Source organism: Molossus molossus, unplaced genomic scaffold (genome assembly GCF_014108415.1).
Source record: "Molossus molossus isolate mMolMol1 unplaced genomic scaffold, mMolMol1.p scaffold_m16_p_10, whole genome shotgun sequence".
Taxonomy (NCBI): Eukaryota; Metazoa; Chordata; class Mammalia; order Chiroptera; family Molossidae; genus Molossus; species Molossus molossus.
The window spans coordinates 25,670,320-25,741,873 of record NW_023425345.1 but is presented as its reverse complement, the minus strand read 5'-3'; the positions used below and the strand labels follow the sequence as shown (position 1 = coordinate 25,741,873).

General features: G+C 44.5%; 2 protein-coding genes across 7 annotated transcripts; one reads left to right on the top strand and one right to left on the bottom strand.

Moving 5' to 3' along the window:
- The first annotated feature begins 14,129 nt into the window (after positions 1-14,129).
- Positions 14,130-29,290, top strand: GSG1 (germ cell associated 1). Its single transcript, XM_036252191.1, has 6 exons — positions 14,130-14,186; positions 23,807-24,125; positions 25,295-25,342; positions 26,091-26,243; positions 26,828-26,939; positions 28,884-29,290. The coding sequence occupies exons 1-6, from the start codon at positions 14,139-14,141 to the stop codon at positions 29,224-29,226; spliced, it is 1,023 nt and encodes a 340-aa protein (XP_036108084.1). The 5' UTR covers positions 14,130-14,138; the 3' UTR covers positions 29,227-29,290.
- Positions 29,291-32,276: 2,986 nt separating this feature from the next.
- On the bottom strand, positions 32,277-63,032 carry FAM234B (family with sequence similarity 234 member B). 6 transcript variants are annotated; one of them, XM_036251308.1, is made up of 13 exons: positions 62,979-63,032; positions 53,520-53,918; positions 50,186-50,284; positions 46,980-47,168; positions 45,850-45,980; positions 42,115-42,262; positions 41,613-41,754; positions 40,464-40,607; positions 40,212-40,293; positions 37,560-37,715; positions 35,063-35,180; positions 33,432-33,652; positions 32,278-32,849 (listed from the first exon to the last, which is right to left on the bottom strand). In XM_036251308.1, the coding sequence occupies exons 1-13, from the start codon at positions 63,013-63,015 to the stop codon at positions 32,844-32,846; spliced, it is 1,872 nt and encodes a 623-aa protein (XP_036107201.1). In that variant the 5' UTR covers positions 63,016-63,032; the 3' UTR covers positions 32,278-32,843. The 6 variants fall into 6 exon arrangements, with proteins under 6 accessions (XP_036107202.1, XP_036107205.1, XP_036107206.1 ...); XM_036251309.1 differs by lacking the exon at positions 40,464-40,607 and having other exon boundaries at positions 32,277-32,849; positions 62,979-63,023; XM_036251312.1 differs by lacking the exon at positions 46,980-47,168 and having other exon boundaries at positions 32,277-32,849; positions 62,979-63,023.
- Positions 63,033-71,554: the final 8,522 nt, after the last annotated feature.

Genomic DNA, 71,554 nt, shown 5'->3' with positions numbered 1-71,554 from the left:
TCTAGTCCAAAGTACATATCACCACCATGCTTTTTAACTTGGATTTTCCAAATAGGCTTTCAGGTAACACTACAACCTGTGACATCAGGTATGTAATGTGTTTGATTTATTATAAGCTTTCACTGCATGTTAATTTACTTCTCTCTTTACTTCTCCTTAAACAAAAAAAAGAAAGAAAGAAAAGAAATCAAGGATAAAAATGTACCACCAAACCCAAAAAGCAGTGACAGTGAGAGACTCCAGCCAGTCCATCAGTGCTGTCTCCATCCCAGCCAGTCATGTCTGGAGCAGAGGCCAAGAGGAAAACTCAGGTGTCTGCTGCCACTGGAGATGGGAACACATCTTCAAAAGCCTGTGTTGTGAAGAGATCCACCCAGATTAATAGGTCCTGATCTTACAGGTCCGAGTTATCTCCAGGCAAATGAATACCCTATTGAGAGTATTCACATGGGCCATCAGGAAAGGGAATTGTGCCACCTCTTTCTTTCACTAGGGCCTGAAGGATTTGCAATGTGATTGAATCCTGGAGAGCTAGACCAGAGGGCCAGCCTTTACCATTCACAGTTGTGCACATGACATCCTCCAAATCACCCAGTGTGTGTCACTCTGGTGTCAACAGCCAGGCCAACCATGCTGCCCAGAACTGGGACCAGAGCAGTCCTCAGGCACATCGTTGATTGATGAACATTGCAGAGTTAATTAAAAATCAGAAACAATGGAACTGAACTCCAAACCAATATTGTTGTTGGTGTTTACACCTAAGGTGAAACTCTAACCTTGGGCAAGTCAAAATACTCTCTCTATAAATTAAGTACAATTATACCTGACAGCAGATAACTCATATGTCAAGTATAAATAGCTTTGAGATCTTAAGATGAAAGGCCCAGTTGTTTTTGCCGCTCGTGAGGTTATTTTGCAGGGGTCTTCCTCTTCCCCCTGTGCCTGAGCTGGAGGGGGTGCTCAGGTCTCTGGTTTGCCAGAGAGGAAGGAAAGAAAGGATGGAAAGGAGATTCTGGGTTAAGCTCTGAATTTAAGTCACTGAAATTTAAAGATTACTTGGGATAAACTAACCTCTTAAAAGCAAAACTTCAGATAACCAGCAATTTTATGAGATGCAGGATCCAAACAACTTGTTGTACCTGCCATACAAATGTTAATGTTTTAATGAGTGTTTTTGCTTCTTTTATTCAAGGGCCTTAGAATCCTTTAGGATGAAAGGCCCCAGGAGCCTGAAAGGGATTAATGACAGGCTATAGGTGTTATTATCCTCCCACAGAGACACCTGCAATCAAGAGGGTAGAAGGTGAGTTTTCAGCCTGAAGCATTCAGGTGACATGCAGTTTTTGCTGCTTCAGAAAACCTCCCCAGGAGTGACCACAGCACCAAGAAAAAGGGCAGGGAGAGTAATAACACTTGTAACAATAATAGCATGGGCGAGACTTACCACGTCGCCAGATGCTGTTTTCAGATCTTTTAATTTGATCTTGACATGATTTTACATTTTCCAGATGAGGAATCTGAGGCACAGGAAGATTCATTTGCTCAAATGTAAACATCTTGCACCTGAAACTAATATAATATTGAATGTGAACTGTAATTGAAAAATAAAATGTTAAAAAATTTTAAACATCTCATAAGTGGTACGAGACAGGATCTGAATCCAAGTAGTTTGATTCTGGAAACTCAATTCTTGACAGAAAGAGAGACAAAGCTATTTAATCCTGTTCATTTCATAAAAGATTTGACCAAATCAGGTGGGACTAGAGTCCCATCTTTCTGCCCTGTTCCTCCCTCTGTACCTCTGGTTCTATCATGGATGAGCACCAATCTATCCACTGTGACCAGGAAAGTATGTAGAAGAAGGCTCAAAAAAATAAGGTGGCACTTGTTGAGCATCTGTTCCTCAAGTCTGTCTAAGAAGCTCCTGTCAGGTCAGGTTGAGACAACTAATAGCTAGAGGCCGAGAAAGAACTGTGTTTAGTGTGTGTTCAAATGCAAAGTGGAGCTCATTCAGAAGAGCCAGGAGACTACACCAAATAAGAAAATGCTGAAGGAACTAAAGATATCTAGAATGGAGAAGAAACGGCGCAGAAGACAGGAGAACTAGCCTTAAATCTGAGTGATCAGTTCTCATGGGCCGAACGACGAGGTTCTGCCTGATGACCCCAAGGAAGAGAGTCCACACAAAGGCAAAGAAGCTAATTCCAGCTGATGCTCAGAGCTGTCCATAGACGAATGGACTGCCTAGTCTTAGGAAAGGTATTTAAGCTCAAACTTGAAGACCACTGGCATCCTTGTTAATAACACATCCTTGCCCTGGCTGGTTTGGCTCAGCAGTTAGAGCGTCAGCCTGCGGTCCAGAGAGACCCGGGTTCGGTTCCCACTAAGGGCACGTACCTCAATTGCAGTTTGTCCCCGGTCCTGGTTGGGTCGTGCAGGTGGCAACTACTCAATGTGTCCCTTTCACGTCGATGTTTCTCTCTCTCACTCTCTCCCTCCCACTGTATCTGAACAAAATATCGAAAACTGTCCTCGGGTGAGGATAAAAAAATAAATAAAAATAATAACACATCCTTTCACTCTCAAAAGAGTCCTAGTTTGGATCTAAATTACTGGTCACCAGAAAGAGGTAACACAGCCCCTGAGCTCCTGGATAACCTGTGTAGGTTTGAAAACATTTCCAAGCATGTCATTTTTACATTGGCATATACAAGATTTTTCAAGATAATAATCCTATTGACTTGTCACTACAAGAATTATACTTTTCGCCCTGGCCAGTTTGGCTCAGCGGTTAGAGCGTCGGCCTGCGGTCCTGAGAGACCCGGGTTCGGTTCCCGCTAAGGGCATGTACCTCGGTTGCAGTTTGTCCCTGGCCCTGGTCGGTTGTGCGGGTGGCAGCCACTCGATGTGTTCCTTTCACATCGATGTTTCTCTCTCTCTCTCTGTTCCTCTCTCTCCCTCCCACTCTACCTGAACAAAAAATGGAAAAATGTCCTCGGGTGAGGATTAAAAAAAAAAAAAAAAAGAATTATACTTTTCATCTACTTTCCCATCATTTCCATTGTGGTAGTGAGCCTGTTTCTTCCCAGGCTTGCTCCATTTTCCTCCATGTGTGAGCTCCGCGCCAGCGGAGGAAACAAGCCCAGGAATGTTGTGCTGAATGGAAAAGGCAGGAAAGCGCTATTTGACTTGGAATTCCATGGCATGGAGCAGACAGGGTGGAGAAGTGCCTGAGCTCTCTGAAACAGGGTGTTCTTTGGGCCTAGGGAACTTGGTGAAAGCATCTAAGTTGAAAACAAATGGGAGGGAAGGGCAGAAGGGACAAGCAAGACCAGATCTGGTGTCCCCATGTACCAGGGGAAACCAAGTGTGCAGGGATGCAGCTGTCTTTTCTAGTGCAACACTGCTTTGTTTGACTCTGCACTTTTTATTTTTTAAAGACAGGACATCACAAGACTAGGGGCTAAAATAGTCTCTCTCTCTCTCTCTCTCTCTCTCTCTCTCTCTCTCTCTGTCTCTCTCTCTCTCTCTCTCTGCTACTCTCATTGGGTTCTTAGCCACCTTGTCCTCCAAATGGCTAACTTGATTCTCTGCTTCATCCAGCCTGCTATTGATTCCTTCTAGTGTATTCTTCATTTCTGACTGGTCTTTTTTATGGTTTCTATGTCCTTTTTTTTTTTTATGTTTCTTATCTCTTTGTTCAAGTTCTCACTAAGTTCATCCATTCTTCCCCCAAGTCCCTTGAGCATCCTTATAACCATTGTTTTGAACTCTGTCTGATAGATTGCTTGCCTCCATTTCCTGTAGTTCTTCTTCTGGAGATTTCTACTGTTCTTGCATTTGGGCCATGCTTCTTTGTCTCCCCATTTGGCTGCCTCCCTGTATTTGTTCTCATGTATTAGGTAGGTTTGCTATGCCCTCTGATCTTGGTAGGGTGGAACTTATATAGTAGGTGTTTTCTGGGGCTCAGTGGTACAGTCTCCCTGATCACTTGAGCTAGGTGCTCCCAGAATGTTCTTTGTGTGGTTATGTAAGACCTCCTGTCGTAGTTGAGTCTTGATTATAAAAAAAAAAATCATTTTTAATTACAGTTTGTGGAGAGACTTATAAGAGACCTCAGTAAAAGAAAGTCATACAGGAAGATGAAGTGAATAGGTCTTTGGACAGTCTGGGTGCCAGGTTGAGGCTGCCTCAGTCAGAGGACTAGAACAGACACTCTAATTTCCTTCCAGTTTATGATAATTATTATAAAGAAAAATGTCAGCCCCGTGCACCGTGAGAGAACAGGGAGCACCTGGTTGAGAGTCCCCTCATCCCCTGCTTGGCTCCAGGACTTTAAGTCACCTCCACATGTGTCCCCATGAAACATTTAGGAGAGATGTTTCCAAGGCCCCTTTCCAGATCAAGAAATGAAATGGAGAGAGTAGCAGGAAGAGAATTTGCCCATGAGTGTCTTCAAGTGTTGTTCCAGGGACCCCTACCACTGTCCTACTCTCTGTCTTATAATCACCAATGCAAGGGGCAAAAGCAACCTCAGATGGCCCCTCTCTTCTGGAAATCTCCTCCAAAAATGGGTGGTAATGGTGACAGTGTCCCTGCTTCTGAGTGACCCAAGGAAGCACAGACAGGAGACCTACGTGGCATAAGCAACTGAATTTGTCATTAGCCAGGTCAGGCTTCAAACCTCATGGACCAGGTGTACAAGTGGGTCACCCAGCACCATGAATTAAAGCAAAGAATCTGGAGGAGAAAATTGGCAAAATGTGGAATGGGGAGGTGTCAGGGTAAAAGACCCTTAAAGCACCAGGAAGCCAAACAGTTGGGGACTGGTTACCTTCCCACAGGGAAGTTCTGTTCTGAGGTCCCCAACAGCGCCCCAAACACAGCCAGTTGCCACCTAAATGCCTGCCAGTGGCCACAGAGGGCTCTGTACCAAGCAGTGACTAGTCAGTACAAATACCAGTGTTGGAATGGTGAGAATATATTCAGGCACATCTCCTTCTGCTTCTGGAGTCAGGTATGTGTCTTTTGGAGCAATTGACAGTATACAGCCTGTGAGCTGGAGAACCAGGGCCACTGAGGAGGCACATCCCCTAAAGTACCCTGTATAGCAATGCCTCCTGGAAGCCTCCAGAGAAGTATATGATGCTCTGAATGTGGCTGATTGTCATCTCTGGGCAAGAAGCCACCAATAAAGACCCAGGCCCTTAGGTGGGTGACATCATAATAGTACCTGTGTAGGCTGATGTCTGTGTGCCAAGCTTTATAGTGCACATAGCTTTTATATATGCTCTTTTATCAGATGCTTATGACAGCCCCGCAAAGTAGATAAAACTGATATTATCAACCCCATTTTAAAAATAAGAAAACTGAGGCTTACAGTGACCTAATGATACAGTCATGCTCCCACAGCTAGAGAGTGTCAGGGCATAGGCTCTGGTGTCTGAATTAATGAAAGGCAGTACTTCAAAAAAGAAAGGAAGAAGGGACAACCAATCGACCTCACTTTGCTACAGAATCTTTCATTAATGGCACTGGCGGGTGTCAACCCCAGGGAAAGAAGTGTGTACACTTTCCTGTGTAAGAGGCTCCGAGTCCCTGGGAAATCATGAGCCTCTCCCCTGTTCACTCCCGACTCTGCACAACTCTCCAGAATCACACTGGGTGGAAAAGTTAATAACAAGTCCTGCTCACTCCTGCACCAATTAGTACTTAATGTACTGAACACCCACGCAGTCCTCACCGAGCCCTGCAGGGCTCTTTGGCCACAGAGAAAATGCTGTCTTTATTCTCAAGGAATTTACAGTCTGAAGAGGAAGTAGGAAAAGATGCATATCAAGTTACACACGAGATGAAATGCTTCACAAAATGCCAGGATTAAAAGGAGTACATGAAATCTAATTATAAGTGGACAATGTCCCTACTGGGGGGGAAAAAATCATTAGGGTTTGGTCATACTTCTCTGTCAAAAATAATTGCTTGAATAAGAATATTTTCCTTGCTCACTGTCCTTAGTAAATAAAAACATATTTGCATATTTTCAAAGGCATGCTTAGATTTTGCAAGCCTTGCATTTACTACAACTACAACTAATATACTGCACAATTCCTTAGAGCCTTTTAATTCCTTTGTATGTCAATTATAACTATTAATTAAAATAGCTTCCATTAATGAACTGCTTATTCTGGGCCTGCACTATAAATGCTTTATATTTGTTATCTTATTTAATTCCCTCTAAGATCCTATGAAGTAGCTACTATTATCTTTACTCTTCAGATATAGAAACTGGGGACTAGAGAGATTTTTTTTTCAATTGCAGTTGATTCAATATTATATTAGTTTCAGGTATACAGCATAATGGTTAGACATTTATATAACTTACAAAGTGATCCCACCGATGAGTTAGTATCCACCTGACACTATACATAGTTATTACAATACTATTGACTATATTCCCTATGCTGTACTTTATGATTTCACCTTTATGTGGAATCTAAAGAATAAAATAAATGAACACACAAAGCAGAAACAAACTCACAGATACAGAGAACAAACTGATGGTTACCAGATAGGAAACAGGCTAGGGAACTGGGTGAAAAAGGTGAAGGGATTAAGAAGTACAAACTGGCGCCAGCCAGTGTGGGTCAGTGGATTGAGCATCATCCCATGGACTGAGAGGTCCCAGTTCAATTCCCAGTCAGGGCACATGCCTGGGGTTGCAGGCTTTATCCCCAGTAAGAGGCGTGCAGAAGGCAGCCAGTTGATATTTCTCTCTCACATCGATGTTTCTATCTCCCTCCCTTCCCTTCTCTCTGAAAAATAGAAGTAAAAACTGGCAATTACAAAATAGTCATGAGAACTAGAGAGATTTTGAATAAAATTGCTCAAAGTCCTTTAGCTTGTAAGTAGAAAAAGTAGATTTTTACCAAGATCTGCCTAAATCCAAAGCTCTTTAAAAGTTTATATTTCCTCATTTTGAATTTATGACATCCTCATGAAGTAGGAAAGGCTTTATTAATCCCATTTTAAAGGCGAGGAAACAGATTTATCCAAAGTTTCAGTGACTTACTGAGGAGTTTGGGCACTAACCCTACAACTCCATTCTACTTTCAATCCACCTCATCATCTTTCTATGGTACCAGAAACTACTCACATCAAAAGGGAATGTTATAATTAGCCTTGAGAATGAAGTATAAACAGAAGTGCAGTCCATACATTTTTAAAAGTTTATCTTTATTGTTGAAAGTATTACAGATGTCCCTCCTTTCTTCCCCCACTAACCTCCTCCTCCTGACTCCTGCCGCGCTTCCCCTGCCTTCGCCACACTGTTGTCTGTGTCCATTGATTATACATATATGCATATCAGTTCTTTGGTTTATCTCTTCCCCCCTCTTCACCCCTCTTCCCTCTAAGATTTGTCTGTCTGTTCCCTACTTCCATGTCTCTGGCTCTATTTTGTTCATCATCTTAGTTTGTTTATTATATTCCACAAATAAGTGAGATCATGTGATACTTGTCTTTCTCTGACTGGCTTATTTCATTTAGCATAATACTCTCCAGATCCCTCCATGTTGTCTGCAACATACTTAATGGGCCAAAACTAAAAGTATTTCCCTTTAGAACAGGAAAAAAAGAGGGATATCTGCTTTTGTTACTCTTATTCAACATAGTACTAGAAGTCTTAGCCACAGCAATCAGACAAGAAGAAAACATAAAAGGCATCCAAGTTGGAAAGGAGAAGGGAAACTGTCATTTTTCACAGATGACATGATACTGTACACAAAAAATCCTAGAGACTCCACCAAAGATCTACTAGATTTAATAGATGAATTTGACAAAGTAGTAGGATACAAAATTGAAATCCAGGAATCGATGGCATTTTTATACACCAATAATGAGCACCCAGAAAGAAAAACTAAAAAATAATCCCATTTACCATTGCAACAAAAAAATTAAGACACTTAGGAATAAACTTAACCAAGAAGGTAAAAGACCTGTTCTCAGAAAACTACAGGACATTGAAAAAATAAATAGAGGAAGACATTAAAAAAAAAAAAGGAAGCATATATCATGTTCATAAATTGGAAGAACCAACATCATTAATATGTCCACACTACCCAAAGCAACATATAGATGCAGTGTAATTTCTATTAAAATGCCAATGGCATACTTCACAGAGCTAGAACAAAAACTCCAAAAGTTTATATAGAACCAAAAAGACCCCAAATAGCCATAGCAGTCTTGAAAAAAAAAACAAAAAAAAACAAATAGGAGGGATCACAATACCAGATATCAGGTTATACTACAAAGCCATTGTGATCAAAACAGCCTGATACTGGCACAAGAACAGGCATATAGATTAATGGAACAGAACAGAGAATCCAGAAATTGACCCAAGACAGTTTGCTCAATTAATATTTGACAAAGGAGGCAAGAGCACACAATGGAGTAAAGATAGTCTCTTCAATAAAGGGTATTGGGAAAATTGAACAGGTACATGCAAAAAAATGAAACTAGTCCACCAACTTATACCATACACAAGAATAAACTCAAAATGGATAAAAGACTTAAATATAAGCCGTGAAACCATAAAAATCCTAGAAGAAAATGTAGGCAGCAAAATCTCAGGCATCACACAAAACAGAACTTTCACCAATACATCACCCAGGGCAAGAGAAACAGAGAAAAAAATTAATAAATGAACTACATCAAACTAAAAAGCTTCTGCACAGCATAAGAAACCAGCATCAAAATGAAAAGGGAATCCACTGTATGGGAGAATATATTTGCCAAGGATACATCAGGTAAGGGGTTAATTTCTAAAATATATAAAATCCATGCGTTTTTAAATTGCTCTTTGCTACATGGATAGCATTGCATCCAAATATTAAAAATCTGCCCTGGCTGGTTTGGCTCAGCGGTTGGAGCATCGGCCTGTGGTACAGAGAGACCCGGGTTCGGTTCCCGCTAAGGGCACGTACCTCGGTTGCAGTTTATCCCCGGCCCTGGTTGGTCGTGCAGGTGGCAGCCACTCGATGTGTCCCCTCACATCGATGTTTCTCTCTCTCTCTTCCTCTCTCTCCCTCCCGCTCTATCTGAACAAAAAATGGAAAAATGTCCTCGGGTGAGGATAAACAAAAACAAAAAAAAAACAAATATTAAAAATCTACCCTTTACCCAATAGAGAATGCAGACATTTTAGAGTCTTCAAAGCCAAGCTAGAAATGACCTGCATTTAAGAAAACTCCTGTCCTGGACTCTCTCAAAGCCACCTCATGCCAGTGATGGTTGGAACCTTGAGCAGGCTCCCTTGAGCACTTACCCACTTAAAACTAGCAGTTATGGCCCTGGCCAGTTTGGCTCAGCGGTTAGAGCGTCGGCCTGCGGTCCGGAGAGACCCGGGTTCGGTTTTCGCTAAGGGCACGTACTTCGGTTGCAGTTTGTCCCCGGCCCTGGTTGGTCATGCGGGTGGCAGCCACTCGATGTGTCCCTTCACGTCGATGTTTCTCACTCTCTCTCCCTTCCTCTCTCTCCCTCCCACTGTATCTGTACAAAAAATGGAAAAATATCCTCGGGTGAGGATTTAAAAAAATAAAAAATAAAAATAAAAAAAAAATAAAACTAGCAGTTATGTTGGAATCGCTAATGATTCAGCAAACACCAAACTCTATTGGAATCCCTCTCCGAAAGCCCTGTCCAGTCTCAAGTCGCTTCCTTGGAGATTCACCTTTTCTGAACTTCTGCCATATTTGTTAATCACCCTACTAAATTGGGCAGAATATGTGTCTAGACCCTGGTACCTGCTTGCACAGAACTCTGAGAATTGCAGTTCTGTTCTAAATGGTCAGAAAGTCACATCATGGTCTATATATTCACATCTCAGGTTCCTCCTGGGTAAAATATTAATAAGCTTACTTGACAGCATTATGGAGATTAAATGAGACAACAAACCATAAAGCCCATAGCATAGTACACTAGGAGTAGTCAATATTAGCTAGCTAATATTATATTATATAATTACTAATAATATAGTATTATTATATTATTCTTATTACTACTGATGAGAGTTTAAGTATATTGAATTTAATTAACAACAGTATGACTCGCCATACATGCAACTGGATATTTAAAAAAAAAAAACAAAAAAAAACCCGGTGTTGGATCCTTTCTCAGCCAAACAGTGATTTAAGAAGAAAAAGACAAGAGGTAGAATTATCCATAGAGTCAATTGGGGTCATGTTGTGTCTATGATGTCTGAATGGATCAGAGAAAGAAGGTAAGGTTGGAACCGCCAACCTTTATGGGTTAAAGGAAGGAAAGGCTTGCATGAAGAGGTGGTGTTTTTGAGACCTTTGTCTCTTTACTGACAGAATCCTTACATATTCCATTTTTCTATGTTATAGATTAAAAGCAATAGACTCAGAGAAGACATGCCTTTCAGTAGACAAACCTAGAAAAATATACCTGAATTTACATATACACATACAAATATAACACATATACATATATTTGCATATAGATACACACAATATACATGAATGTATATATTTATGTGTACATGTGTATGCATATATATATGCATGTGTATATATGTATACATATGTGTACAGACATATATAAAATCATGAGTTCACACTGATACTTCTAATTCCAATCTACCCCCACATGAGTTTCCTTATTGCCCTCCCCCATCCATATGCTGATGTCCCTCTCCCATGTGAGAATTCTAGCTCCCAACAGCATGAACACGTTTCCTCATTTGCCCAATGCCACAATACATCTAAAATAGTTTTAAAATTGCTTAACACACCCACCACAAGATGAATAAGGTGTATATGCTAAAATAAATTCAGGAGTTGGTTTCATTTCTCCCCCACTCAACCTCACCCAAGACAGAAGGTAAATAGTCAAACACTATCCATAAATTACTTGGATTTGTTCTTGCTTTTTCTTTTTTCTCTTCAGTGTGGTTGTAGTGTTTATTTGAAATACAACTGGGTTCATTTGTTTCCGTTTGTTTCCAGTTTTAGGTTTTTCTTTCCCTTCCCATCTTGCTTTAATTTTATTTTTGAAAATGTAGAATATTAATGCTGCCAAAAGTCAAAACAATACAAAAAACATTGTTCTCAGGGAAGAGGCACTCCCTCCTGAATCACTTTCATTCCCTCCCTCCAGTAAATAATCAACTTCATTGTTTTCTAGCCTGTCTTTCTTGTGTTTCTTTTGATAACAAAAGATATAGATATATGTATTATTTTCCCTGCTTTCTTACACAAAAGATGGAATACTGTATATTCTATTTTGCACTTTTCGTTTTATTAGTTAATATTTCCTGGAAATCATTCCATATCAGTTTAGAGAAATCTCCCTCGTTTTGTTTTGGGAGTTTGTTTTATACAACTGCATAGTATTCCATTGTGTGTACACACCCCTATTTTATTCAACCAATCACCTATACTTGGACATTTAGGTAGTTTCCAAATATTTTACAACTACAAATAATACTACAATGTGAACTTTGCGCATATATATTTTCATATTGTTGAAAGTGCATCTTCAGGGTAAATTCCCAGAAGTAGGATTTTTGCAGCCAAGAGATAAATGCACATGTAGTTTTGTTAAATATGGCCAAACTCTCCTCCATAGGAATGATACTCTTATTGTAGAAATGTGTGGGTGGGCTTTCTCCATTGCTAGTGGGAGTGAGGTCCTTACGATAGCTCAAGAAAAAGAACTTTCTGAGACTCTCACGGGACCATGAGTGGTTTTTATTTTCATGCAATTACAACCCTCAGTTTCCAAAGTCCCATTTCCCTTAATCCAACCCTGAAAGATGTGCAGCTGGGGATTCAGCAGAGCTAGAAGCAAAGCCAGTGTTCAAAGTTTCCATTCCATGGTGGAGCTGGGTCCATTGTAGCATTAGACTAGTTATAGTCCATTAGTCCATTGCGTGTGGAGTCCATATGGCCATGACATGGGCAAATGCAGGACCATGAGAGCCCCTCAAGCCAAGAGCCAAGTGCAACATGCCAAGAGGCAAGAGCACAAACAAGAGAGCAAACTCCTTTGTTTAGGAGTTTAAATATCTCCAATTTTCTCATGCTTGCAGTGGTCATGACTACTCTGGTCAATGACCTGTTTCCAGGTGTGACTGACAGGCAAGTACCTTCCTACATCACCCAGACTTTACTGAGCATGCATCTAATATTTGGCCTTCCCTTTGCTTCTTTCCAGTTGTTAATAACTGGGTTCGTTAAAACAGTATCAATAGCATTTTGGAGTCCCATAAGCAATGAATGAAAGTGCCTGTTTCCCCACAGCCTCATCAACAGAATACACTGTCAAGCTTTTTAAGATTGCCCATCTGATGAATAAGAAATGACATCTCATTGTAGTTTTAATTTGCATTAATCTTACTATAAATGAAGATGAACATTTTTCGTATATTTAAAGCCATTTATATGTCTCCCCCTTATTTTTATGAATTGCCTGTGCCAGAATTTTGTACTATACCTTACTCTACGTTAGGGCTAGTCCTCCCTCAGAGCTCTTTCCTTCCAGTGTTTCCCTAGCCAGTCTTGTGCATTTGTTTTTCCACACAAACTTTAACATCGACTTGTCTTGCTCTTTTAGAACACTCACTGGTTATTGTATTAGGGTTACATTACACTTATAAATTAACAGGGAGAACTGACCTCTTGATCAAGTTGAATAAGACATGTTATTCTTTTTGTTTGAATTATTAAACATTGATGTTCTCTCTTAGACACTTAGGTATCTTTGCCCATTAAATAAAATAAATATTTTTTTAGCAGTTATGACGTCCTCAACACTATATTAAACACTATAGATAAAGTAAAAAAGTAGGTTCTGTCCTCAAGCAGCTTAGAATTTCATGAGAGAAGCAGACTAACACACCTAAAGCAATGCAAGCAACTCAAGACCCCCGTAAAGAAGCTATCCATTGTACAGCCAGACTACACATGCTATGTAAGCTCAGAGGACAGGGAGAGAAATGAAGGCTGGATAACAAGGGAAGACATTGGGCTGGATTGAGATTGAAATCATGTGCCCCAAAAGTTGTGTAGGATTTAGGTGGGGTGGCAGCATAGAGAAAGGAATCCCAGTGATGGGCACCCAGGTAAAAGCTCAGATGTGGACTGAGTGGATATGTCTCACAGAACAGAAGGCCCCCAGCCCAACTCTTAGTTGCACTAGTGGGGAAGCCACCATCCCTCTCTTCCAACCTCTGAGTTGTCTCAAATCCTCATTATATACTTATTAAAATTAGTGAACATCTACTAGGCTTCCAGATATGAGTCCTTTAGAATGGTCATTTCTGTACGTCATTACCTTTTCAGGGAATGGTCTAGAGTTGTGCTATCCAATATAGCAGCTACTAGGCACATGTGGCTGTTGAGCCCTTTTAATTTCTCATTTGATTTCATGTCATTTAAATTTTTTAAGTGGAAGCAGTGTAAAATATTTTTCTGTTGAACCTGACTTCATTGTTTTGGGGAGGACTGCATTTCACGTTACCATGGCATTGCCACTGCATATCACTATTGTATTGCAGTGTGCGTGTCCATTGTATTTTTTAATGTGGCTACCAGAAAAAAATTAAATTAGAGAGAGAGAGCACTCTATTTGACAGCACTGGTCTAGAGCCTTACAACTCAGTGTGGTCTGGTCAGCATCATGTGGGAGTCATCCCAAACCTTCAGAATCTGCTAGCTTACAAAGACATCCCCCCCCCCCCATTACCCCAGTCAGGTGATTCTTATGCACGGTCATAGAAGTACTGAGTTGGATGACTCAGAAGACATCCAGGCCTCTGGTAAGTACCTTAGAGTGGCTCCTATCCTTCTGGAGGTTGGGGGAGGGGGGGAGGAAGAAGCAGGGAGATCCCTGCCTGCCACTGTGATGTCACAGAGCAACCCTCATGTGTCAGCCAGCCCCACCCTGACTGGTTTCCTAGCTGAAGGACAGTCTTTCCATCCTCTCCAGCACCTCACACCACCTCTGCAGGCAAGGGGTGGGGGCTGATTCATCTTCTTCACACTAGATACTCATTCCACACAACCAGTTAAAACAGAAAAGAAGAGAAACTGAAACATCTTTGAGAACTTCAAAAGTGAATGAGCAATCCCTGTCAACTGACTCAAAATGTTTGTCTCACCCAGAAGGTAGGTACCTTTATTTTTGAAATCTCATGACTATCTCACGTGTAGTGCCCTTAATGTTAGATTCGTAATGCAGGTTATACAAATTCATCAATTTATTTCACAAGCTTATGGTAAGAAGCTTGAGAACGTACTGCAAGATTACACAAAATGGAATAAAAACACATCACTCAAGCCCAGTTTTTATTGATAAACCTAGAGCTGTCCACACCTTGGCCTTTTACTTTTTCATCTTCTTCCATTAAATCTGCCATTTCTTCTTCCTTTGTCTCTTCATCTTACTTTTCCTCTTTGCTCCCAGGGCTTCTTAGAGCCCCTAGCTTTTCCTTTTTCCCTTCATCTGTATGATTCCTGTTGCCAAAATCTGGCCCCCTGATAAAAGACTCAGTGGTGGTGGAAAAAAAAAAAAAAAAACAATGTGTAGCACTCTAATGAACTGAAAGGGTAGATATTATAAGTTCTCTTTCAGAGAACAGTGAGGAAGCTCCATGGTCCTGCTAGAAGCCAGCTCTGGCCTGAAATCTCTGGAACTAAGAAAGAGAGCATAACCTTAGACTCTTTTGGCCTCTGAAAATCTGAATCTGTAGAGGTCACTCTAGACTCTGGAAGACCCTCACAGCCAGCAAAGATGTCTTGGCTTGTTTAGGGTAGGACCCACATCTGGAAGTGACTTGCCTCCCATTTGAAAAAGTTGAGAACTGCCAGCCTTCAGCTCAAAGGGTTCCTAAGAAGGAAAAAGTTTTCATTATCATATATCTTGTTTTTCTCAAGAGAGAAAAATGAAGCTTACTGGTGGCCAGAGAAATACATACGCACACAGAGTAATGTAGTATGTATGCTCTTCATTGGTTGGAAGTTAAGGATCTCAGAGGAAAGGATAAGACAGGACCTAACAAAGGGACACTTTGGGGACTGCAGAGCAGAACTAGCGATTCTGAGAGCCATCGGAGAATGGCTCCCTGGCACAGAAGCAGCCCACAGTGAATAGATCGTCCATAGAAGAACCCTCAGAAATGGATAGGAATATGATAGAAAAAGCAAGCCAGAGTAAATTTTATTTACTATTGGTTTATGAGGAGAGACAGAGGGAATATGGGACAGTCTGCTAATCAGTCTTTATGTGAAGTATAAAGTACACTTAATCCATTGCTTCATTCATTCTGTGTGAGTTTCACAAGCCGGCCTGCGAAGTGAACAATTTGATAAGGGGAAGCCTGCTCATGAGTCAGGTGGTTTTGAATACTGACTCCACCTTTTACTAGCGCTGTGGCCTTGAGCAAGCCAAATGCTCTGAATTTGATTCCTTGTGTCTGGAGTGGTTGTGAGGATTCAATCAGATGCTTGTGAAACGTCTAGCAAGGTGTCTGGTGCACAGAGTGGTTCCTTCCCCAACTTGTTCTCCTAATTTACTTCTGAGGAAACAGTCCCTTCGCGAGAAAGGAGTGACTAGAACTCAGATCCGCTTAGGGATTCGTGGCCCCAAAGTTTCCCTGTTGTTAGATTCGCGAAGTGAGGCAAAGACAGCCTTGTTTTAGAACAGGAGCCAGGTAGGCGCAGGGAATGCCTGATGCTGGGTCCCACAGCCACCCGGCACCTCCCGACCCTGGGCCTGGGGCCTGGGCGTGAGGAATGCACGGGACGCCCCAGTCTCAGGCTCCCGCCGGCCGGCCTCCCAGGGCAGCGCTGGGGCCGCCCGCCCTCCGCCGTCAGGCCGCGGGGCCGCTCCAGCTCGGCGCCCACGTGGCGGGCCCTCAGCCACGCCCGGTCGCGTCCTTGGGCCCCGAGGACCGCCCTCCCTCCCTGCCTCGCAGGTTCTTCCTCTGGGAGGGGCCCCGCGACGGGTTCTCCGCAGACGGGGAGGAAGACGGACCGGCTCCCCGCCCCACCCGGGGACGTCCAGCCCGGCCGCTAGGGCGGGGCCTAGCCAAACAGTTCAAAACACTCTCTCGGCGCGTCGCTGTGGCAACGCGCACCCGTTGCTAGGCGACCCGGCAGCCGTAGTAAACCGAGTGCTGGTGTTACTCATCCAGGGAGGGGGCGGAGAGGGAGCCAGCGGGGACTCGGCTGGACTCCGGCACCCCGACTGCCGGGGGAGAAGGGGGGAGCAGGAAAGGAAGGGAGGAGGGCGGCGCACGGGGAATGGAAATGGGGCGGCCCAGCCGTGCCAGCCGGCAGCCGCACCCTAATCACCCTTCCAGAGGCCGCTTGAGTTAGGCCCGCAGCCCTGCCCCTCCCTGCGGTCCCCAAGAGCCCAGAGCCCACAGCCCCAGCGGGCCCCGAGGGCGCCCTGACCGTGCGAGAGCGATTGCCCCACAGGATGTGCACATGTGGCTGACCCTCTGATTCACTCCAGATGCTGGGGGCGCTGAAGAAAGGCCGCTTCCTCTCCTGGAAATGACTGCTAGAGCTCGAGGCCTCAAACAATTACATTAAAAGGCGGAAAGGGAAAGGCGACGCAGAGGAGAGGCCCCCAAATGCCTTTCTTTGGTCCTTTCCACGGAACATAAGTAGAAGGATTCCCAGAGCTTGAGACCCATGTGAGGAAGAAAGGAGTCGTTTTTATTCTGTGAGCATTTGAGGCCATGTGGACATGAAACATGGTTACAGTTTAAGTTAACCTGAAGCTGGGAGATCCCAGAGCTAAGTGTCCAACAGTGACGTTAATATTTTGGACATTCAGCATGGGCATTTTGGTGGCATTACTCTTCCCTTCCAGTGTCAAAACGTCTTGTGTGGTGTGAAGAAGACCGTCTGTTCATCAGTGAATAGTCCAATATGCAGCATTGAAGTAAAAACATAATTATAGCTGCAAAATCTCAGATGGGTCAAGATACATCATCCATAAGGGCTCTAATCCGTAGGGAATCACTGAGCTTGGGAAAGGACAAAATATTTCCAAACTGTCACTGGCTTTGAGCAATGTGTTTGTACCCTGGTCTCTGTGAACTAAAGATAATACTCGCTCATGAGATCATTGCTGTTATCTGGGCTTTGCTCATCAAAAAGCAGGAATGTTTCCACAGGTGGGAGGAAATGTATTGGCCGAGGATCTGTTTGATGACACCACGCATGAGTCTGTGTAGAAAGACAGAGGGTGTGTCGGTGGATCTGTGGACCCTCTTTTTAGCTTCTCACTGCTGTTATGTGTATGTGAATCAGGAGGATTCTTCTGTAGCAATAGGAGCTGTTAGGCCACTTTTCTTTATTCACATCTTATCTTCATCTAATAGGTTCCCTAATTGTACTCATGAGCCTCTTCCATTACAAACTTCATTCATTTGTGGATTTTAGATAGGGCTAGGTTCTGAGGATCAGCAATGAATAAAATCTAGCTGCTACTATATCTAGCTAAAGTCAAGTGAGCATAACAGACAAGTAAATCATGTGATGAGCTACATGAGAGAGGCCCACAACTAAACACACCGGAACAGAAAACAGGGGCATGTAGATCAGAGCCAGTGAGAACCCCATACATTTACACTCCACTCTGGCCTTTTATCTACTGAGTCACAAGGAGGAGTTAGTTAATGGGCATGGGTCAGAAATCTGACTCCAGGGAGAAAGACAGAGAACTACAACCCCGGAGGGCAAGTGAGCCTTCCTTGGTAGAAGATGCCAGTCCATGGATACATGAAAATGCCCCCTTGGGATCCCTTAGCCCCAGGCTTTGACATTAGGGAAGTGGTGTGGATACAATCTTCTCTGGCTCAGTAGTCTTACCCATTGTTTTAATCACGCCTTATCTACAGCATATTCACAAACAATAAATTGAATTCCTGTTTATAAAGTATGTGTGGGTGTCCCAAGACCCTTGTTTCTCTTTATAGAGGCGTATGAAAGATGGTTTTGTACAGTGCAGGGAACAGTGACTGAGAAGCTTAGCAAATATAGCTTGGTCCCAACCTTTGGCTTTGTGATGTCATCAATGCTGAGTTGCATATCTATCCCTGGGGGGAATCATCCTGAGATGGTAACAGTTCAACATACAGAAGTTAAATAGTGTTCTGAGATGTGGAATCTTTGTGTCTGTGCTGAATCATGAGCTTCTGAGCTGAACCTAATTGTATTTATGTTGCATTGACGAGGAATTACTTCTTCTGTTCTGAGAGAGGAAGGAGAAGAAAAAAATATTAACATGCCTAAATTACAATGAAAGGAAGTGAGTGGGATGCTAGGCTCTGAGTTTTGTGGCCAGGCAGAGAAACTCATGTTTTGTCAGAAAGAGGAAATTAGACGTTGTGGCCCAAGATCCTTGGGGTACGTGGTGGGAGGATGGGGGTCTCAAGATTGGTCACAGTTAGTAGCCTGCCAGCGAGCCAAGCACACACACAAAATGCACAGCCTCCTAAGGGGGTAGATACAGGCTTTGGGGAAGCCTAAAATAATGCAATTTTAAGGCCCTCTTTAAGAAATATAATACAAAATGACAAGTACAAATTAGGGAATAGGGTCTTGGAAGGGGCCCGCGTAAGTGAGGGACAATGAAGCTAAAGTTTCCTTTTATTGTAAATCCACTTCTAGGCCTGCTCCTGTTAAGATTCTGCCACTCCCAACCCCCTTCCCTGGAAAAGGCAAATTTCAGTCCATTAAGACACAAGGGGGTGCGGTTTATGAGCAGAGGCAATAAAAACCAAAGACATAAGACTGTGCCAAATGGTGACTCAAGTGGGATATGAGAAGTATCTGCAAGTATTCGAAGGGTGTCAGCAGAGGGGGGGGGCGGGGATTATTCACTATTCTGAGATGGACGGAATGAGGTGCAATTAAGTAAATAAGAATGTGAACAGAATTCATCAGGAAACATCCCTAACTGTATTTTCTGATACTGTGGTGGTGCATTTCCCACGGGAAGTACTTAAGGATCCACTGAATCACTGAAAACTGAAATTGGCCACAAAAATGTGCTACAGGAAACAATCCTGGGTGCATTCTGAGCCCTGAATTCCACAGGACTGACACATGTTCTATAGAACAGCGTGTGTAGAGGAGGCCAATGGAGGAAACAGAGAGCAATCCAGCAGGGAGGAGCCGCCACCTCCACCCACATTTGCTGACTGGTGGGGGACACGTGGCCAAAGAAAAAAAGTCTGAGGAGATGGTGCCACCCAGCGTTGTGATGAATACTGTAGCCAGGAAACCAGCAGCCATTTCCACCATGAACTGTAACCATAGAATTCCTGCTCCCTTGTCCCAGTGGACGGAGTTCTGTTACAGTGAATAAAGGGTCATTTGGGTGATAGGGGAATCGTGCGTGGGCACAAGCACATGTGCGTCAAATATGCTGTCAACATCAGTCTGAGAAAGATGGAGAATATATTGGGTGACGGAAGTGAGATCCAGAGAGGCTCGTTTGGCTAAAATACAGACTAAGTCAAACACTCCGAGGAGAACCTGCTTTTGATTTCCTAAACTAACTGCACCAATAAAGGGAAAAACTTTGACTTGGTTGGTGGTGAATCTGGAAGAGGTGGGGGAAGGGCATGGCAGGGAATAGAGGGTTTTGTTAAATGTAAGCCCAAAATGAGTCAAACAGGTGTTATTTTGTGTACATTAATTCCCCGGTTATTTTTCAGTCTATTCGGCTCTTTACTGGTTGTTAGGTCAGAGTGGCAACTTCCAAGTTCCTTACATGTGGGACCAGGCACAAGAAGTTCATCCTGGATATATACTAAGAGTGTCCTAAAATTACAGACTCCTGAGTCTCACCCCAGAACTACTGTGGGATCTCTCAGGATAAGGCCCAGAAATCTGCATCTTTTCCAAAGTTTCAAAGATAGTTCTGATGCTTAGTCAGTATAGAGAACAACTGCTCTCGAATAAAGGAGAGGACTTTGAGGCCTTTACAATCAAGACAAATGATTATAATGGAATATAGGAAGTGTTATGAGAGGAGTACAGTGTGACAAGGACAGAAAGGAGGGAACTGCTGTTAGGGAGGAAAGAACCATTTTTGAAGAATGAGTGTCTTTTACACTAATCTTGATGAGAGGGTGGATCACCAGGTAGAAAAATATTAAGATATTCCTGATAGAAGAGCATCTGCAAAGGCATGGAGGATGAGTGTCCATGGGGTGTTGAGAAAGTCACCAGCAGTTGCAGAATGTCTCCCACCCTTGTCATCCCAATTGATTAGCACGATTTTTAAGGACTGAAGGAACAACTTATACTTCTAGGTGACCGGCAGCAAGAATATAGGCAATCAACCCCTTACTCATTTGTCAGGTATTTTTTTCAAGTCTTAGAAACTCTTTTTTAAAAGATAAAAATTGTCATTCCTTCGCCTGAAGATCAGGAGAGAAATGGGCCATGGCATTGCTGATCCTGGCATTTATTTCTCTCCTATCCTAATCCATCTGCATCCTCATCCCCATCCCCACCCAACACTCCCTGTCTCAACATTCCACGTGACAGCTGATGTTAATAATCCTCAGCAATGATGCCAACTGCAAGGTGGAGACCACCCAAGACCCAAGGAAGCTATTTCATATCCATGGGCTCCATGAAGCCCTGACATTGCAGATAATAGAGCTTATTAAAGGGATGGAAAACCCTACACAAGGGAATGAGAACCTTTGTATTAATGGTGACCCTGTAATATTTGTGTGTTTGCCACAAAAGAAAGCCCAATCCATTCACACCAGTTACCGAGGGAATGGTAGTGAGATGGAAGCTAAATCATCATTTACTTTTTAAAGAAACTTTCCTCTGTGAATGCAGTCCTTGCGTTTCTGTGATTAATCCCAGATCCCCACTGGCAAGCTCGCTCATGTAATCTCCCAGAACAGCTGGGCCATGGCTGTATTGTCGATTATTAAATGTCCAAGTTCCCTGCAAGGCAGCATTTAATCATTAGGCACTAAAAATAAATAAATAACAGAGAGAGAGAGCAAAGGGGAGGGATAGTAGGGGGTGGGGGGAGAGGGTGGGAAGGCTAGTTTTCGATGTTTCAACATTAAACCAAAGAGATTTGGAGCCCAGACAGCATCCTGCAGTCCTTCCAGACAAGCTGCAAGACTGACCATGGCCAAGGTAACCAGCGTCCCCTCCTTATTGCTTAGAACATACATTGCATAGTTACTTCATACCTGATTCTTTTAAGAGGTATGCCTGTTCATCAATTTGTTATCTATGTTAAGCCTATGTTAATTATGAGTTTTTCTGTTAACCTATGTTGATGGAAGAATTAGTGACATTTTGGCACCTGTGCATTTCCTAATGCTCTGAATCTATGTCAGGAAAGCCACTTTTTGTGCCTTTTTCTAGACAGTAGAGTCACCTTGGCATGGGGTTTGTCAGCAATTGCAAAGCTATAACTTTCCTTATGGCTGCTACGTCTTCATGATCACCTTAAGGAAACCACTGCAAAATTAGATTTGTCCTTTCAATTCAAGAGGTATGTGGATCCTGGAGAAAAAAAAAAAGGCATGATTTGGAAGAGAAATATGTAATGAGGGGTATGGAAGTATAGGTGTCGAAGATAATTCTTGAAAAGGCTCTTGAATGAATTCCCATTCAACTCTCAAAATAATTCTTGAAGAGGCTCCTTATGTCCGTCCTTGGTGGACACTATTTCTGGAAGCAGCCTCTTTGGGCTTTATTCCAAGCTCTTTGCATCTTTTGTTTCTCAAACCACTTATTCTTTAAATTAGTTGTCACCTTGGTGCTGCCAACTAGTTGTACATGGTGTGGAGTTCATTTTCTTATTTCTGAATAACCTGCAGAACTTATAAACGTGTAACTTGAAATGGATTGAGGCTACAGTTAAAATCTGATGTGATGTGATGATAGTAAATGTCCAAGCCGTAGAAGATGGAAAACAAAGTTGTCAAAAATGCAGAATTGCCTAAATCTTAGTTCAATCTTTAGACAAAATGATTAATGAAGATGTGTTACCTGGAGGTTTATTTCCTATTCAGGCAATGGATATGAAGATAATTGGAAAGGATAGTTCATGTAACAGAATGATAGCTAAACCCATAGGATTTCATAACAAAAACAAGATAAAAACATTCTTTTTTTTTTTTGGATGGGTCAACATATGACTCCCATATCCGGCAAGGTGAGGTTGTTCTTCCTTCCAGGTGCTGTGGCTTCTCGGTCCTTACCAAGCTCACCCAGGGTCTTCTTGCATAATCTGACTATTCTTGGTGGATTTGGTTTGTTTTAAGTGCTTAAAAAAGGAAGACCAAATCAGCAGACTGCTTTCCAGAAACTGTTTTACCATGTTTTGTATATTAGTTTTTATATACATATAAACCTTGTATATTTCTTATTGCCATAAAATAATCCACACTTTGTCTGCAGCCTGTGCTGTTTCGGTCCCTGGAAATTTTAAAGCATAAACTGTTATATTTCTGAGATAAAGTTCTCTGTTAAATGTAGAAAATGTTGAGCTGGAGATGATGAGAGAGGCTGATTAATGGGCCTATCCCATTTAGCTACAGTTTTATTTACGTCTCTTAAGCTAAGCAGATTTGGGGCTGATTAATTCTGCTATGAGAGATCCCCTGGAAAGCTCAGGATGGTTTACTTTAAGAAGCATCTGTCAGCAACTAAGTGTGGGCTTCCTTTCCACTCAGTGTGTACTAACACAACAGTATAAACCCCTCCATAACACAGAGTGCAAAACCTGTCACGTTTATTTTTCTAAATCGAATTAGATCAGGCTCCAAGCCACCACTCCCCAAAGTTGAAACATCTAATATGGGTCATTTTTCAACTAGCCCTTCTCTTCTCAGACCAAAAATAATGACGTCAGGAGCTCCAGCCAGAGCCACACGGGCCACAGATCTTTCTGCTGCCACACTGGGTCCCCACTGTGAGTCACTCACTGCCCCTCCAGGTTCCCCTCCATCGCCAAGGTCACCTTTCATGGCTCCATGCCATGACGCTTGGTGTTCAGCCTCATGGGCACCACGCAGCCATGTCCCATTTGACGCACGCACCTCTGTGGCAGTGGATGAAAGTTGGACCCCAATAAGCAGCTCTGTCAGAACCCACAGCTCCCTCTGCTCTCCAGGGCCTTCAAGAGTCCCACATGGCGGTGGGTCCACTGTTTCCTTTCATCATCAAGGCCCCAAAGCCCCTCTCTGCACCCACCCCGGTGCTCCAGTCTCCCATTGGCTGATGGGACATTTCCCCATTTACTCCTCCCAGAGGAATCTATAATGCAGGGAAGAGGACACCAAACACTCAGTTACCAAAATGAACACCTCAGCAAGTCAGTGCTTCTATCTCTCAGCGTAGACAAAACCAAAAATGACTCCCAGCAAGAGCATTTAGAGTGCTCCCAATTCTTTTTCTCAACCTGATATACATACTCGCCTCAGTGGCTTTAATCACATTCTGACTGTGGTTAGTATCTGATGCTGACCAAGGTCATCCTCAGTGCTCATTATTGTACAATAAGGTCCAGCGGAAGTAAACACCATCACCATGGTGCCTACCCCAAGTCGCTCCTGGAGCTGAGCTTCCGCCCGGCCCCGTGGAGGAAACTCCCAGGGGCTGGCTGTGCCCAGCAGGTCGGAGGGAAAGTGGCCTGAGCTGAGGGAGCCGCAGGGAAGAGTGTCCAGATGTCCAAGGAGGCTCTGAATTCAGGCTCTCCCCTTCTTTGTCTGTTACAGATGGAGCTCCCGAAGGGCTTCTTTGGCCAACGGACATTCCTATCTGCCCTCCTCAACCTGCTATCACTCAGCCTCTCCACAGCATCCCTGCTTAGCAACAACTGGTTTGTGGGCACACAGAAGGTGCCCAAGCCCCTGTGCGGAAAAGGTCTGGCAGCCAAGTGCTTTGATGTGCCAGTGCCCCTGGATGGGGGCAGCAGCAACGCATCATCCCAGGAGGTGGTGCAGTACAGCTGGGAGACTGGGGATGAGCGCTTCTCCTTCCATACCTTCCGGAGTGGCATGTGGCTATCCTGTGAGGAAACTGTGGAAGAACCAGGTAGCCTCCTCACCCCCAGCTGCCTAACTTTCCCCATGGGATCTCATGCAGACAAAGAACCAGTGGGAAGTATACAGCACTCCTCCACCCCCAACGGCCTCACCCCCAAGCTGAGCATCTCCCGCCTCTGTACTGTGTCCCTTCTCCTTAGGAACCCCATCTGGCATTTCACTTCCTGCCTGTCTGGTAGACTTGCTGGTTTAAAATAGCATTACCCTTAAAGGGTTCCACTTAGACTTTCAACATTATAAGAATTTCCATTCTAGCAAACTAGAATTGCTGTTTAGAAACAAAACAAGGAGAGAGGACTATTGCAGAAACAGCCCTGCTCTGCCCAGCTGGGACCTATCTGAACAACACCATTTCTACAGGCTTCGATCTTCTCACAAGTGAGATGGATCCAACTAGATCACCTTAAAGCCCCTTCCTTCCTCTCCTCCTCATAAAGGGTTTCTTATTCTAAGTATTTCTGTTATCACTCTTAAAGTAGGGGAACTGAGGCTCAGAGAGGGGACTAGACCCTGTAGGGACGCCCCCACCCCAGGGCTCCTGTATCAGCATGCTCCAGTCGCCCCTGGTCCTCAGGTTAGGAGCAGTTGGACTGAGGTCACCCCTTCCTGCTCAATTCAAAAGTCACCTGATGGTGAAGTTTTTCTAAATCCCCAAATCAAATCTGCCATCTGCTACTTCTCCTGGTTTGGTTTATGGGGGAAAGGGTTCAGAAGAGGAATATAAACGTGTGTGTATTTGCATTTATATTTACATTTACGTTTATTATTGTCCACTTGACACAGCTCCAGCCCCAGTCCCCAAACAGGTTAGAGTCCTTCTGACCAGTGGCACAGTGGCAGCAAATGGCATTGGCTACACTAGGGTCGTTAACTCTTCCTGACACAGGAACGGGGACATTTCCCTCTCAGGGAAACCTTGTCATCTTCATTATCAGGCACTGAGGAGAGAGGAGTTAATTTCAGGTGACTTATCTATGCTCTTCATTCATCCACCCACCCATTCTTACCTGCTTTCAGAGAGACATTCGCTGCCCGCCCACTACATGCTGAGCAGGCAGTGTTGAACAAATGGGGTGGTGCCGGGCATGGGACTGGGGACAGACTTCCTCCCAGCTGCCCGGGCCACCCCTCCAAGAAGCGGACCCTTGTCTGTTCTAGGGGAGAAATGCCGAAGTTTCGCTCAACTCACACCACCAGCCGAGAGAGGTGAGAAAGGACTACTGGAATCTGCCGCGTTGCAACGCCCACGTCACCCCGCTCTCTGATTTGGAGGGAAGCGGTTAATGGAGAAGGCTTCCCTCCCCCACCCTCCCTTGGGGCTTGTGGCAAGTATGTGGGTTCGGGGGCCTCTCTGGATCTAAATCGTACTGTGATCTCCAGCTTTTCTCTTCTTCTGAGCCCCACAGGGTGACCCAAATTCCTTCCAGAGCTGACTTTCATTCGTAGGCAGCAAGGCAAAACGAGGAACAGCAGGGACAAATAACGTCCACAAACAACGCACCACACTCTACCCTCCTCGTTGCCAAGTAACCATGTTGAAAAGCTTAGGTTTTTTCCTTTTTTCCTCCAATAATTTTTATGTAAAATAGAAGGGAGGGAGGAAACAAAACTGAGTGTCCAAAATTAAGAAAAAAGAGAAACGAAAATCATCTAGCAAAGCCATATCCCTGCAAGATTTGAGTGCCTTCTCCTCAAATCTCTCCAACAATTTTTACAGTCAATCAAGTTTACTTGATTATATTTGGGTACCAAGCAAAGTGAGAGTTGTGGGGTGATAGCAAAGAACCCCAAATTAAAGAGTGTTCCGGCAGGTTTCGGGTTTGTCTCACCCTCCCATTCTCTGGCTGCAAGGCCTTTCTCTCTAATAGGCCTCACCTAATTTCTCATCTAATCATCCACCGTTCAGTTACTTAACTGGCAAGGTGAGGGTGCTTCTCCCCCTGGTTTCTGACAGAGATCCTATGGTTATCACTGGGAGCCCAGTTTGCCTACATTGGACTTGAACTCATCAGTTTCCTCCTGCTACTAACGGACTTGCTGTTCGCCCGGAACCCTGGCTGCGGGCTCAAGCTGAGCGCCTTCGCCGCTATTTCCTCGGTCCTGTCAGGTAAGCACCCCCAAAGTGGGAGACGGTGGCTGTCCCCTGCCGCCTCTGAAGCACTAGCTGGAGGGTGCAGTCTGTCCTGAGGGGAGGAAGGAGGAACCCAAAGGCAGCATAAAGAATGGAGGCATGAGAGACATTACAGGCATCTTTCATTTTAAACTGAGATGATGTAAAATGTTATATTAGATTGGTATGTACTTTGTGAAACGGTTTACCTCTAGGTTTTTTTTTCTTTGCAGATTTCTCAATATGTACATTAGTTGGGTTTGCTTTTCAGTTGTCACATAGACACACACAGCTTTTCGAGACTGTTGGGTGAATAAGAGATGCATATGTAAGATCAAGAATCAAGCTCACACTGGGGTTGAGGGGAGAAGCGAAAGGAGCAGCGGCCAAGGGCAGCATTGATTTCCAGGGCTCCCCACCTGGGGCCGGGCAGCCTGTTGCAGAAGACCCCCGACACAGTCGTCTTCCTGAGATGTGGCTGCACCCAATTCAAAATGAGGAGGTTGCTCTGAAGGCACATTCCCTGTAGATGGCAATGTCAGCCTTCCTCCAAAGGTGTTGCCTTCCTGTCCCCTCTGTAGGCCTTCTGGGGATGGTGGCCCATATGATGTACTCACAGGTCTTCCAGGCAACTGCCAACTTGGGTCCAGAAGACTGGAGGCCACATGCTTGGAATTATGGCTGGGCCTTCCAGTAAGTACTCACCATCATCTGAACCTTTGGCCCCTCCCCCGCCAACCTTCCTTACATTGGCTTCCCTCAAGTAGACACTTGTTTCCTGTTCTTCTGCCTTCTCTTCATCCCTCATCCCAGACGCCTATCAGCCAAAGGGCTGGACCATCAGGCCACAATCATTCTTTCCGCCTTCGGAACAGATACAGAGAGGCCCTCCAGCTTGTTTTGTGAGGCTGTTGTCTTGTGCAGTGTTTCTGCTGCTACAACTGTAGCAATTGCTTCTTCACCTGATAAGTATGTTGCCCTTAGAAACTGTGACTGATGTTGTATGGCTTATGGAAGTGATGCTCTATAGTTTATATAGTTTATTATTCGAGATACTAGAGGACAAAGGAATGGGGAATGACCTTGAAATTTGGATTGACTTCTATTCCCTGTGAATGGCTTACTCTTCTCCTGCAAGGAAGGGTAACTTCTTCCTACCTCCATTTTTATTCCACTAAACTGTGTTAGAAATAAAACTTCCCTGACAGTCATTCTCTAGCCCTTAAAAAGTAAGGAGTCAGTGACTTTAGATTCTCTTTAAAAAAGAGAAGCAGCAACTGTGACAAAACAAATACAGTCAAGGTAAACATGTCCTTTGTTTAAGACTTTCCCACTTCTGCCCTTGAAGAACACGCTCTATTCAGCGCACAGGAGCAACCTGGACTTACACGAACCATCTGGATGAGTGCTTAGTACTTGAACAGTGCTGAAGACACAGCGCCGGCTCAGGTTTCCACGCTCAAGTAGGCACGTGGAACGCTCCACAAGTTTGTTAGAAGATCCTGTCCCTTTCCTCACAGTGTAATACATGCTATTTGATTCAGGCTGGCCTTTGGTCTACTCCTCCAGCCACCATGTCAGTTTAGCTCATTTCCCAGATTCATTGTTTCTCACCTTGGCCTGTCTTCAAGCCATTGCTGGCATTACTATAGAGCTCAGACTGCAGAACTCCCACCAGAAGCCTCCCCCGCCTGAGTCTACTTTGTCTGTCGGCGCTGCAGACAGGAACGTGTAGTCTCAGCATGTGGCCTGGCTGTAACTGTCACTCGGCCTCATGAAATCCCGTGCTAACCTCACACAACTTCCTCCTTCCTGGGCTACCCAGAATCACGGGGAGATTCAGGGGTTTCACTTTTTAGGACTATGTTTGATAAAGTTCCCTTGATGTCTTTTCTTCTTTGTTGACTCCATCCAGCTTCTCTTAATCTCTAGCTTCTCTTCCATCCGTTATAAACTCCCTTAAGCCAAGAACCACACTCTTTCTGTAAAGGGCAGATTCCACTAGAACAGCCTGTGATACCTCCGATCTGCAGCCAGTGCTTCCTGAACGGCTCTCGGAGACTCAACTTTGTGGGCCCCCGAAACTGCTGAGCTCAGAACAAGGGACGATGGAGGAGGGATGGTCACTCCGGCATCTGAGTGAAGGAAAATCTTTGGCAGGGTGTTCGTGGGATGTGGGGTGGGGGGGAGGGGCGAGTATGACATTGGACTGTGTCTACTGTATGCAGCCAAGCTACAGGTCTGTGGAATCTTGGAGATTACACGGGGGTAACTGTAGCTTGAGAAACAGTAGTCCAGAAAGTTATGTGTATGTTTACATATCCAAAAAATAAGCACACCAAAAGAGCACAGCACTAACAAGTAATCAATTCAGTGAACACAAATCCGCTAAACTCCTAGTCTGACGTTAATACTACATGAGTCCTTTTCTTTTACTATAAAACATCCAGAATGTACCCTACTAAAACAGACCAAATTACGTCCTCATGCCCACAGTTCTTTCCTGGCAACAGCACAGTCAGGCCCCTAAATCCCTAAGAGGCATCAGCCTAGTTTACTAGTAGGAAGGGATCGCGGCATTTTTCCTTCAAACCCAGGAGAAGGATTCTGACTCATTTTTTGTATGTTTGTCCCTAGCACAGCCTGGGTTTCCTTCACCTGCTCCATGGCATCAGCCGTCACCACCTTCAACACATACACCAAGCTGCTGCTGGAGTTCAGGTGCAGGCATAGGAAGAGCTTCAAAGGAAACCTGAGCTGCCTCCCACATCACCACCAGGGTTTACTCCAACAGCTGTCAGGTGCAGCCCACCCTGGGGGTTCTTTGACCAGCTACCACCAGCACCAGAATCAGCCCATCCGTTCTGTCTCTGAAGGAGTTGACTTCTGTGCAGAGCTATACAACAAGGGACTCCAGCAAGGCACCAGCCACGAGCTAACAGAAGACCCGGCTGGGTCATCTGTAGAAGAGCTGTGTTAGGAGTGAGTGGATTTGGAGAGCAGATTGAGCCCAACCTTACATGTTTGTTATCAACATGTACTTAAGCCAGTCTGTGTCTTGAGCGTGGTTTTTAGAGGTTAAGAACAAAGGTATGTTCAAGTACAAGTACAATGTGCATGTGCCGGGGAAAGGGGAGGCTGGATGCCACTGCTCCCTTTCCCTTCACAACTGTCCCCTTTCACCACCCCCATCTCTCACATGTTCAGAAGTCCCTTCTCTCCTTTACTGACTTCTTGGATGTGCTGGGTTCTGGGCTAAGCAATGGAGTCAAAAAGAGGAGTAAAATGCAGTTCCTGCCCTTTAGGAGCTTATCAATCTGGTCACCTGCCTGGGATTTGGAGAAGTGGAGGTAAGCAAAGCAGCTAGCGATGACTGTGGCTGTTTTCCACGGTGCACTTGAATTTCCTGGCAGTCACAGAAGGGAAGACGAAGGCACTCCTAGGAACTTTGATATGTACGACAGATGTCCCTCACACTGCCCATCACATGTTCTGTATCCACACAGTGCATGGGGCTTTAATTAAGTATTATCCTAGAAGCCATTTGGAGATGAGTACGGATGAGAAGTCTCCTACCACATGCAGGGACAGGCTCACTGCCAGAAATGGCCCACTGAGGCTATTCAGATAGGACTATGGTTCCCCCGTGGAGAACCACACAGGAGACTTTCCCAGTGAACACTACATCCTCCCTGGATCCCCACCTTCTCATCTATCCACAATGAACGAATGACAAGCCACCCGTGATGGCTAAGAAGAATGAGAATGGCACACAAGTATGTTCCCATCCATGGTGTTTATTTGTTCTGTAACAGTTCACATTTTAAATAGTGCTTCCTGACAATATACCAGCTGGCTCTTCTTTAACATGGACAATAAGGGTAGCAATTCACATTCAAGGGGCGGGTATCCTCATACCACACTAGCAGGGACAGCAGAGACCACCTGGGGGATGGAGAGGATTTGTAAGGGAAGAAAAAAGAAGAGACTGGAAGAAGAAAGACCTCTGCATTTGCAGAAGTCATTACTATTTCCAGGTAGTTGTCATATTGGCTTTGCTGGCAACCTCGTGATGGGAATGAAGAAAGAAATCTGGGTGGGTGGTTGCCTGAGAGGAAAAGGAAGTGCAGAGACACTGAACAAGAAACCAGCACCCACACTGGTCAGATGGAGCCTCCATGGTCTTTGCCTCCATTTACGCTTCTGCACTGGCTGTGAGAGGGAGAAGAAACCTAGCACTCGTACCCTGTTCAGCAAGAGATTCAAACTTATCACAGCCTGACCAATCTATGTTGTTAGTTTGCAAAACCACCACGAAGAATTTAGGAACACTGTTTTTCTAGCTTCTTTTTGTTGTTGTTGTTAATCCTTACCCACGGATATTTTTCCAGCTTTTTAGATAGAGTGGAGGGGGCGGGGGGGGGCTCGATGTGAGAAGAGAGACACACCGATTGGTTGCCTCCCACATGACCCTAACCAGGGCCAGGGACCGAACCTGCAATCCAGGTACGTGCCCTTGACCGGGAATCAAACCTGCGACCCATCGGTCTGCAGTGGATACTCTGAGCCAAACCAGCCAGGACTCTAGCTTCCTCTTAAGTGTTTCTGGGACTCGCCCAGCACAAATACAATCTTTTGCCCAAAACAATCCCCCAAACCAGGTCCTAGAAAACAACTTCGCATTGTTCTCCTGCCTAAAGGGGCTGCCTTCTCAGAAGCCTCGACATGGGAGAGAACCAGGGTCAGGGATTGGAGGCTCAGCCCAGGCCGCAGGACCACCACCCAGGTTTTAGGTATTCAGTCAACTACAAATTAGTCTTAGAATTCTCTACAGACCAAACTAGACCCTAGACTCTTCTACCCAGTAGATTCAAACCCTAGAAGTACATCTGGAACCATCCCCATACTCTTGGGGACCCTGTAAATAGTCCCCCAAGTTTACAATAAGCTTGACCTACACATGCCTTCCACAGTGTTGAACCCACGTTTGCTGTCACAGGCCCACGGCAGCGAGGTGCCCAGAAGCCTGGCAAGGCCGCCGCAGGCCAGGCTGCACCGAGGAGAGCTGTGCCGCCAGCCTGCCATGTCACAGTGCCCAACTGTGGGCAAGTAATATCCACCCCTGAATTTAGGATCCCTCGTTTTCTGTAATGCCTAAATTGTCTGGAATTCATTACCACAAGCTAAAGAGAGAGAGGCTCAAATAAAGAGAGAACCTGAGCTGCACTCAGAGATGACCTATCAAATTATCCAAGCAAAGAGCAGTTCTCCTCCCGCTAACGCCGGCTCTTCTGCTGAATAAACAATGACCTAGAAGTTCAAAAGAATACTTAATAGATGTAATTTATTTACACAGAAGAAGAAAGAATCACTGGAGAAAATTCTAAAGAACTTAACCAGTTATAAAAGTTACAGTATTTACATAGGAATTTTTCTCAAAATACAGTGCGTCAGAGGCTCTACAAGAAAGGAGACACGCAGGGCAAAAGGCTGCATACCGGACTCGAGCAAGACGAAAAGTCCAGAAACAGCTTTGCTCTCATGCAAGCAAAGCAAAAATATCCCTGAATAAAGAAGAGCAAAAGAGAAGCAGTAAGGAGCACGCCCAGGAGAAGATGCTAGGAGAGCAGAGAAGAGGAGAATCTGCCTGTGGTCCCTGATTTCAGTTTTCCTCGACGTGGAGGACAGCATAACACAAGCATTTCCGGAGTTACCGCAGTGAGAGATTGTGACCGGCAGAACAATCAAAACCATATGGTAGGAATGTGGTTAGCCCACTGATAGCAATACAGTTATTCTATGGTCACCTGGGGAGTGAGAGGAGGCAGGATACACAAGACAAGGAAGCGGATGCTGGGATGGCTACCCCTGGCTGCTGCTATCAGTCTTTCTCGCTGCGGCTTAGGGTGGGAAGAAGCCGAGGAACAGGTGGGGAGAGGAGGACAGTAATGATGAGTGGCCCTAAAAATCAGAGGACAGAAATGACGAGTGGCCCTAAAAATCAGAGGACAGAAATGACGAGTGGCCCTAAAAATCAGAGGACAGAAATGACGAGTGGCCCTAAAAATCAGAGGACAGAAATGACGAGTGGCCCTAAAAATCAGAGGTAGGCCTTCTGGAAACCTCAAGGTGACCACACAAACCAGATGTATTTCAGAAGAACAAGAAACTGTGTCCCTGGTGCTTGGGACATATCTAGAAAACATTTCATCACAGCGCTGAAAAATACACACACACAGTATGATGCAAAACAAAAATGTTCTAGTGAGGAACTTCACTGGGATTTCCCAGCAAGAGTTTATAAATTAGACATACAAAAAATAAAACACTTATTAGATTCACATTTCCAAATTATCCACACAGGGTGCTTAGAGGAGGGGTTACTGCACAGATTGAAAAAGCAGGTAAAATACCCCAACTACACAGCTCGGCCGTTGCCAGAGGACCAGCATGCCTTCCAGAGTTGGCTCTGCAACAACCACGCAGGGGCTGACGAGGCTGGAGATGCCTTCCTTCTCTCCAAAGAACCGATTTTATACTCGCAGGAGAGAGACAGTATCCATTCTGTTCACTTCTTAAATTAAAGGTTCCGTCAGACTAGATCTAGGGAAAAGGTGCAGATATCAGGGACTGAAATTTTCTTCATGGTAGAGAAGTAGAAGAAATCTAAAGGCCAGATTATTCCTCATATTCCTGTCCTTTTGTGTAGCCCCTACAGCTGGCCCTCCAGAAAGGCCCAAAGACTTATCTTTTTCCATGATAAGTTCTTGAATATTGAATTGGACCACAGGACTTGGGGGGCAGGGAGCTTTAGCATGTTGAGCAAAGTAATTCTTTGTTCTATGTAACGGCCACAAGCCCAGCCTGTTAGCATCTCTAGCCCCTACCCAGAAAAATACCAGTAGTATCCAGCCCCCTCCAGTCACTGGGACAATAAAAATCATGACCCCACCAATGTGCCCTGAGGAAGATGGTACCATTTCCAGCTGAAAACAACTGAGTACCATTTCTCAATAGTGATGAAGCACCCTTAGAAAATAACACAGGTCAGAAACAACTGGTTCTTGATACACAACTACTCAGGAAGGCTCCCATTCTCTCTTTTCTAAAGAGCAATGTTGGAGTTGGTAGAATTTGTCCTAAACCCTCAACAGTAACCAAATATTTGTGTCAGAAGCTATTCACCTGCAAGGGAGAATCAACAAACTTTATCCTAGAGAGGAATCGTCGCAGCTCCCCACGGCCAATTTTGGGGGTGGTCTCCTTTAGCTGGACCATCTGGCCTTCCATCAGTGCCCACCGCAGACTCAGCTTGCTGACCACCAGGGGTGCTGGATGGCCTCTGGAGCTTGGCCCCGTTGTCCTGGTAACATAAAAGGCGTCTTTCCAGAGGTCGTTAATTCCAACTGAGGAAGGACAAAAACCAGCCGTTAACAAGGACAGACTTCCACTGACAGTAAAGTGGTTTAGTTCAGCAACTAGATTTATTCATTCATTTACTCCTTCACTAATTCATACAAGAAGTGTAGTGAGCACCTAACAGATGCAAGGCCCTGAGCTAAACAGGGGGTGCACAGTGTGAAGGGCTGGATGCCAGCAAAGCAGCTCATTCTTCTGGGTCTTTGTACCAGTTTTCCTCTGAAGCTGCTTCTAAGAAGTCCCCAAATCAGGAAACTAGAGGCTATGCCAACTGTGGTGCCAATTCGATAGAAAAGTGACAAACTGAAATTCTGAGAAATCCTGGATTATTAGTGCATTATTACCTAGCCAGTGCTTATTTCACCTCATCTTTAAAATAGGTGTTATAATAAAAATGGTCTTGATCCTTAATTACCATTATTAAATGTGCACTGAATGACGGTGTTCTACGCTAATATTAAAAAACAGCTCCCTCAGACCCATCACAGGATTCTGAAGCTGACACCTGCCCACTCGGCCCCTCTCGACACAGTGCCTGCGGACAGTGCGCTGCCAGGCCCAGCGGGGCCCAACACAGAGCATTCGCTTCAATTGTAAGGAAAATAAGTTTGTAAGGAGAGAGCGAGTTTTGGGCCCGAGAACAGGGAAAGAGGGAAAGAAGCGTGGCCAGTCTGGTCTTCCCCACCCTCCCCCACAGCAACAGCGGACGCCCCCAGGCCAGCCTGAGGCGAGGAAGCTCCGAAGCGGAGACCACCAGAGGCCCCCAGACTAGCAGGCATCAGTGGCAGAGTTTCCAGGGTTTCCTAAGATATGATCCCAATTTTGCTATATGATATTATTTAGATATGTATATAAAGTTGAGGAATACTCCCAAAACGTTCACAGTCATAATGAGTGGTCTTTTTCCCTTTGATTTTTCTCCTGGCTGACATTTCAAGACAATGGGCACATTCCCTTTTACTAGTCAAAGGAAAGTCTCCACTGATCCCAAACCAATACCCTGAGAAAACCTCCATCATATCCCTCCAGTTAATTCTAAATACTGAGCTCCTAAAAGGTCAAGAAAGTACTGTTCTTTGTACTCACAGCCCTTGGTACAGCTGAGGCTCAGTAAAGGTCTCTGGGTGAGTAGATGAATCATTACCATTAGAACCCTCTGGGAGAGGACTGCACTTCCCCTCAGCCTGCAGCAGGTCCAGAGGGTAGGGCCCTCACCTGTGAGCCTGTGCTCTTCCCGAAGGGACAGCGGGGCACCAGTGGAAGGGGAGTGGCTCAGCACACCCTCTGCTGTCGTCTGAAAGCATACAGCCTCTCCTTGGTAGGACAGTGGAATTACCACACAGCCAGCACATCCTCCCCTGTCTGCGTACACAGACCCCACCGTCGCTGGGACTAACCCTCTGAGGCCGTCACTGTGCCTGTGGCATTGGCCAGATCCAGGAGAATCGAGGGGAACGCCGGGTGCAGGAGGTAAAGGTGATGAAGGCCGGGTGGCTCGGTTCCTAGGATGACATCCTGACAACGAGAAGCAAAAAGGAAAAGCAAAGTAATTCTGCATCCCCACACATGATGGTCCTGAGAGAGGGCAGAGGAGACCTCGGCAGTTACTTCTCTCAGATGCTAAGACCTGATCCCAACTACAAAGAGACAAACTCTCAATATACAAGGAACATATTTCAAAGAGCTCAGAACACTGACTAATCACTAACTTCTTCAAACCATTATAGTTAGAAAACACTTTCTCCCTTTTAAGGAAAAAAAAAAGGAAGAAAGGAAATGTCCACACCCCAGGACAGAAATCTGATGCAGGGACCTCGCAGTGTCCTGCCTACGGGAGCATCAGGATGAGGGGGGCTCATCCCTGCAACGGGCGGGGACTGTGGAGACAATATCTCTGCATGAAAACACAAAAGATATTTCCTCTCATTGGATATTCAAGCAATTGCAAAGGTCAGACTAAAAAATCACAAAAATCTTATCATTTACAGAAATGAACAGAAGGTTGACCAGCAGAAGCAAGTCATTAATTATAAAACAAAAGCTGCAAGGCCTGAGTGTCCGTCTCCAAGCTCCCTGCAGCAGGAGAAATGCACACTGGAACTTCCTTTAACATGTAACTTCTGTGCAAGGATGGCAGTCGGCAGGAGCACAAGGGTGCAGCCATGCAGTTGTCAAAGCACAGAAATATCGTACACGGGTCAGTAAGCGGCTGTTCTACTGAGCTCCCAAGAGCACCTCCCCTTCCCTGGGACCATCTTGGGCCTCCCCTCGAGGATGAAATGAAACCCTGAAAAATGACTGCCCCGCTGCTCTATATTGTCAGCACGGGAAGAAGTCCACTAGTGGGAAGCGTGGGCGGGAGGCCTGTGGGCACCACACACCCACCACATGCTCACAAAGCAGAAGAAGGCTTTCCACACACCCCCAGACCCCAGGCATGAGGGGACAGATCTCGGGCTTCGCTAACAAGACAAGAGAATAGCCAAACTCTTCCTCTCTGCCTAGCAGCGGTTCTCAGCCTATGGGTCACGACCCCTTTGGGGATCGAACGACCCTTTCACAGGGGTTGCCTAAGACATAACAGTAGCAAAATTAAAGTTATGAAGTAGCAATGAAAATAATTTTATGGTTGGGGGGGTCACCACAACATGAGGAACTGTATTAAAGGGTGGCAGCATTAGGAAGGTTGAAAACCACTGCCTACAGCATTGGCCCAAATTCCTTGACATGAGAACCAAGGTCTTACACCATTTAATCCAAATCTGCCTTTTCCAGCCATCTACACTTACTTACCTGTCTATCCCATGCTTCAAGAATGTCTGATGATTACCCAAACACATGCTCCACTTTGCTCTAAGCTTTGCCCACCTTCTTCCCTCCTTAGACTGTCTAACTATCCTATCCAGCTCGTTTCCTCACATTAGAAAACGTCTCGTCCTTAGGTCCCTGACTTGAATGCCACATCTTTCATGAAAAGCTCTCTAATCGCCCCAGACAAAATAAATATCTCCTTTCTTTTGTGCTTCCATAGAAAACTCTTATTTGTACTTCCTATTACAACATATGTAACATGCTCTTGTTTTGTGGTTATTTTTAGACGCTTACATTTGAGAGTCCTCTGGTCCAATAACCTCATTTTATTAGATGAGAAAGCCTGAAAGTTAAAATGCTAGATGAACTGCCCATGGTCACATGTTAGGGAATAGCAGAGTTAAGATTATCATCTAGATGTTAAGTGGATCTGATCCTCAATATGAGGGACTATATTAGCATCTTCATTCTCGGATAAAGGGTGGGACGCTCAGAGAAGTTAAGTGACGTGTCTGAAAGCACATTGTTGGTGAATTCAGGACTCTTCTTCCATCAGGCCCCCACCCCATCATCAGGGACCTCTGCCTTCTTTGGAGGGCAACATTGTTTCCAGTTTACCCCTGGGTCCCTACAGAGAACACGACACCTGGCACACAGTACCTACTGGTCAAGATGGTTGAATGAAGTCAAGGTGGGTCTCCCTAAAAACTCACAGGCACCTGTTGTAGTGCCCGACCCATCAACCCCATCAAATACCGCAGTGTGCTCTAAATTTTGAGTCTACCTATCAGACCCTCTCTCCCATAATCTACGGACGTGAACTGTCACCTTCAGCCCGGCAGTGCCCCTCTGCTGCTGCCAGTAGCCAAGGGGCTGTGGTCAGCTTCCACACTGCTTGGCTGCAAGGCAACAGCAGGAGTGAGGCTCGGGAGGAAGCAGGTCTTGCTCTGCCCCCTCGAGACTACTTTGTTCTCCCCGTAACCACTGGGAAGTGTGGCTGGTCTCACAGCACCTCCAGACCACCAGCCCTGGGCCCGGTGCCATCTGACACAGCAACAAAGGGACCCTCCCAGGCTCACTCACGGAATTGGGAGGTGTCGCTGACAACCCTTCAGCCCAAAAGAGGAAGACAGACTTCTGGTCTGAAGTGACTGCTGAGGTGGTCGGTGATCTTTCCATGTGACACGGAGCACTGTAACTCCAAACCACAGAGCCAGAGTTCCCGTCCACCACCATCATCTGTGAAGAGAAGACCGTGAGTAGAGCCCGTCCTCGGGGCAGCGGCCAAGCGCGCATGCTCACGCTCACACACACAGATACTCACGTAACACCTGTCAACAGGTTGAACTTATTAGAGGTGAACAAATTGGGTATTCAGAGAGCATTAAATACAGCCTAGAACCAGGACTCAGTTTCCTGCAGTCCTTATTCCCATTCTGTAGAGTTTAAAGGACCACATGATTCAGGTGGGAAGGGGACATGATAAATCCAAAAATCAGCTGGTCCACCTCTCATTTCACAGATGAGAAAACAAAGGCTCGGACACAGGAAGTGACTTAGATTGTCCCGTGTTTCTGACCATCCTGGAGCAAGCGGTGCAGTCGTGGTGGTGCTGAAACCAGACAGACAGCAGCTCCCTCCCTCCCCAGCTCCCCCTCCCCCAGCTGCAGCGATGCTTGGGGAACAATGATTAAGTGAGCGAGCGCTACACCCTGTGCTGAGACTCCCTGTGTTTGACTTGGTGTGGTGGCATGTGCACCTCAGCCCTAGGGAGTCTCAAATTTAAAACAGCACAGTCTCAACAGGCAAAAAATAAACTAAGAGAACATTCTCTCCTTGTAGCATCTCTCAAAGAATAATTAAAGACCTTTAATTCATAATCTCTGGCAGCATTTATATTTCCTTTCACCAGAAACATGCCTCACACCCCACAGTTCGAGACCCTGTTGTCTGTCAAAATCCCCAAGGAACACCCCCCCCCAGCTCCCCGTCTACTCCAGCCCCAATGGCTTTTGCCCCTTCTCCTCAGCATCTCTGTTCTTCAGTATATGTTCTTTCGACAATCTCTCCCGTTCTTCCTGTCTCTTGGGTCCTGCCCTTCTCGACCCATGCTCAGACCCAGCCTCACAAAGGTCTTAGAACCAACCACCTAGAGAGACAAACTCCTCTGAGCAAGCATAGAGGAAAACAGGCAAGATTCCCTCTGACAGTCTTGGGAAGAAAAGAAGTCTAGAGACACTGCACTGAACAATTTTATCCAGTTATACATATTGTTTCACTTAACTGTCACAACAACCCTGTGAAGTAGTCAGCAGCCTTGTTGCCCGTTTTGTAGATGCAGAAACTGCAGCTGGGCAACAGTCTGTAATTTGCCCAAAGTCACCAGTAAGTAGTGGGGCCAGGATTAAAACCCAGGTCTTCCCCCTCAGCATCGCAGCCCTTTAACCAAGCTACTATTTATACCCCCTCCCTCCATCCTACCAGGAACGCTAATGAAAATTCCCATCTCTGCCTGAAATCCTCTGAAAGACAACCAGACATTGCTTCTTTCCTGTACAGCACTGCTGGAAGACTCCCTGAAGTGACACTTGATCACCGGATCTGTCCTCTGCTCGTGACCGAATAACCCCACTGCGTCCACACCTCTTCCCAATTCTGCAGCCTGGCTTTCACGGCCCTCCATCAGCCGACCGCGCTCCGCTCTCTCTGGTGGGAACACCCCTCGGCCCATCCTTATCTGTCCATCCGGCAAGCCTCTTCTGTGCTCCCATGATTCTGCACATCCAACCCCCAACCACCTCGAAGTGTCCCTCGAGTCCCTTCCCTCAACCTGCTCTCCACATCCCGTGGCCGTGTGGCACCATCACAGCACCTACCACGATGTGGCAGCGCTGTGTGCGAGCAGTTACAGACACAGATACCGACAGTGGCCTGCCTTCACTCATGCTGTCTCCACAGACACCATTCATGGATCCAGCACAGAATTCGGCACACATTAGAGGGGATGATTAAGTGTGTGCTGAATTCGCCCTCAGGGAACAGCATGCAATACAGATACACATTTCACAGTGAAGATAAACCAAAAAGCTAGGTCGATTATCAAAGAGAAATTTTAAAAACTCAAATTCAGCTTATAACGTTAAAGAAATAAAAACTGTCCGTCCAATCACTGTGCCCTCACAATATGCGATCTCAGGTAAAACCAGGAAGAACTACTCAGTGTCCTCGGACGCGCCACACCCTCTGCCTCTGGGCCTCTGGTCTTGCGTCCAGACCTGGCACGCTTCCCCATCCACTCCCTCTCACAGAAGCACACCTCAACTTCCAGGACCCTGCTGCCCCTCCCCTCCTCTGTACAGTTCCCCACGGCAACCCGGCCACCACGGGTACCCCGCCTTCCCTGAAAGCGCGGGTGTGCACTGTGCGTCCTGAAGCTTTACACTTACTTATGCCTGCCTTTCCCCACCAACAGACGTCCGAAGGCGCCTACGGCCAACTGTAAGCTAGGGTCCAGAAGAAGGCACGCCTGTGCAAGGAGGTCGGCTAGAAAAGCTTCCAGTGCTGTAGATTTTAGTGCTCAGTTGTGAGTTTTTACTCTATCCATTCAGCTAGACTTTGAATTCTTTGAAGGAACATATTTTGGTTTTTTGGTTTTTTCTCCCAGTGCCTAGCAGAGCTGAACACAAAATATATACTACATATATGATTTAATTGATTTGAGTCCCAAGGTTTTACCTTTTTCATCCCAACTCCATCCTGTATCTGCAGAAGGAAGTCTAATGTCTGATCATCAGTGAAATACCCAGGAGTAGGCTGGCTGCAAATGAGAACAAGGTACGTGACTGACAGTGAATAAGAAAAAGAAAAACAAGGGCCCCTTTCCCATCCTTCCTGCATCAGCCCCAGATATCAAACCATTGCTCTGGGCAGTTGTTAGACACAGGAAATGGACCACAACAGCAGACGTGAGAAGGAGCATGCGCTAACCTGTGCAGGCCTGGAAGTCTCAGAGTCCAGTATGGAGTAAGATTCTGCCCCCGAAGCAGGACCAGGACCTGGCTGGTCGTAATCAGGAGGTTGCTACAGTTGGAGTCTGGAGCCTTCACCATCTGGAGCAGCTCAACACCATCACTGAATCACCAAGACCATGACCGTCAGTTTCTGAATAGATGAGATTCCTGACCCACTTATTTTGACTTTTTCTCTCGGTATACATGTTTGCATATACCCTTGTATTCATCTCCCACCATTACAGGAAGTCTGTCACTCAGTGTAATCTCATTTTCCTGACCTTTAGAAACCAAGGATCCCTAGAAAAGTCATGCAAGTGCATAAGGACCTCAGAGACATGTTGCATATGGCTCAGGTTGGATACTCTGGGAAAGAAAACAGAGCTGCAGGGAAGGGAGGGAAGGGAGCTGGAGGTCTGGATAGGAGTGCCAAAATTGCCATTAAGCTTGGAGAGAAACTCCTGGTACACATTTCATCAAATTATTTCTTTCTCTGTACAACTGGGACCATTTTATTTAGGATCTGCCAAATTCACTAGAACAACATGATACTACTGCCTCAGAAAATGCTAGAAAATGAATGAAAATTTCTAGTATTAAGGAATGAAGACAATGATTATGCAGGCCTGGGGGTAAATGGGTAAAATCCAAGACAAACAAACCACATGCTCTTAGTTAAGAAAGAAACAAAAATAAAAGATAAGATTTCATGTTTGCAATTCTTGCTTCTGCCAAAATGATTCTTCGACTAAGAGAAAACTACAGGAAGAGCGGGGCAGATAATTCGGCCCAGTTTTACAAACAGTTATTGTTAATAAATCTATCTCCCTACCTAACAGTTCCCCTGCCTCATGCCTCACCATGCCCCTCTCTGACTCAAAACCTAAACAAATATTCTTCTTTGCAATCTATGTGCAAAGGGATCACTCATCATGGTCACTAACACACAGATTTCAACATATCAAGAAAAGAAAATTTCTCACTCCCATCAACCAGATCCAAAGATGGTATCTTACAGCTATCGCTGTTTCCCCGCCAACCCTCTGCCCACATACTCACCAGCCCAACCACAGTGAAGAGAAACCATGGCATGAGAGCGTAGGAAACCTCAATGACAAGGTCCTACCTGTAAATGTCAATGAGTTCTGAAAGGTTGATGGATCTTCGCTTCTCCCATTCTGGCTCTTCGATCTGCAGAGAAGGTGGTGAGCTGTCTCGATTTTGGGCTTGAACAAAAAGGTCCCGCAGGGCAACAGCCTGGATATTTCCTACCACCACAAGAAGAGCCAACACTGAGAAGTTGAATTTAATAGAACTCTCCCAGGATGAGGATCTGAGAGAGGCACAGAGCCTGATCAGATGGGTCTAATATAGCCCAGCCCACCCAACATGGAGCAAACCAGGAAGTGATTATGCAGATGCTGGACCAAAAGTCTTCTCTGTGGAGAAGGCAGCAAAGGGAAAGCAGAGTTAATGACCTGCAACAGTTGGGGGCAGTGAGCAGTCCCTGCTCCAGGAGGTGATGAAAGGGCTGGTGTCAGCAATCCCTGAGTTTTCACTTTGTCTCACAAGAGACCTAATCACATACATGGATGGAAAGAGTAGCAAAAACCAGCCTTGCTTCTTACCGAAGCCAAACAGGATGTAGACTGCCCCATTCGCGGTGACGTAAACCTGAGGACCAATCAGATTCCCCACTCCCACGACGTTGTACTTCACAGGTCGGCCCACTGGACGCCCTGTCCGGCCAGACACCAGCAGAAAGCACAGATCTGGCTGAAGAATTGTAAGAAGGGGTTTGAGTCAATAGAAGCCTATCGTTTCCTAATTAAATAGTCTCCACAGGGTCGTTGCTGCGTTTTTAGCTAAGAGTTCAGAAACACTTTCCAAAGTTGGAAAGCACCCTGTCCAATCTGCTTTACTCCATTTCCCTAGAAGTAAGAGAGGCGAACACCCTGTTCCCTCATTAGATACCCACAAAGGACATCTTTACGGTAGCTCAGGCAATCTCTCTGCAGCACAGTTTTTGCTGATGAAAAGTTTCCTAAGACCAGAATTCTAGCCCAGAGCTAAATATAGGACAGCTGACCTCTGGTCTTTACTCTCATACCCAGAAGTCCTCAGTAATATTTGGTCCCAACAAGAATCAATTCAGACACTGATCTCCCATCATAAAATTACATATCTGGCCTGGCCACTCTCAACCTTACTCTTGAGCAAAGATGGGCAAACGTTTTCTGTGAAAAGCCAGATGGTAAATACTTCAGGTTTTGCATGCCAAATAGTTTTACTAGTAACTATTCTACCACTATAGCATGAAAGTGGTCATACGTAATACATAAATGAATAAGCATGACTGTGTTCCAATAAAACTTTATTTACAAAAACAAGCAATGGGCCACATCTAGCCTACAGGCCATAGTTTGCCAACCTCTGCTCTAGCGGATTTTCTTTTGGGAAGAGAGTCGCTGGTTGGGAACTATGAGGACTCTATCAATATCCTGACTTCAGTCGTGTTTTTGACACAGTTTACCATTCTGAGTTCTTACAGACAAGATAAAGACAAGTGATTTTTAGCACACCCAGAGAAGGGTCAGTGACAACGCAAAGGGAGGTTTTAGTGGAATGTCACTGCACTCTGCTTTTTTCCCAATCCTACTTATCATTCCTGTCAGACTTGAATGAACAGAATTCAAGGTCATCACAAAGCTGAAAGGAACAGCTAATATGCTGTATGAGAAACTCAAAATTCAACAAGTCTTAGGCTGAAAGATGGGTCAAGATCTAGAAGAAGAAATCAGGCCGTTGATGCATTGATCAATTAAAAGACATGGGTGTTTGATTATAAATAAAAACTGAATCTTAGAAAGGTTACCACAATCTTTGGCTGCATTAACAGAAATACAGAGTCTATATCCAAAGAAGTCATTTCCTTATTTGCTATAACTTATTTAGAAGTAGAATACTGTTTTCAGATATGGGTACCATCTTTTAAGAGAGATGTAGACAAACTGGAGTACAAAGGGAAAGAAAAAAAGAGGAGTCCTGACTTGCTGCGGCATGAAGGACAATCCGAGTAACGGGAGGTGTTTAGCCTTTAGCGTAGCAGGCTTAGTGGGATGAGGTTAACAGGTAAAGGGCTTTCATGTAGAAAGAGGATTAGATCCATTCAGAGTGGTTCTACGGGGCTGAAGCTAGACAAGGAATGGCAGCTAGGAGAAAGATTTCTCATCAATGACAGAATTTTCTAGACCTGACCAAAAATGAAATGGACTGCTTCACAAATCAGTGATCTTCCCCTCAGCCTGAGTACTCGAGGAGAGTACGGGTGCCAATGAGTCTGGAATACTGCACCAGAGAACACAGCATGTATGAAGGGGTTAACCACATGGCTTTTAAGGTCCTTTCCCACTAATGTTCTAGGCCAGATCAGTTCTGCTAACCCCATACCAGGCCAGCCGTCCCAAGCCCACTGCACTCTAAACCCAGATCTCAGAATGCAATAGCTCAGAATGCAAAGGCACAGACCTAACGTGCTGTATTCCTTGTGAACAAAGAGCCTTGCGTATCTGTGGCTTAGAGTAGACAGGTTCCTCAGAGACGTTCTCTGTTGCTGGTATAGAGGTCAAAAGAGATCAGTAAAAAGGTAAAGCTACTGCTCTAAACCCATCACTTCACCAAGGTTTTCCTAGCACAGTCTATCACTTTTTAGGCAGAATGGAGACGATTCCATATCCGCACACTATTGTGCAAATAAGTACACTCTCTGAGGCAAGCTGGGCACTTTTTGGTTTTTGGTAGAGACAAAAGACAAAAGGCAGAGTACAACTGGCAAGAGGCCAATTCGTCTATTAGAGGCCACTTCACCAGAAGGGTCTCTAAAAGCCTGAACCATTGTCCCCTCAACCACCAACCACCACTTGCTAATGAGATGCCATTAGCAAGTATTAAGGTCTACATTTTAAACTTCCTCAATGTTTTGCTCTGCCTCTGCTAACCTTAACTCGTGGAAAAGAAACTCCCCTCCCCATACTTCCCCCTCTGGGGCCTTCAGGGAATCACTGCCTGATGGAGGTACTTACTAAAATTTTCCCAAGACCCTATTCACAGTGACTGCAATAAAAAGAATTAGGTGAATAATTCCAGAATTCTTGGTTCGGCCTACTTCAAGACCTACTGGCTATTTGAAGAAAAACTAATAGAAAGTACCCTTAAAACTGACCAGCCTCCAGAAATTCTCCTCCTGTGTTCTTTCCTCTCATCTCAGTCATAAGGTTCGCCTGGGGTACTGGAGCAGTGCTCCTCAAAACTCATGACTGGTGGGCGTTTCAACATAGTTCATGGTGCTCTTGGCAGAAGACCATAAAATGCTGATAGATTTAATTCTGTTCTAAATAATATTAATTGTGGGTTTTACAACTGCTCTTCATTTATGCACTACAAAAATCACAAAAGCAATACGAGGTCCATTAAAATTAAAAGTATCAAAAGAGGCAAAACGATCCGTAGCCACATTTTTCTTCAACTATTCCTTCCCAACTGTTCAACTGTTTTGTCCACAAGCACCTCCTGAAAGACTGTCAGGAGGAAGTCTTGGAGAAACGTTGACATAAGCTCCGAGAAAAGCTTCAGGAATAAAAACTTAAAATTGAGACAGTTCTGTTCATTAATTCTGTAATTTAGGGAGAAAAAATACCTACAGTGACTTTACCGAGGCAGAGGATACTTAGTTCCAAGGCGCTGGCGTTCCAGGGAAGCATAATTCAGGAGCGTAATCTAAGGACCACTGTACTAGAATCAAAGTGTATATTGTCACAGCCTCAACTACAACTCTCCTTTCTTTGGTCATTGTTGTTAGTTCTTGTCTGGCTTAGAATTTTTTCTGTGTTTGTTTTATGAACTTTCTATCAGTCTGCCTTTTTGTTTGATAGTTGAAATAAAAATTAAATTATGGTAAAACTAACAATACATACATATGGTACAACACAGGCACTATTCCTGGCACCTTAAACGTTAGCTCTAACAATCCTGCCAGTAGATACAACATCCCAATTTACATACGGAGAAACCAGGGTTTGGCTTACCCAAGGCCACAAAGCTACAAAGTGAGGGAGCAGAACTCGAACACAGATCTCTCTGGCTGCAAAGCTCCACCTGCCACCTTCGATGGAACCATAATGAGATTGCTAGGGAAATGGGTTCTAACAATTTATCCATTTAATCTCACAAAGTAGATTTATTTAAATCTAAGCCTTTGTAATAAGAGGTTTCAAGCAGCATTTATAATAACAATACTACTAACTAACTAAAGTTGAAGTAGTTAGTCCCTGTAAGGAACAAGGACCATTCAATATAGAGCATACCTGCGGCTCCCCAACAGCCAGAACCACAAGATCTCTAACGCCATCTTCATCCACATCCGGCAGCACCACCCCTGGGGCAGCCAGGGTACCGTTGGATAGGTAGTTTGAGTTTAAAGTCCAAATAGCTTTCCCTAGGGGAGGACAAATAGGCTGATCACAATTACAGCTTTCTGCCTTGGGAAAAGGCAGCCACAATGCCCCCAGGCCAGAAAAGGAACCCAGTGGCTGAATGACAGACAGACAGCAACCCTCCTTCCTTTTTCCTTTACCGTACTGGGGAAGAAGGGAGCAGGGAGTGTGAGCTGAAATCCTCAAGCATTTGGCTAACAAACCTATGTCATAACTTCACACCTAGATTTTTTAGGTAAAATGGAGGTACTAACATCTCCCCAGGAGAGAGAAGCCTTATCTGGGAGAGAGGAACTGGATGGTTACAGATTATTACTATTAAGAAACCACCTAGGACAGCCAGAAGACTAACTCTCTCCTACTACATGTTCACCTGAGTAGAGAAATTGTAGGAGATTTTCAAGATGACCTCAGCTCTAAGAGTTAACTCACATGCAATTTTTTTCCACTCAGAAGTACCCACCAAACTCCAACATCTAAAAGTGGGGAGGACAATCTTTATTTAGCCTCACTTGAGTCCGAGGTGTTAACAAGCATACCTGTAGCACACTTATGACTCTGTAAAGAGCCTTCATCACATGATTTTCACCCCTTTTGTCATGTATGTCTGAATGCTTCAGGAAGACAAAAGGCCAAATCAACATGCCTTGACAAACCCTACCTTCTTCACTGACATATTTCTAAGTGGTTGATGCCCAAGTTTACACATGGACACCATATATATGCAATATGAGGAGGCAGTGCTCAGCTGTCTTTTGTGCAAAGAACAGAGTAGTGAGACTACTTAGACACCAGAGGCCTCCAGGGAGTTTCTGTTCAGGTCAAACCGTGGACCTACCACTCACACTATTCCAACCCTTTCTGTTATCTCCCTACATAATCCCCTTCCAAAGTAGTAAATCAGATTTCCCACCATGTGAGAGTGGAAAGGTCCCTTCCCCACCAGGCTGTTCTAATCTGAGATTATGGCCCAGAGATTTTTTGTCGCAAATGATCTTCACCTGATGTCGCATTGAAAGCGCTGAGCATCTTGTGGGTCCCTGTCACAAGGCAGACGGTCCCGGGCATGCTTCCTGGCATCAGATCCAAGCATGTGATATCTCGAGCCTCCTCCGGGAGAGGACTCGACCAGAGTGTGCTGCCATTCATCCCCGAAAGGCACATGAGAACAGCAGGTGGCCCTGAGACACCTAAAAGCACACAAAAGAGAGAAGAAAGGAAAGGAGGCGAGGAAATAAGAGCAGAGATGAGCAGGAGGCCAAAAACCCAGAAGTAAGTGGTGAGGCAGCAACCCACACCCGTGTGCTCAGCTCCCCCCATATTTCTGGCAACAAGAGATGGAAACAGAGTACCTATCATGTCTGCTCAACACAGCTCTCTTCCAAGACAAGAGCCGGGACCTCTTCCAGGCCCCTTACCAACTCCACTCCTGCACCGCTCCCAACACATTTGTTTCTGTGTCTGTCACCTGAGACCCACAAAATACTGACATCCCTAAGGATAAAGACTGTTGCGTTAATTTCTGTACCCTCAGTGCCGTATAAAGCACCTAGTATATAGCAACCAATTGTTTTCTGAATAAAGACAGGAACAAAAAAAAATCAAGAATAGAACCCAAAGAATCAAGAATCAAAAATCAAGAATAGGGGAGAAGGGATACTCAGAAAAAGTAGTTATTGAGAAAAAAAAGTAGCTACTGAGAAAAACAACAACAAAGGGAGAGAAAGACATGCTTAGAAAAGTGAGGCTAAACTAGAATATCTGCAAGGCAGGAAGCAAAATACCTGAATTCTAATCCTCACTAGCAAATGCTCCCTGAGAGCAGAAAAACATATTTTAAAAATAATAAACCTAAAGATTAACAACCATCAGCAAGTCTTCCTGGTCCAGAGTTCACTGGAATCGGCGGGTTCGGCCCCCGTCAGGAAAGAGTGCTACTTGGGGAAACAGACCAGGGCCAAGGACAGCTGGTCCAGGACTGGAGTAGCTCACCTTTTTAATCACCACACCTTCATGTCAATCAACATAGCGGAATACTCACTTCCTCTGGTGCCAGTTCTACGTTCATGTTCAGTTCGGGTCACGGACCCATCAACACACTTTCCACTTCCAGCAACAACTAAACAGCCTCGTGGCGCCTATTCCTCAGCCTGCTAATTAAACACAACCTGACCACGGGACGCACTGCAGCTCAGTTTCAGCCTCGGCAGCCAGAAGCGGTGACACTCAGGACAGATCGTGGTGAGAGATGTTAACGTCCAGATTTCTCAGGGATGCTCTGATTAACATACTGCGCTGCCCTTCCTCCTCAAGGGCCCTACTGACTCCACGTCCATTCTGACTCATCCTTTTCTGGATGGTGATGGGTTGGTTATCCCTTCCCCACCAGTCTGTGACTCCTTCACACAATGACCACGCTCATTTTGTTTAGCTCAACGTAACCAGCAGCTCTACGTAAGGTACATAGCAGGCATTCAATACACAGTTACTGAATGAATGGATGAACAGAACAAACAAATAAAAAACACAATCCTTCTTATGCTTGGGGCACAGATCTCTGAACCCACTGTCTGGGGTTATGGGCAGCACTTTGACATAAGGGTCAAAAACATGAACTCCACAGCCAGACTCCCAGGATTTGGATCCCAGCTCTATCACCAGTTGGGGGACATTGGGCAAGTTCCTTAGCCTCATTATGTCTTAATTTCCCCATCTACAAATGGGGTTAATATTAGTCTACCTCATGGGACTGAGATGAGGAATACATTCATCTATATGTTATGGACTTACAATGGTGCAAAGCACATAGAAAGTACCACATGTCAGCAATACTATTTTTACAATCTATGACCAAATCAGGCTGGTTCGTATTATGTCCAACCAAACCCATGATCTTGTCGTAATGAGTCCTGATATGCAGCAAACCATGCAAAATACCAAATGACCAAAATAATCTCCATATCTAAAAGTGGATGGGGAAAATTTTTACTTCAATGGCTAGCTAAAGAGTCATAGGCAGAAAAAAATGTAACCCGGGTTCAATCACATAAAAGTCAGTTTCCTGCCTGGAGATTCTCTGTAACAGATCTATGCCCAAATGGCTTCTACATAGTGCACAAACCCCAGAAAGGTATTTCTTATGACATCAGAGAGGCACACAGACTAGAGTTCTCTAAAATAGACCTAGATATTATTCCAGGGCCTGAATGATTAAAAAGTAGTTACTAGGACACCCTCAGGCTCAAACTTGAGTTCCTGTATCAGTTTACAGACTTTAAGGGAAGCTACAGGACAAACCAAAGCTCCTGTGTACTGATGCTGAAAATGCAGCACTTTTTTTTTTGGAAGTTGATATGTGTAACATCCGGAGTCCCAGGAAACAGACACTCAATTAGGGCAGCTTGTGACAAGATGTGGTCAGGGTGTAGGGCGACTACCAAGAACAGTACAGTCCTTCGGAACTGTTACCACTCCCAGGCCCAGAGGGACAGTAGAGGAAGTGATTACTGGAATCTAGAAAAAGAAAGTCCTAGAAGAGAACCACCCTGACAGGAGCTGTGACCCGTGATCAAGGATGTGGCCAGACTGAGGTCACCCAGCAGGAGGGGGCCGGAGGAATGCACACCCTCTCTCCCTCTCCTCCAGTTTCTTGCCTGTGCTCTCCATTGGCAAACCCAACTGGAAGTCTGCAGGCAAGGGAGACCCCGGATATAACCCATACAGGTCAGCCTCCCAAAGCAGGGAGCAAAGTGCAGAGCAGAAGCGAAGAAGTAAGAGGAAAACATTCAGCCAAGATGTAAGTGTGACAGACATATTAGTACATGAACAAAAGCTTTCTGCCAGGGAGTGGGAAAATGGGAAAGTCTACAGAAAACTGACTGGGAGAAAACTCAAGAAACCGAAGTACCAATGCTGAGTGCTGCAGGTATGTGCGCAAGTCAGTTCCTCTCTGGATCTCAGCTTCTTCATTGGACTGGGGACCACTAAAAGTTCCTTCCAGCTACAGAGCTCTGTGGTTCTTGAAATGAGCTATATTTACGCACAGGAACCTCCTGATAGGGTTTGTCCTGAATGGCAGCTCCATGGTGACTTCCTATGCACTGCAGACCCTTTTCTATACCGCCCCTCAGGGATGCTTTCTCTTAGCTCACAGCCCCTCCAGCCAACGAGCTTCTCCTCGAGCAACCTCCAAAGACACATCTCTTACCGACTGCACTCCCGTTCCTTGACGTTACAAAGGACAGAAGCACATCACGCAGACCATCTCCATTCACATCCGCCAACTCCAATGGAGACAGGTCCCCACCTAATAAATACATTAAAAAAACAGCAAGTTACCACAAACTAGTTAAAAAAGGAATGAATACATAGTGTCAGCACTTCCATAAAAATCAGGCAGACTTCTGGTTCCCAGATAAGAGAGTAGACTCAATTCTGCCTATTCCTCTCACTAAATGCAGCTAAAATCCTGGGCATTGTACAAGAAACAAACAGAAGGCTCTGGAAGGTGGTGAGAGGCAGACCAGCTAGGGACTGAGACCCAAGGAGTGACAAGGTGATGTCTCCTCTGGTTTTTCTTTTGGCCTCATATAACCCAGACAGGGTGCTGCAGAAGCCGGCAACCCAGAAATGCCAACAGGTTGAGACAAAAAGGCTCCAAGAAAAGCTGGCTCCCTTTGCCTAGCAAGACAGACCAGTTTTCGATAATAACTGCTATAGTCCAGCCGAGTAACAGAGATAAAACTGGTCCCGCCCTCACAGCAAAGGCCAAGTGGGGAGCCTAGACTACCATCTTCCCCGGCAGCAACAAAGCACCCCTCCTTCCCCACCACGGCCATGTCTCGCACCCCCTAGCAGCACTGAGGCCCTCCCCGCACCTGGGAAGCCTCTGGTTCTAGCCCGCCCAGCACTAACAAGGCAGCCCACCATGGGTGTCATCTCCACCTGGCAGGGACAAGGTAGGCAGTGTCACCAGCCCCTCACCCCTCAATGGTGTGGAGCCAGAGGATGCCTGCCAAATCTGGAGAACTCACACATAGCTAGTGGAAGTGTACACTGTTACAACCACTATGGAAAATAATTTAACACAAACTATTGAGATTGAACAGGCACATACTATGTGACCCAGCAATTTCACTACTAAGTTTATTCCCTTGAGAAATTCTTACACAACACATCAGGAAACATGTACAAGAATCTTCTTAGCGGCATTATTTTTTTAATGGATGCCACTTAAATAAAGTTCATAAACAGTAAAATAGATTAATAAATAATAACATATTCATTCTACCCTAGCCAGTTTGGTTCAGTGGTTAGAGTGTCAGCCTACAGACCGAAGGGTTGCAGGTTCGATTCCAGTCAAGGGCATATACCTGGGTTGCAGGTTTGATCCCCAGCCCCAGTCAGGGTCGTTCTGGAGGCAACCAATCAATGTGTCTCTCTCATACTGATGTTTCTCTTTCCCTCTCTCTCTGTCCCTCCTTCCCTTCCACCCTACCTAGAAAACCAATGGAAAAATATCCTCAGGTAAGGGCTAACAAAAAACAAAAAACATATTCATACCATGGAAAATTACACAGTGGTGAAAATGAATGAACTCTAGCTATAGCACCACAACATGGATGAACTGTAAAAATAGTTTTAATATATTAAACAAAAAAGATCAACATGATACAGGGGTGTGGGAATATTGTAGGGGAGGGAAAACCGTTCCTCTACCCGCTTAGGGTTTCTAGCTGGGACTAACATGAGACAGATTAACAAGAGAAAAGCATTTACATTTTATTTAATAAAACTGTACATGTACTGGAAGTCCCCACATGAAAACGAAGACCTGGGGTCCATTAAGAGTGGCAACTGGCCCTGGACAGTTTTGCTCAATGGTTAGAGTGTTGGCCACGGACCACTGAGTTCTGGGTTCGATTCCAGTCAAGGGCATGCACTTCGGTTGAGGTTCATCCCTGGCCCTGGTGGGGTTGTGCGGGAGGCAACCAGTCAATGTGGCTCTATCACATTGATGTTTCTCTCTCTCTCTCTCTTCCTCCCTCCCACTCTATCTGATAATAAGTAGAAAAATATTCTCGGTTGAGGAATTAAAAAAAAAAAGAGTGGCAACTGTAGAAAAGTAACTGGAATATATGTGGAGACTAGAGAAAGGTAAGAGGTATTTTAACAAGGGCTGTTGTACACATTTGTCTTGGCCCAACTCCATGTCTCCAGTGATAAGAATGTTTCTTTCTTCTTGCTATAGGAAGACCATCTCTCACATGTGAGTCTCATCTCCTGATTTCAGAAAGAATTGAAGGTCAGAATGGCCTTCTTGCTTCTGCTGTTGTTCAAGTGCCTTTAAGTCAAAATAATCAATATGCCAAAGTGACATATTTGGGAGTGGTATGTTCTGAACCCTTTCAGCTTAATGCAGTTTACAAGAGACAGGATGGCTCAGCACTAACAGTTTAGATACAATCCCTATTCTTGACCCAGAACAAGCTATTTTAAAGAGACCTGCTCCAAAATGAGACCAAAGAGTTAGAATGACTTGGGCAGCACCATCTTAACTAACCATTAGAAGCAAGAAAGAAAAGTTGCTGCAGGAAAAGCAACTCTCTTTTACTTGAAAATAAATTATTTTACAATTCAAATTAGGTCAGGCTTCTATAATTAACGAATGTCTGAGGGTCCTACAAGAATACTGGCTTCTAGTCTGGCCAGTCCTTGAGCCTTGCTTTTCTCTGGAAAGAGCTCTTCCCACAGCTTTGCTCTCCCCTGGGACAGTGTTGTCTGCACGGCAGGAACCAGCAACCAATGCCCGTCCTGTCTGTGTGTAATTAAGACCCATGCCAATACCTCTTCCACCCAGTCCCCCCGCCCACCTCTGGCAACCACCAGTCTGCTCTGTGTGTCTACGAGTCTGTTTCAATTTTGTTGGTTCATTTATTTTGTTCTTTATATTCCACATATAAGTGAAATCATATGATAGTCGTCTTTCTCTGACTAACTTATTTCACTGAGCATAATACCCTCTAAGTCCATTCATGCTGTCACAAATGGTAAGATTTCATTCTCTTTTATGGCCAAGTAATATTCCATTGTATTAAGAAGTACAAGTTGGTAGTTACAAAATAGTCATGGGGATATAAACTACAGCATAGATAATATAGCCAATAATATTTCAATAATTATGTATGGTGGGTACCAGGTAGGTACTGGAAATATCAGGGGGAACACTTTTTACAGTATATGATTGTCTAAATACTATGCTACACACATGAAACCAATAAAAATAATATTGAAAGTAAACTGTAATTGAAAATAACATTTAAAAAAACCAATGCCAACAGAAACACAAAGCAGTGACCTTCCCAAGTTTTTTGAGCTGCAGCAATCCATCTTGTCTTATTTCAATCTTAATCTCCTAAAGGCACCTCTACACACAGGTGGAGAAATGCCCTATGACACACATTAATTTTTAAAGACCTGGAAGACATGTTCAATATAATCAGAAGCTTTACAGAATTAGGGGTGAAAATCCTGCAACTCACCTCCTTGGGGGCCCAAGTGGCGGCTCCAAGTGCTGTGCAGATCTCTGGGGGGACAGGGGATCAGGAAAGCACACACGAGCACCAGGACCATGGAGACCACCAAAGTCAGCAGAAACACAGATGTGCGCACATAAGACACAATGGAAGAGGCTGCCTTCTGCTCCAGGCCTCCGAGGGGCTCCACGGGGTACCTCTCTGTGGTGACCTCTGACAGATGTGGCTTTGCAGGCCCTGCAACTTCAGCATCGGAGTCAGGCTCTGGTGCTTCCCCCAGAGGACTCGTCCCGTTTTTGACCCCTCCATTCTTCTGTTGCAGGTCAAGTACCAGATCGTCTTCACTCTCGTCACTGTCGGCCTGTGTGAGGGGATCATACTCCCCTAGGTCTGGGCTCTTCTTCCCTGAAAACACAGAGAGAGAGAGCTTCAAGGAGAACAGGAAGGAGAAACCCTCACCAAGTACATGGCAACTGTGAACACCTAGGAAAACACACAGAACTAAGCAAACTGAAACAGATCTAGATCTGCAAGCCTTGGACCTGTGTGGCTCTGCAAAACAGATGCCAGCATGGAGGAAAGAATGGCAGGGGTGGGAGGGGGACCACAGTATTCTAGAATTATTGCTTTCATGAGTCTAGGAAATTGGAAAAGAAACAGATTTAAAATACCCTTTTAGGTTTTTTGTGTGTCTTTTTAAAAACTCTTCATTTGTTTGAATCTCACTAATGAAAAAGACCATGGCTCCTACATCATCAACCTCCCATATGCCTAATGTGCATATTTTCTTTTATTTTCTTAGATATGTGATGCTACAATCTTTCCTGGGACTTTCCTAAACTTTTAGAACAATTATGCTTGTTCTGCTTCTCACAGTCTAATATCTGTGGCTTCCCAACTGTTTCTATGAAACAACTTAGAAAGTTGACCGCTAAATGCCACCTGGGGATGTTTCGCTGGAAACTCACTCCTGAGAACCTTCCTGGGATTCTGATGCCCTTTCAGTACATGTTTCAGTAAACAGTGTTTATCACTAAAAATGCTATTCTGAGCATGTGTTCCAGGAGGGGTGAAATGGAGAAAGAACGCAGAGGTAGAGGACTTGTCCTGAAGCTGGTTTGCACAACAAACACCTGTTTTTACTTAAGACCTTATGTTTATTTGGGGTAAAGAGGTGGAAATTACAGAAGAGCTTAAGCACACCTCCCTGTAAGCAACCCCTTGGCCCTCACTGCCAATGATTGGATGATTTTATGCCTTTATTTCATGTGATAACCAAGTAAAAACCAAGAAAAAGTTTCTGTTTTGGAAATTACCTGGTAAGCTGTAACTAATGTAAATGCTACTTTAAATCTTTTGTTATGAAGAAATATAAAAAATCTAATTAAAAAGGGAAAAAGAAGCATTCTTGATCCTACTCTTGGTCTCTGGTCCCTGTGCCCTTGGTGATGTCACTTCACATATCACATCTCAGTTTGCTCAAGACATAAAATGAAGCAATAAAACACTATAGCAGCGGTTCTCAACCTGTGGGTCGCGGCCCCTTTGGGGGTCGAATGACCTTTTCACAAGGGTCAACTAAGACATAACAGTAGCAAAATTACAGTTATGAAGTAACAACTAAAGTAATTTTATGGTTGGGGGTCACCACAACATGAGGAACTGTATTAAAGGGTCACAGCATTAGGAAGGTTGAGAACCACTGCAAGTCAAAGGAGACCCAACTGGGAAGTAAAATCTTTAGTGTAAAGTTTAGTGTTTGGTACATAAGTCAACCAACGTTAGATTTGAAAATGAACGTTCCACAGAATAATTTTATAACATTAAGTACTTTGCAAAATACACACAGGAGATACTGAGTAATTTGGCATTCTATTAACCAGAAATTTCTATATATTTTCACTTTCAAAGCTATTATCATTTTGTTTGATAAATATGGTACTTGATCTTTAAAGGCATAAATTATTATTTAAAAAACAATTCTTAGGAATTTAATTCAAAATAGTACTTCAGGATGTGCCATAGAGTCACTACAGGTTCAAGCTAATCTCATCTAATTTCTGTATCTACTCTGTGAACCAAATTATTTTATTAATTAGAGTATTTCATTCCCTAACCACCTCAGGTAACAATATTTATAATTTACAAACAGAACTATAGGTTGTTGTAATAATATTAACTCTAATACTTTTTAAAGTGCTTTTTTTTAACTAAATGAATATATTTAACAGGATTTTTAATGTGCTATATACAAAAATGGGATATTATTGGAAACCTATTTGAAAAAATAATGAGAGAAAACTTCCTTAACTTAGTGAAGGAAACATACAAGTCCAGGATGCACAGAGAGTCCCAAACAAGATGAACCCAGAGAGGCGCACACCAAGACACAGCATCATCAAAATGCAAAAGGTTCAAGACAAGAATCTTAAAAGCAGCAAGAGAAAAGCAGTTAGTTACCTACAAGGGAGCTCCCACAAGACTCAGCTGATTTCTCAAAAGAAACTTTGCAGTCCAGAAGGGAGTGACAAGAAACATTCAAAGTGATGCAAAGCAAGAACCTACAACCAAGATTACTCTGTCCTGCAAAGCTGTCATTTAGAATCAATGGACAGATCCTGGATGGTTTTGCTTAATGGTTAGAGTGTTGTCCCGTGGACCAGAGTCACGTGTTCAATTCTGATCAAGGGCATGTACCTCACTTGTGGTTCAGTCCCCAGCCCTGGTCAGGGGTCCTGCAGGAGGCAACCAATCGATGTGTCTCTCTCACACAGATGTATGTCTCTCTCTCTCCACCCCCCCTCCCCAACTCTATCTGAAGATAAATGGAAAAATATCCCCAGGTGAGAATTAAAAAAAAAAAAAAAAATGAAGAATCAATGGACATATAAGAAGTTTCCCAGAAAAGAAAAGCTAAAGGAGTTCATCACCACCAAACCACTATTATATGAAATGCTGAAGGGCCTTCCTGAAGAAGATAAAAAATATTAATAAAATGGCAATAAATAAATATGTATCAACAACTGAATTACAAACCAAATGAACAAGCAGAACAGAAACAGACTCACAGATAGAGAGAACTTGTTGTTTGTTGACAGATGGGAGGGTGGTTGGGGAGATGGGCAAAAAAGGTGAGGAAATTAAGATGTGCAAATTGGCGAGAAGTACAAATTGGTTGTTAGACTGAAAGAACCTCAAAGGGAAGAGGGGAGGAGGGGTGGGAAGAGATAAACCAAGGAACTTATATGGATAACCAATGGACACAGACAATAGTGTGGGGAAGGCAGGAGGGGGACGGGAGTGGGGAGGAGGGGCCAGTGGGGCAGAAAGAGGGGACATCTGTTATACTTTCAACAATAAAGATAAGTTCAAAAAAAAAGGAAAGGAAATTCTGACACATGCTACAACACAGATAAATCTTTAGTACATTATGCTAAGAGAAATAATCCAGTCACAAAAAGACACACACTGGCCCTGGCCAGTTTGGCTCAGCGGTTAGAGTGTCAGCCTGTGGTCCTGAGAGACCAGGGTTCGGTTCCCGCTAAGGGCATGTACCTCGGTGCGTGTCTCTTTCACATCGATGTTTCTCTCTCTCTCCCTCCCACTCTATCTGAGTGAACAAAAAAATGGAAAAATGTCCTCGGGTGAGGATCAAAAAACAAAAAGACAAATACTGTATGATCCCACTTACATGTAGTCAAATTCATAGAAACAGCAGGTAGGATGGTGGTTTCCACCTTTACAAGAAGCAGGCTGTCAGCATGGCAGGTTAGAAAAGTAGCTGTAACACAATCAGTTGAGGAGAGAAGGATTTTTTTTGACAGTCTGAATCCAATCAGGAGACAGAAACCAGACAGTAAATCAAAGAGGACAAGTTTAATACAGAAAATTATTAAACAATGATAGGGTAAGAGACATCTAAAAAGCACCATACAATTGAGAGATAAGGTCTAAGGAAGAACAAACTTGGTATTTAAATGGCCCAGATCCACTTCCACAGATCAGGTAACAAAGGTGAATTTGGAGTTCAGGGCAATAAATTGATACCTGGCACAGTAAACAAAGAGAAGTAAATGGTAAGGCAGCACACTAAGCCCTGTGACAAACTGGCCACCTCCTGCTAGCCAGGATAGCAACATCACCAAGGAAGAGCAGTCGGGAAAGAGGGATCCCAGTTAACAGGCCTCATAAAATTCCAGTTTACAACTGCCCAGCTCACCCAGCCTCTGCCACATGTCAGCCAGCAGCTAGCTGTAAAACAACTGCCCACAGAAATATGAATAACAGTCAGAAAGGAGCCATTACTAGCCGTTCCTCTGGAAGATACTACAAAGTTCTACAAACATTCAAGAAAGAAGTTACGACAAAACATCAAACAAAATCAGCTAAAGAACAAATGTTGGACAAATGATACCATGAAATGTAAGAAATAATGAACAGATACTTCCCTGTGGAATTCAAGAAATTAAAGAAAATAGCCTTCTCCGAAATAAGAAAAAATATAATTTGTCTAAGGAGAAATGGCAGTTCAATAGAGAGGATGACAAGTAAACAAGCGGGGCTCAGAAAAATGCAAAATAATAAAACAATTTTAGAAAAGATATCTTTGTTGGGATCAGCAAAAGAACAGACCCTGCTGAAAACAGAATCAGAGACATACAGGATAGACGGGTAAAAATCAAGAAAAATGAAATGGAAATAACAATGGCTGGCAATTCTGAGCCCTTACTATGCTTCCTTCCAAACCCTTTTACTGTCTTATCTCAGTAAGTCTTCATAATAACTCTTTCAGGTAGACACATTATTATCTCCATTTTGAATATGAGGACACTGAGGTTTGGAAATTTAACTAACTGGCCCATAGCTAAACAGCAAGTAAGTGATAGTGCAAGGATTCAAACCCAGGCAATCTGGCTTTGAAGTCTGTACTGACTACCTATGTGCCTCCCATGGAAAAGAGCAAGGCTTTTAAAAGGACTGGAAAGAAAGGGATGATTACAGAAAACAAGGTGATCCAATCTATGTATAACTGAAGAAGAGAACAGAAAAGTAAATGGAGCCCTGACCGGTTTGGCTCAGTGATTAGAGTGTCGGCCTGCGGTTCCGAGAGACCCAGGTTCAGTTACTGCTAAGGGCACGTACCTTGGTTGCAGTTTGTCCCCAGCCTTGGTTGGGTCATGGGGGTGGCAGCCACTCAATGTGTCCCTTTCATGTCGATGTCTCTCTCTCTCTCTCTCTCTCTCTCTTCCTCTCTCTCCCTCCCACTCTACCTGAACAAAAAAATGGAAAAATGTCCTCGGGTGAGGATAAAAAAAAAAAAAGAAAAGAAAATGGAACCGAAAATAGTAAAAGATATACCAAAAAGGTCCTGCAATAAAGCAAGACCTAAAACTGCAGAATAAAGGATACAGTGAGTCCCGAGAAAAACCGATACAGAATAATCAACACTGAAACATATTCTAGGCACTGAACTTCAAGGACAAAGAAAGAATCATATGAGCAGCCAGGCCAAGGGAAAAAGAATGAAGTCACTCACGATAGGAACAAAACTCAGGCTGACTTCTCCACAGTAACATACATTCCTAAACGATCCTGCCACAATATGTAAAAAGTTCTAAGAGAGCCCTGGCCAGTTTGGCTCAGCGGTTGGAGCGTCGGCCTGCGGTACAGAGAGACCCGGGTTCAGTTCCCGCTAAGGGCACATACCTCGGTTGCAGTTTGTCCCCCGCCCTGGTTGGTGGTGCGGGTGGCAGCCACTCGATGTGTCCCTTCACATCGAAGTTTCTCTCTCTCTCTCTTCCTTTCTCTCCCTCCCGCTCTATCTGAACAAAAAATGGAAACAATGTCCTCAGATGAGGATAAAAAAAAAAAAGTTCTAAGAGAAAAAAACAGGAGGTATGAAGTATAAGAACTCTGTTCCAGACACGACATTTTTGAAGTATAAAGGCAAGCATGCAAGAACTCAGAAGCCAGAAAGACATTCTTGTGTCTTTCCTTTAAAGATCATACAAAATGAGGACTAATTCTTGTCCAAACTCTTAAAATAAATATTTACTTTTACACTATTAATAATACATATTTTTCCAGATAGTTCAAGACAAACCTCAGCTTAATTATTACAGACTGCAAGTTTTTATTACAGAACTCCTAAGTAAGTATTTTTTTCTATCTATGTTTCACAGAAAGACAACAAAGGTGTATAAACATCAACTCTTCAGGCTGAGGAGCTAACATCAAAACCATGCTATAAGCTCAGGGTACTTTAGCACTCTCTTCTCTGATAATTTCAGCTGCTACCCACATTGTTAAAACCAATAAAAGATTTTTAAAGAATAAGGGAGAAGACACTGATTTCACAATACATCAATATAAATGAACTTTCCATAGCTATCACTTTTCCCCACAGGAAGATTGAGGATGCTGATTACATAACCATTCCCAAAAATGGAGGAAAATATAAATAGCAAAGAGATGCAACTATACCATCCCCAAAGGTTTCCAGAAAAATATACTATAATATAGACTTGTCTATGATATGTAGTATACTTTACATAGACTCTATTATACACTCTACTGCAACTAAAGGTAAATAATTCACATCATGGATTAGTTTATCCAGGACACATAATCTTTCTAAGTTACACATAATAAAACAAATCCCTACAATAACATTATGCTCTGACGTTCCTTCAGTATTTGTCCTTCAAACTTTAAAATGAACTAAAACAATATATACTTGAGAGAAATTATCCCATAGACTACTTTATGAATGTCATATTGTCCTTCTGTTATTGATTAACCTCATTCTATGCATGGGAGCCAAAATCTTTCCATCTTGAGCTTAGTGGAAGGGCATGAGACTGAAATACATTCTCAGCAACTGCTCTTTCTTCACGAGGTTGAGGACACCTATTGTTACCTCACTATTATACTGGCCTTCCTTCAAGTATCACTTTCATTGATGATCATGGTGCTAATGATGATAACTAATGGTGCTAGTAATAGCTAACACTGAATAACTAACATGTGTCAAAGGTTAACAAACCTCTAAAGTAAATCTATCTCTTTTACTTTGCCAAATAACCCCAGGAGGTCAATATGTAGTAGAGTGTGGGTAGTACAGTGAATATTCCATAATAATATTATTATTACACTTGAAAAAACTAAAGCTTAAGGAGATTAAGTAACTAATCTGGTAAAGACTGGATTTAAATCCAAGCCTTTCTCATGCTCTTAGTCTCCATTCTATTCTTCTTCCTTACACATAAAAATAGGAAGGACACCATTGTGGTGTCCTTTCACAATATATACAAATACTGAACACGTAAAAATAAAGTTATATGTCACTTCTTCCCCTTTTAAAAACAAATGGTAAAGAAGTTAACTAAAGTAATATGACATGATAACCCAAACAGTCCCAATTATGGTGCATCTAAAACAAGATAAAAGAGCCCTGGCTGGTTTGGCTCAACGGTTAGAGCGTCCGCCTTGGTCCGGAGAGACCCGGGTTTGGTTCCCGCTAAGGGCATGTACCTTGGTTGCAGTTTGTCCCTGGCCCTGGTTGGTCGGGCGGGTGGCAATCACTCAATGTGTCCCTTTCACATCGATGTTTCCCTCTCTCTCTCCCTCCCACTCTGTCTGTACAAAAAATGAAAAAATATCCTCGGGTGAGGATAAAAAAAAATAAAACAAGATAAAAGAAAGCAACTTTTACCTAATATAAAAGCTAAAAGTTATATTTGGGGTGGAAGGGAGAAAAGGCCAAAGGCAGACACGCTGAAGTACAAGCAAACACACACACAAATCCTCAAAACAAAAACCTAACCCATATCACATAAAAGAATATATGGCTATTGTATCTGGGCCTAAAAAAGTATCACGCATACTTGACTGATCAGGGCAAGCTACTATCTAAACACAGGCCCAAGGACCAGACTGTTTTCTCTACTCTATCAGATGACCAAGTTACTGCAACTGAATACTCCAGGGAGTAATGATGTGAGAATGCAAAAGAGCTCAGAAGTTTTGAAAGCAAGAGTTTCTTGTATTCCTATCCTTGGGGAATAACTATTACCTATGCTGGGGGGGGGGGGGACTAAAAAAGAAAGAAAAAAAGCTAAATATGTCTGACCATCTCATTACCTCCTATATTAAGGAGGTAACTTTGAAGACTTCTCTTCAAAGTTAATTAATCCTGCAGGTACAGGGACATGCCCCTGTTTTCATTTCAATGTTACAAACACATTCCAAAACAGATATCATCAATGTTCTTTTCAGTGTTCTAAGGAGCCCATGTGCAAAGAAATGTCCTAGATCATGAAGTCTGGAGACAGAAATGCAAATTCATATCAAATCCATACCCAATATGCAGTCATCCATGGCTTAACGTAGCAGACTGCAAGCTCCTTGAGAACAAGGACCCTGCCATGGTCCTGCATCTTATTCATGCTGATCCCCACCAGACACCCACTAGCTCTTTCTAACGATGCCAGTGAAAGCAGCTGCTTTCCCACTAACCCCGTCAGTTAACAGCAAACAAATGTTTATAGCTTACTGCTTAAATTTTATTTAGGTAGAACCATAAAAAATTTAAAGCCGTGACGTTTAAACTTTATTTGGGTAGAATAAAATACACCTTTAGTAAAGTAGCAAGTTTCTTGCAGCACAGTTCCATTCTGAAGGTTAAAAACAAAACTTGGAGCTGCTGCCCAAAGTACTGAATTGGCTCTAGAAATGGACATCACCACCAGTGCCTCTTTAAAGACTATTCCATATGCTACCTGCAACTTGCAGGTGCCAAATCATTTCCCTCCTAAATGCTTACTTAGCCTGGGCAGCCAGAGGCTGACCAGGTGGAATCAAACGCCCAGGGTCTAGCATTAAAAGACCCTCGGCATTCAAGTCCAGATTTTTCCAATACCCGCTTTGCGATTTGGGGCGAGTCAATTAGCCAAATACCTCTCATTTCCTCTTCTGTAAACTCGGGAGAGAAAATACCTGTCCTCAAGTGGAGAGGCTGCTCCAGAGGGATACGGGTCGTCCTGCCGCCCCCACCCCGCCCCCGGCTCAGGTGCATCCCAAGAGAGAAGGAGCTGGAGACAGCGGTGCATCGTTCACGACGCCCGGGAAAGGATGCTCCCTTCACCAACCCTACCCTTGAGACGGCGGCCGCGGCGCGCGCGCTGACATTCGCCACCGCAGCAGCGTCGCCCGTCCCGGCCGCCTGCCCCGCGCGCCTCCAGCGGTCCCTCCCTGCGAGTCTGCAGGCTCGCCCCGCGCCCGCGATCCCTGACCCGCCTGGCGCCGCGAACGCCAGCCCACGGGGACTGCCCCGCTCGCCTCCGCGGGCCTGCCGCTCCGCCCGGATGGGGGCCAAGCCTCAACCAGCTTCGCCCCGAGGGCCTCGCCTCCCCGTCTCCCCAGGTCCGGCAGGGACGGGGTGGTCGCGAGGCTTGGACTCCTTACCCGGGAGCTTGAGCGCCCTGGACAGCACTGTCGCCATGGCGGAGGCCCCGGTGCGCGTGCGCGCGCCCACGTCCTGTCGGGAAATGTAGTTCCGAGTGGGCGGTGCGCGGGGCTGGGACCCAAAGGTGGGAGCCGCAAGGCGAAGCAGGATCACGGGGAGGAGCCGGCCTGTGACCTCCGCGCCCCGCTGCGCGCTCCTGCAGGTTCTTCTCCCGCCCACTCGGGGCCAGGGCCCTTACTTGGCAAGTGACCTGTGTCACCTTCTCCTAAGTGAAATGGGGAGATGATAACTACCACGTAGGCTTGCAGTGAGAATGGAATGACATAACCGATGTTAAAGGAGGCGCGGGTTGAGAAATGCGCCCTGGGCTTTGGAGACAAGACAGACGGGATTTCAGTCCCTACTACCTGGGCCATCTTGGGCAAGTCACTTGGTATGACTAAGTTTCAGCTTCATTTTTTAAATGAAGACAATACTATCTGCTGCACAAGCTTACTGTGAGTATCAATTATATAATCCGTTTAAAACACAGCGCACAATAGGCAACTGTTTCTTAGGTAAAGGTGGAGGCTGCCTGGGGCTCTAACCCTCATCTCTTATTACCAGTTTACGTGACACTCTACCTGCAGTTCCTAGCTTGAAGGGTCTGGGAAGCAGAAACTGACCTGGCTCTTCCTCACAGGCACCAAGAGATCAGCATTTTAGTGCAGAAGTGCTGAAGATGTTATCTAGTCCACCCTCCTTGATTTGTCTGAAAAGGTGATGTAATTTCTCTAATGTCAAACAAAAGCTAAGATACCTCTCAACTGGGAGGCTGCCACATTCCCATGAAAAACTGTAGCTAGGACTATCCTGTAGGTATAATCTGATAGACTCTAACAGCCATCCCCATTAACCATTTCCCCAGAAAAAAAAATGGCACTGAGTCTCCCATGGCTATTGAAGTGGCTGTTATTTATGCTGGTGTAAGGGGGTATCTTGAATAAACTGGAGCCCATGAAGAAAACAAAGTTTGAAAATACTCCCTTATCTCATGTTACCAACCAACACCAAGCCCTGTTGGGTAATGTCAGGGTTGACAGAAAGATCTCAAAACAGTCAGATGCAAAGCTGGAAGAGATTTGTAACAAACTACTTGGCTGTACTTGGAGCTTAAACTCCTATGGATTCACATCAGATACCAGTTTGATTTTGTCATTGTTTCTTCTAGTCAGTTCCATTTGTAAAAGGATTACTCTCATACCCCAGATGCACAGAAATGACCTTAAAAATAAAGGTTTGAGCCCTGGCCGGTTTGGCTCAGCGGTTAGAGCATCAGCCTGCGGTCCGGAGAGACCTGGGTTCGGTTCCCGCTAAGGGCATGTACCTCGGTTGCAGTTTGTCCCCGGCCCTGGTTGGTCGTGCGGGTGGCAGCCACTCGATGTGTCCCTTTCACGTCGATGTTTCTCTCTCTCTCTCTCTTCCTCTCCCTCCCACTCTATCTGTATAAAAAATGGAAAAGTGTCCTCGGGTGAGGATAAAAATAAATAAATAAATAATAAATAAAATAAAGGTTTGATATTGAAAAAAAAAATCTTATCTTACATCTATGTAGTCATTTGAGAGGAGGAGCAACACTACGGGTCACACAGTAAGTCAGTAGTGGCTTGCCTGGCTCATATCAGAGTCGTTCATTGGAACACATTCTTGAGATATGAAAACTGAGACAAAGAACCTTTAAGGTGATCAAGACATAGAAAAAGTCCATTTTAGCTGCAGAAGAGGAGTTTGCATTTCTAGGAGAGGGTACTGTGGACTGGAACAGCCAGGTTACACAGGAGAGAAGGAAAGAGGAAATCTTCCCACTTTCTTAGTGAAAGGGTATATCTAGGAGAATCTCTTCTCCTGTGGTGGGAGAAAAGTAAAGTTGTACAATTTAAAGTTTGATTAAAATGTTGCTTTAAACGATATAGTCCCCCAAAGCAGCAGTGTGCTTAAACACAATCCTGTGTGTGCACATAAACATGTGTGAGTATATACACATCTCATAGATGTGGCATCTCCAGGCCCTCAGCTTTCAATGCCTAACCTTTGTGGCATTTCACTCCCCCTATAATCACCCAGCTTTGCCCAAATGACTTTCAGAGAGAAGTAGCTGCTGAGGCATTGCTTACTCCCGGCTCCCCGAGCTTTCCTCCTTTTTGCCTTACTTGCTCTCTGGAAATGTCTCCCATCCCCCCACATTGTTTTCCATTTTAACACAGGAACCACAGTTTAGAACGACTTTCCTCAAATTTAATGTACTTTTCTTCCAATTAAAGGAAAGATTCAAAGCAGCCATCAAATATGTCAGGATCTTTGCCTTTTACATAGAGAAAACCTGCCAGTATGAGTGTCTTTACTGCCCAAACACCCACTGAGGTCACTGTGGAAAATGCAACCTCCTGGGGCTTCCTGACTTCCCAACGTGGCTTACCTTCCTGAGAAGTGAACCAAGGTGGTTGGGGACTAACCTGCCAGACTGTTGTGCCTGCTATGAAGGAAGAAATTCTACTTCTGAAAGTCACAACTGAAGCCAGCAGAGTCCCTTCTAGTCTTCCTATATTGATCTGCAAGGGAATATTCTTCCCCAAGCTTCCAAAACCTTCCAGTGGAAACATGTCTTGTTAGTTCTTGTGACCTTTGTGATATCCCAAGTATTGCTCAGAATCTCTAAGCATCCTGCATGGGCTCATGGTCAAGTCTGGTCATGCAATACTTTCCATTCCCTGGACACCATGGCCACTTCTGCTGGTCCTGAGCCTCCCAGTAGCTTTCACTGCTTCCGGAACCAGTGCCACCCTGTTCACCAGCAGCTGCCCTGCTTGGCACCACTGGGAACACCAGGCCTGTGGCCATTTCTGTTAATTTTTTCCCCTCACCCGATGCCTAGAGCGAGAAAGGAAGAGAGAAAGAGAAAGAAGAGAGAAACATCGATGTGAGACAGACACATAGAATGGTTGCCACCCACACGACTCCAACCGGGGTGGGGACAAACTGCTACCGGGGTATGTGCCCCCAGCGGGAACTGAACTCGGGACTTTCTGGACCGTGGGCCTATGCTCTAACCACTGAGCAAAACCAGCCAGGGACCTTGTGGGCATTTCTACCTCCCTTCAAAAGGTGTTACTACTTGTATCACTTACAAGTCAATATGACTTCATATTCCAGTGCTGTTAAAATGTCAAAGCTGGCCCTGGCCAGTTTGGTTCAGCGGTTAGAGCATCAGCCCGTGGATCGGACAGTCTCAGGTTCAATTCCCGCTAAGGGCATGTACCTCGGTTGCAGTTTGTCCCCGGCCCCGGTTTGGGTTTTGTGGGTGGCAGCCACTCGATGTGTCTCTCTCTCACATCGATGTCTCTCTCTTTCTCTTCCTCCCTCTTTCTCCCGCTCTATCCGAAGATAAATGCATAAAATAATAAATAAATAAAAATTAAAAATGTCAAAGCTGTTTAGTGCAATGGCAGCTAGGGAGAACTGCCTCTCTCTTCTTTTTAGGTTATACTTACTAGAAAAATATCAGTGCTCTGCTGCCTGTTCTTCAAGGTCAAATGCAGTATTTTCATTAAACAGAGCTTTCCCTTTTTACTTAGTGAGTCAGCTAGGTTAAGGTAAAACAAACAACCACAATTTCAGTGGTTTTAGACAAGAAGAGTTTATTTCTGCTCATGTCCAGTCAAGGCAAGAGCAGGGATAGGCAGCACTGGGGCTCTGTTCCTCCCTGTCACTCAGGGACCCAGGCTCCTTCCTCATCCTTAGGGCCTGGAGTCCTCCACTGGACATTTGCATCCCCAGTTATGCAGGAAGTGGTAGGGGCCAGGCCTGCGGTGGTATATGTGACTTCTGCCCACATTTATTTAGCCAGAACTCAGACACAGAATGCAGGCATGGGCAAAAGTAGTTTTATAGTTATGTGTTTGAGCCCAGCTGGTGTGGCTCAGTGGTTGAGCATCAACCCATGCACCAAGAAGTCGCTGGTTTGATTCCCAGTCAGGGCACATGCCCACGTGTGGGCCAGGTCCCCAGTGGGGGGCAGGCAGGAGGCAGCCAGTTGATGTTCCCTCTCATCGATGTTTCTATCTCACTCTCCCTCTCCCTTCCTCTCTCTCTAAAATCAATAAAGGAAAAAATATATATAAACATATATATACATATATGTAGTTACGAGTTCATGAAACACAGAGTTTATTCTTGTATTATTTATTAATTATTGTATTTGTGTTGTTGTTTTTTTGTATCCTTACTTATGATTTACCTTTTAGGTAATGGTGGCTGGTAATTTAACCAACGTCCGTCTTTTTCCATACAAACAACTGTAACCCTACTTTTGCCTACCCCTGTATGTGTGTCAGGAAGGTATGAGCCCCGGAAGAAAAGGAAACAGTGTGGTGAGCATCTGGCCAGTCTCTGCTGCTCTAGTCACCCCACGTCTTCATAGGATAGAGACCTGGTTCTAGGTGGTGGGGAGGGGATTCGAGCACTGCTCTTCTTGGAATTGTCCTTCTCCTCTAGGGACTAAAGCTTTGTTCCTGAGCTGAGCTTGTGCCCTAAGTTAGGACTTTCCACTGTGTGTAAGGTAAAGTTCTCCCAGAAGACTCCTCAATCCCTCTGCAGAGACTTCTGGAAGCCATTCCTACATCTGTCAGCAGGGCACAGCCAAGTCTGAACCCAGTGGCAGACCATCTCAGGCTCAGAGTGGTACCCTCTGCTACATTGGTGTTAAAGAGAGAGTGTCAGGAAGCAATAATAAGAATGAGATGCCCTGGCCGATTTTGCTCAGCGGTTAGAGCGTCAGTCTGTGGTACGGAGAGACCTGGGTTTGATTCCCACTAAGGGCACGTACCTCAGTTGCAGTTTGTCCCCGGCCCTGGTTGGGTGGTGTGGGTGGCAGCCACTTGATGTATTCCTTTCACATCGATGTTTCTCTCTCTCTCTCTCCCCCTCCCACTCTATCTGAACAAAATATTGAAAAATGCCCTTGGGTGAGGATAAAAAATGAGATTAACAGGTAACAGAAAATACTGTAATAAATAGCAAAGAGAGCAGGGAGATTGTGAAAAGCCAAAGTGATGCTTGTGTGATTAAATGCAACTACCAAGGAGTCTAGGCAGTCAGCCTTGCATTGAGATCAGGAAGTTCAAAAAGGGCATGTACAGTGGCATATTAATTTTTATACAGAGAACATGATTATGACCAGGAGTTGCATGGTTTATTATGAAGACAAACAGGTTTATGTTCCCAGAGCATCCTTTAAATAAACACAAGGGCTCACCCAGCTTAGATTCATACAGACTTCCAGTCTATAAAGTGTTTCAGACTATAAAATGCTTTCTGGGCCCTGAGATTTAAACAAAGGCTTCTTCTTAGCAGGTCTCTGACTGGAACATATATTTAAGAATGACAGTGTAATTAAAGACAGGTCCACCCTGGCCAACTTAGCTCTCTTTCGTCTAGGCCATCGTCATAGCTTGTTCGTGTGTCTACCAGAGTACTTGGTAGTAATGGATATGGTGATAGCTGTCATTTACCGAGCACATAAAAGAAGACACTGTTTGCAACCCTTGCTGATTGTAATCTAAAACTCAGCCCCTCACCAGCTTCCCTGTCCTGGAAAAAAAAAATCCAGTGGACCAAGCATATTGTGACTTGTATAGTTTTTCTGAAGGTTCAGGGGACTGGGCCACGGGGGCGGGATCAGGGCACATAGAATTTCACCTCCAAAAATCTGTTAGATACATCTCTTCTCCCAGGTCTCTGCTCCTGGCTCCATTACTGCATCTTCCTCTACCAGGACACTCTTGGGTCTGTCCCACTTACAAGTTTTCTCCTCCCTTTTCTGCCTCCTGCAGCAACTAGCCTCAATATAAAGCTGGAGTCTCCCCTCCATCCTACAGAGGGCAGAATATTTGCATGGAAGCTGTCACTTCATGCAATGGAATTCCCGCACAATGTGCTCCACACAACCCCTCCAATATAGTCTTGTATTTTAATTCTCACAGTAATCCCATGAGATAGGTATTAAGCGAGCTAGATTAAGCCACTTGCCCAACATCGCACAGTTCCTGTGCTTGAAGGAGGATTTGAATGCAGGTGTGTCTGTTTTTTCATCGCAAGCAAATATATCAACTACATGGTACATATACTACAATTTGTCCTTTCTTCACCGAGGGCACACATCGGTCACCACATTTCTTTCTTTTTTTTTTTTCTTCATTGATTTGAGAGAGAGAGAGAGAAACATCATGAGAGAGAACATCGATTGGCCGCTTCCTGCATGCTCCCCACTGGGGATCAGGCCCCAACCTGACTGGGAATCAAACCGGTGACCTCTTGGCCACACCAATCGGGCAGTCACCACATTCTTTAACAGTGAGCCTACAATTTGCTTTAGAATCCCTAACTCAGCTCTCCAGGAGGCCACTACCTATCATTTTGACTTGGTTAAAAATGGAAAACTATTTGTAACCCCTGCCTCACATATAGCATAGCAACCAGATGAAAAACCCTGTTGAGACAGTACCTGATTCATGATGTGGATTCAATGTTGAATGTAGCTGATAACTGGCCAACGTTGTTCTAATCCATTGGGAGTTTTAGCTGATGAGTCAGACATGTTCTGATTGGTGGTCAGGACCTATGCAGCACTGGTTTGTTAATATTCAGACTACATTCCTGGTTGAGTCTAGTTCTTCACTTCTAGCTCACTGGTTAAGTCCTAAGTAATGCTCTAAAGATCAATAATTAGGGCACCTAATTGTGTCACTGACATGCCAGAACATTTCATTGTTCTGCCCTTCCTAGAGTATTGATCATAGATACTGTAATGATTTGAGTATATATCTACCATCACTGTAATGATTTGAGTATATATATACCATGTTAAAACTCCCCTACTAAGTGCTGAGTTCTTAAATAATAGTAGTGAAATCTTTGTAAAATTTTTAGCCCTAAACAATGCAGAGCCCATTGCCCCAGATGTTTATTGGATAAATGAGAATTCATGAAAGAAAGGAATGAAATCAATTTAGAAAAGAAGTTTTAAAAGGGAATAGGGCATTTTTATAAGTAATAAATCTTTTTTTTTTTTTCCTTCTAAGTTCACATTCCTTGATTTGTGTCATCCAAATGTTCTCAAATTCTGCCACTGCTCCTGCTCACACCAAGTTACAAGGAAGAGGTCATGGTGGATTAGGTTACCCAAGCTTTGTCTCTCAGACACAATGTGTGCCCAGATTCTGACATTTAACCTGCTTTCCTATTCTAGTGAGAAAGAAAACATGGGTGCTGTTTATTTTCCTCTTATTATACAAACTAGCAAACCTTATAGAGCCTATATTTTGGTCTACTCTCTGCTGTGGCTTAAGGAACCTGCCATCGCTCTGGCCGGTTTGGCTCAGCGGTTAAAGCGTCAGCCTGCGGTCCAGAGAGACCCAGGTTCGGTTCCCGCTAAGGGCATGTACCTCGGTTGCAGTTTGTCCCCGGCCCTGGTTGGTCGTGCGGGTGGCAGCCACTCGATGTGTCCCTTTCACATCGATGTTTCTCTCTCTCTCTCTCTCTCCCTCCCACTCTATCTGAATAAAAAATGAAAAAAAAAATTTTTTTTTAAGGGGCCTGCCGTTGTTCTGCTACACCATACTGGGTAGTCTTGAGTTCACAGAAAAAACCACCAAGGACTGATGAAGTCAGGAAAACAAATCTCATGTTGGCACATCAGCATAAAACTGATGAATATTTTTGAAATCTTCCCCTAAGATTGCCCCTAAACTCCCAGCCCCAGGGTGCTCTCTCTCCCCCACCCCTTCTTTTTTTTTTTTTTTTTTTTTTTTTGGTACATGCCCCTAGCAGGAACCGAACCCGGGACTCTCTGGTCTGCAGGCTGACGCTCCAACCGCTGAGCCAAACCGGCCAGGGCTAAACTACATGTTCTTCAGTTTTCATTTAAATTTTTTTTAAATGAAGGATAAAGTAAGGCAAAAGTTTAGTTTAAAATGGGATAATAAACAAAAAAACTTCTTTAATCATAACCACATTCAATGTATTTGCTTCAGGTATTGTTCACCTATGAACATCAATTTCACACCTTCTAAGTAAGTCCAGAAGGACAATTTCAGACTAAAGGGCAGTACAGCCTGCATAACTTCACTCTGGGGCAAAAGGGGTGGCTGTTCTGGGCCTCAAGGCACACCAGGCTTTGAAGTATCTTCCTTGAAATGTTCAAAGACCCCTCCAATGCCTGGGACCAAGTGGGATCCAGTGCCATTCTGTGTGAGCATACCTCTGCCAACTCCTGTTTCTCTCCTTAGGGGAGCTCTCTGACCCTGCCCCCACCCACATGCCCATGAACTTCGCAATACATTTTAAATCAAACTTTTTAGAATGATGAGGCTTGCTAGAAATATTTCCCCAGCAGCCCCTCCACCCACCAATAGAGCCACCGCACCTTACTCCCACCCCCACGTCCAATGTCAGCCCTACTGAAGGGGATTTGAGTATGTGTGGTTGTTTCTTTTAATAACATTGCATCTCAATACTGTATTGAAGGGATCTCAGAGGCCTG

What these genes read in the sequence shown, in the direction of transcription:
- GSG1 (XM_036252191.1), top strand. Translation starts at nt 14,139, where the DNA reads ATGAGCAATCCCTGTCAACTGACTCAAAATGTTTGTCTCACCCAGAAG. An exon ending in ATGTTTGTCTCACCCAGAAG is followed by an intron (nt 14,187 to 23,806) that starts GTAGGTACCTTT and finishes TGTCTGTTACAG; the next exon opens with ATGGAGCTCCCGAAGGGCTT. An exon ending in AATTATGGCTGGGCCTTCCA is followed by an intron (nt 26,940 to 28,883) that starts GTAAGTACTCAC and finishes GTTTGTCCCTAG; the next exon opens with CACAGCCTGGGTTTCCTTCA.
- FAM234B (XM_036251308.1), bottom strand. Translation starts at nt 63,015, where the DNA reads ATGGCGACAGTGCTGTCCAGGGCGCTCAAGCTCCCGG. An exon ending in CCACTTGGGCCCCCAAGGAG is followed by an intron (nt 50,285 to 53,519) that starts GTGAGTTGCAGG and finishes TGTATTTATTAG; the next exon opens with GTGGGGACCTGTCTCCATTG. An exon ending in TGGCTGTTGGGGAGCCGCAG is followed by an intron (nt 42,263 to 45,849) that starts GTATGCTCTATA and finishes ACAATTCTTCAG; the next exon opens with CCAGATCTGTGCTTTCTGCT.